Source organism: Hibiscus syriacus, unplaced genomic scaffold (genome assembly GCF_006381635.1).
Source record: "Hibiscus syriacus cultivar Baekdansim isolate YM2019G1 unplaced genomic scaffold, ASM638163v2 tig00110303_pilon, whole genome shotgun sequence".
Taxonomy (NCBI): Eukaryota; Viridiplantae; Streptophyta; class Magnoliopsida; order Malvales; family Malvaceae; genus Hibiscus; species Hibiscus syriacus.
In genome coordinates, this window is record NW_024062672.1 from 1,374,342 (window position 1) to 1,446,430 (window position 72,089).

Genomic DNA, 72,089 nt, shown 5'->3' on the forward strand with positions numbered 1-72,089 from the left:
ATTCAAACAAAAAAATCTCAAGTTTAAAGCTTTTTGCATCATTCTGGACAGGAAACAACAATACTATCGTAAATTCGCAATATGAACAGTGCTATCGCAACGGTGAACAGTGCTATCACAATGATTTTGGACTATCGCAACGCGAATTTGGACTATCGCATTGCGATTTTCCAAATTCGCGTTGCGAATCTGAAAACTTATTTGCGATACTGGAGATCGCGTTGCGATTTAGAGATCGCATTGCGATTTTGTTGGTCATTTTGGCAAATCCAAAAAAAGTTAGTTAAAATCGTATATTATAAGATATTTTCGGTCACTGAGGTTATTTTCTCTATAAAAAACATAGAATACAAACAAATATTGAATAATAATAAAATATAAACTTTATTTGAATAACCATTGGAAGGGCACTCAAAGTTTTAATTTAACAATTAAAGATTTTATAGATATTAAAATATTAAACAAACAGTTATAATCAAAATAAAACGCATAAGTAACAAATAATAAAAAATTACCTTAAATAATATATATACATTTATAAAATACATGGGTAATAATAAAAAGTATGGGGATTAAATCGAGATAAATAAAAATATGGACTAGGAAATACGAGGACTAAAGCAAAATGATAAAAAAGTGCATGGAGTAAATGTAAAATCAATGACTTAAAATGAGGACTAAAAATTTTTAATTATAGAGACTAGAAGCATGAATAAACCATTAGATATCCTATATTGAACTGAAAAAGAATTAAAACAAACAAGAATTTAAATTTAAGAATTAAAATGTAAACCATGTGTTTATTATCTACAACCATATTCGAAAGATTAAAATGAAAATAAAGATGAGATAAAAGGTTATTATTACTAAAATGAGCACACCACAAAATTGAGAGACCAAATTAAGAAGTCAAAGAACTTCATGTAAGGACCATATTGCATTATATCAAAATAGGGCGAAGCCCTTACATAATTAACCCGTAAAACCCAAACCTGGTTGCCCTAGACCCAAAACTACGTTGTTTTGGGTAGCCTTAAATACCCCATTATAATAAAATTTTAACCCTAGCCCCATTTGTTTTACCCCTTCCCCCATCGTTATATTCTCTTCATCCTTTCCTCCTATATTTTTTTCGGTGAGATAGAGGAGAACATATGCCGTCCTCATCAACGGCTACTCGTCGGTAACCAAAAATGAATGAAAGAAAGCAAAATCGACTCTCTTTTAGTCCTCAACTTAAAAACTTTCTTATAAACACCTAGAAGCCCACATGCAAGCCTAGATCTAAAAAAGATACCTCTCTGCCACTCCAAAGCCGATGATGTTTGAACTTTCCCGACGAATGACGAGCGCGATCAATCTTCTTTTCCTTCTTTTTTTCTCTGTTTTTTTTTTCTATATTCTCTTCTCCCCTCCCTTTTGAATTGTTTTACTTTTTATTATTTTAAATATGGCGAGGATTCAGTTTGGTGAGACCTTAGGGTAGAGGCATGATGGCAAATCTCAGATTTTTTGGGATTTGTTGTATTTGTTTTCATTATTATTTTTTATTTTGTTTATTTTATTGAGTTTGATTGGATTTGTTGAACAATGGATTCACTGGTAAGGTGACCGACAGTGTGGCTTCTCGGCTTGGCTCCTCGATGGTGGGCAATGACAACACTTCTCTTTTGCTGACGACGACGCTGAAGAGAATCACCACCTAGTATTTCCAACAACCCTAAAAAATCTAGGTTTTTTTGGCCCAATATGGCAACATGATTTTTTTTTGTACAAAATAGGGCTGTTAGACTTTTTATTTGGGATCTACGACATTATCTATAGTACAGAGGGAACTCTCACCTCGAGGTGACGAGTTCTTATGGATATTATTATTATATTTCATGTGTATTATTTAATTAATTTATAAGGAACTCGTTACCTCAAGAAGACAAGTTCTATTAAAATAATATTATTTTTTCAGTTATTTACTTAAATTAAAAATTGAAAAAACATTAGAACTCATCACGTTGAGATGACGAGTTCTATTAAAATATAATATATTTTTTAAATATATAGTCGTTTAGAAATATTTGAAAAGTAGATATTGGTAGTCGTTTAGAAATATTTGAAAAGTAGTCGTTGGAACTCATAGAGTTGTATGAGAACCAAATCATGCATTTGTGGGAATAATATTTCAAAAAATATCCAAAAGGTCATTTCCGATTGTGGGAAGATAAATGGAAAGTAAATATTAAAGATGATTATTTTTATTGAAAAATTATCCAAAACAAGTACAACAGACAACATAGGAATACAATTACGAAGGTTTTATTGGCCCAACCGATAATTTGGAAGATGATGACAATGTTTCCTGTTGTGGCCTTCACCTCTGCAGTGGCCACAAAGCCTTGGAAGACCTTGCTCTCATTATGGATCATCCATATCAATACGAATTCAACTAGATTCAGAACGACCCCAACCATTCTTCAGAAATAGTTGGTGGCCAATATGCAACGTTTGTGAGATACTTAAAGTCACAATTGTATATGTTTCTCATAGTATGCAAGCTATAACAATCATCAGCGTATGAGTATGGGTCTACATTCACATGCATACATGCAACAACCCAGGTGTATAGTCTGAGATCATACAAACCCCACCTCGAGTGACAACATGAGAGTGCAAGTTTGACAAAAAGAAATCTTACATTTCTTCAGACTCATTTTTAATAATGGAAAAGGCAATGGGGTATATGTTTATCAGGACATGTTTTTGTATGCCATACAGAAAAGTGCCATCCATTTGAACATTTGTTTGCAGTAAAGAAAACCTTCAATGGATGACTTGAAAGCCTATAACAAGCCTACGAAAACTCTCTTCCTTGGGATAACATGTTCATCAAACGAGGTTGTAGGATAAGTATAAGAGTGAAAAATGGCTCATGGGATGAATAATTCCATTGCGTGCAACAAATATGGAAGCTCATTGTAGGATTAATCTCAATCACTGTACAATAGTGTCATAGCTTTCCTTTTCTCCATTCATGACTTGCAGTAAGACAAAATATAACTAAATGTATTCCGGATTGATGCCACTATCATTAAAACTAGTGGCACAACTAATGTGAAATATAACAGCATGAATCATAATCAAACATACAAACCCTCACGTATTGTCGTACTAACTCAGATAACAAACAAACGTCAACACCAGTCAAAAGAACTATCCAAAAACAGACATAACACTAAACACACAACTGCATAAAACAATCAAAAACATAAATTTGTATTGTGCCCTAAAAATCAGATCGAAAAATAACGAAAACTATGAAGCCTGTTACAAGTGAAGAGACCAAAAGAACAATTAATATCCATATTAAAATTTCATGTCCATGAAAAGACAGCGAGAATGATTATTTATTTACAATCAAACTAAAGAAAAAACAATAAAATAGTCGTTGGCCAAGACCAAACGGCCAGCCGAAGGTTGGGAAGGAGTAGTGTGGCAGTGCAGTTCAACACTAGCGAAAAATGAGAGTTTCTCAGAGCAGAGGAACCAATTCTTGAATATGACCTTTTCAAATAATAATAACAAGAGTAAATTATACTGTGAATCATTCAATTGTTTCCTTACTCTTATTCTGGTCTTTAAAATTTAATTTTTTAATCTAATAATTAAATTTTCAAGTAACTTCTATTTTAATCCATCAAACTTATTCTATTAATATTTTTGATGATGTGAAAAATTTTATTATTATTTGTTCCATATAAAATTAAATAAAAAAAAGTTAAAATCCTCTAATTATACCTCAACCCATAAACCAAAATCCCAAATTCTAAATAACACACAAACTTTAAATCATAACCCTTAAACTTCAAACTCAAATTCTAAACCTCAAACCCTAAATCACATCCTTATCTTAAATATCAACATAAAACTCCAAACTACAACATATAAACTATAGATATAACTCATAAAACTTAAATAACAATACACAAACTCTAAATGGCAAATTCTAAACTCTAAAATACAAACCTTAAATCTCAAATCACAACTTTCATCCTCAACCTTGCTATTGGAGCTTTGGGGGTGATTCATAGTGATTAAGTAATCCATCTATACCTTCCTCTTTTTTAACCTGTTACGGTTTTCTTTGTTTATATTTGAGTCTTATATTCCTTTCGGTGTCGAGTTGCCCATGATTTTTGCATCGTCAAATTGTTTCGTTTTTAATGTGTGTACCTTTTGTTGGTTGATATAGCGATGAGATAATTTGGGTAGTGGTGATTTTGAGTGAAAATAAAATAATTGAAGAACATGGGGTTTTCAGGGTTAAAGAGGCTAGTGAGATGAGATCCTCGAGAGTGGGGTGAAGGGTTTTGATTTGAGATTTGAGGGTTTTAGTATAACTTTTAGATTTGAAGTTTTGATACGATTTTGGGTTTTTAAATTAGTTATTTTTATTCGTCACAAATATCAGTGAAATAATAATAATGAATATCACATTATAAAAAATATTAAAAAAAATAAGTCAGTGGCTATATAACACCCCAAATTTCGTGTTAGTAGTTTCAGGTTAACCTTAGATAAATTCGTTAGAATTGTAAGAGAACTTGGACCAAGTTAGCCTTGGGTTTGGACTTAGAATTGGCCCAACATGTGCAAAAGGGGTGTTTTTAAGATGATATCAAAACTAAGAGGCCCAAAAAAGCAATTATACCTTTGTTTAAAGAAAAAGTTGAAAACCCATTAATTTGGATGATATCATGTATAAAACACTCTCTTTTTCACAACTCTTCTTTGTCATTTTCCTTTTCATTCAAACTTCATCTCCTTCCATTAGAAGCTTGAGCAATGGTGGAAGCTTTGTCGGTCTACAATTCTAGTCCGATTTAGATAAGGTAAGAAATAAAATCACCTATCCTAGAGCTTCGATTCAAGCCCTCAATCTTTTCATTCACCATAGTATCCAAAACATGGGTTTAGTGGGGGTTTTAGAAACCTAAGTGAAACCATCTCATTTTTTAGGGATTCAAGCCTCAAGAAACGTTCTAAACACTTTTCTAAATTTCCTAACAGCATTAGTAACACTTATGCTTGATTCTTGTCTAGTGAGAGAAGTTGGAGAAAGTTCTAAAGTTAAGGGAAATGATAAGCTCACTCTTGGTTGAACCTTTTGTGTTTTTAGCAACTTAGGATATCAATGTAACTCACTTCTAACTAACCTCTACCACATGTAGGTCATTAGATGTGTTGTGGTAGGTTGCATGAGTTATGAAACATATTCATGGTAGAATTCAGAAATCAATGTTTTTCAGCATGTTTATGAACTCTTTATGACCCCCTATATTCATATATAACTCTTTAATAATGTTTGAGACATCAATAAGATGTTTAAGAATGTTGGGGAGGCATTTTCGTGCCAAAAATAGAGTATTATGGGTACCAATAATGTTCTTCAGGTGTTAAAAACAAAGGATCGATACTCATGCAAATGGTATTGATACTGTATGTGATGTATTGAGACTAACAGGATAGTATCGATACCGAGTTCACATATTAGATACTAGTAGCCAAATTTGTATCGATACTCATGGAAGTATCGATACCAAGGATAGAGTATCGATACTCCTCAATAGAGGTATTGATAGTTAGGCATTTTTCAAAACATCGAAGCCAAATTTGGCATCGATACTTAGGAAAATATCGATACCCAATCTAGAAATATCGATACTCAAGAAGGAGTATCGATACCAACCCTTTTTATCAGCCTTCACTAGGTCAGTAACCAAAGACCAGAATCAATACTAAGGAGCTTAGTATTGGTACCCACAAATATTTTTGGGTAAAAAACCCAAGGGTTTTAAAGTTAGAATTGAATGACCCAATAACACCAAAATGTCATGAAATAAAACTATAAGTGAAAACAATAATAAGCTCAGTACAATTAGAAACAACAATAGCTAGGATGCCATAAAACTAGCCTTGTTTGACATTTAGGACACAGTAAGGACACCCGAGTTACTCTAGCATTCACGATCGTACAGTTGAATATTCCAATTAATGACAAGGCACTTTAGTCACCAACTGGGCGCAGATGCCCTAAGACTCAACAGAGTAAGTTGACCAGGTATACATTTTCGATGTAGCTCCATATCTCACCCAAATACCCAAGGGTATTTAAGGAAGACTAAAGGGGTGTGTGAGCTCTGAGATGCAGAACCCTCAGACGCACCATGATGCCTAGGTCAACATGTCATATCATCATTTCCATGTCTTCATACTTATAACTCTAGCATGTACATTTAGTGGATGTGTTGAGATTTTTGATGCTCTATCGATTACCAAAAAAGTGCCAAGAGGGGGTAAATTGGTAAAATAAAAATTTTAGGAGTATGGAGAAAAAAGAAAGGAAAATTGTACAATAATATATAGTTGTTCAACTTACTCAATGAAGTTTGCATCCACTACCTTAGCTCCACACTAAGGATTTCTAAGAAGTTCACTAATTTGTCCTTTCTTTTTCTAGGCTCAAGAGTAACCTTTTACAATTCCCTAGTTTTCAATGGCTAAACTAGAACCAAACCCCTTTTACAAAAGGATAAAAAGAACTTAAACAAGAAACCTCTCAAAGAAAAGTGTTTACACAATTAAGCTCACTAAAACACACTATTTATAAGAAAAAATAAATAATAAAAAATGAAAGCTTTTCTCTTGATGATCAATGCTTGGATAGGTGTCGTGTTACCTTCTTCAAATGTCATCAACTTATTTTTATATGTTAGAATGAGTTTACATCCTTTGGGGGATGTTTTGGAGTCGTTAGGGACTTAATTACTACAAAATAAAACTACTTTGACCATGGAGTATCGGTACTTCCCTAATAACTTTTAAATAAAACTAGTTATTTTTCGATCGTTAGGCTGAGAGTATCGATACTAGGGTTTACGGTATCAATACTACTATATAATAGTTTTGATACTCCTTGAAGTATCAGTACCAATTTTGCATACTAGAATCTAAACAAATTTAAAACCAATAGGTAGTATCAATACTTCCATGAGAGTATCGATACTTTTCTTACCTTGGGTATCGATAATATAAAAACAATATCGACACTGTTCATGTGGTATCGATACTGTAAGAACAATATCGATACTTCTTGTCTATAAAATTGTTTTGTGTTCAAATTCAAGTTTTATGGAATTTGAATTATTTTTGAAATCTTTGAATAAATTCAATTTAGTCCAAACACATTTTGTCCTTAAATTTGTTATATCAAAATAGGTTCAACAATCTCCCCCTTTTTGATATAACAAAACATTTGAAAAATGATTTTGGTAAAACTCCCCTTTAATAAAACATTTAATGAAAAAAAGAAATATTTTGGAAATATATTAAAGCTCACCATTTTTCATTCATGAAATTTAATTTTTCAAACCTATACTTCTCCCCCTTTTTTATATAAAAAATAATTCAAACATTTAGGTTTAAAAATAGCAATGGAGGCCAAGTAGAAATTTTGAAATGAAATCCATTTGAAAAATCAAAATCTCCCTCTCAACAAATGCATTCCAAAAAAATTGACTTTAAAAGCTTCACACTTAAAAACTATTGAATTTCAACAAATATGAGCAAACATGTTAGTAACACATGAAATTCAATAAATCCAAGTCTATACTACTTTATGCAACATTAACATGAGACATTAAAGTTTATATGCATAAAGCTATCCAAAAATGTTATGCATTTGAAAATTTGATATCAATTGTTAGAGAGACATCATTTGATATAAAATCACATGCATAAACATTTAAATTTAAGGTAAAAAAATCAAGGTTTGTAAAAATAAAACATTAAAAACATATTTGACCAAAAATCACTACGATGAACTAAAAACTTATGAGAGAAATCATTAAAACTTTAAAATTTTCACCATAACACATTTTAACATACATAAGATAGAAAAATAACATATAATCATTTATGCTCAAAAACTCATGCATGCATAAAATAAAATAGGCAACCAATTATTCAAAATTAAAAAAACATTAAGATTAGAGGTTACCAATTCCTCATTTTTTGTGGCTAGAGCATTTAAATTTTTTCCCTTTTGTCATAATTGCTCACATACACCTACAAGAGACATTTTATATATATTTTGATATCCAATTTGCTTTAGATCCTTGAATGTTAGTGCAAAAGTCTCTTGTTCCCTTGAGAACCCATACTTGCCTAATTTTAAATGGTTTTGTAAGTTTTGTACATTCCAAGTGACCATGGAAATGACAATGTGAGCATTTTGCCATTTTAAAACATGATGAATTGTTTTAAATTTTATTTTCTAAATAATTTATTTTGATTTTTTAAAGCTCAAAATAATTTTTCAAAATTTCATTATGTTTTTTAAAATCATACTTTGCTTTTAAAATCAAATCATTTTCAACTTTAAATTTTGAAATTAATTTCTTATATTTGAAATTCATGGTCTCAAATTCCAAATACAATTCATCATAGAAAACTTGTAACTCTTTAAATGAATAAGAATTTAAATCACAAGATTTAGAAGTTACAATTGAATCTTCTTTGATGACCATGAGACATAGGTTGTCAACTTCATATTCATCATTGGAGTCTTCATCACTCCAAGGCACCACAAATGTCTTCTTTTTGCTTGATCCCTTATTCTTTCAGAAGGGACATTCATATTTGACATGTCTCATTCTTTGGCACTCAAAGCACACCGGAGGACCCTTCCTCTTACTCGATTCACACTTCACTTATTTTCCTTTGGAAGACATGAATCTAATGAATCTTTTGAAAAGCTTGACCATCTCTTCATCTTCATCTACCTATTCACTTGAGTCTTGATTACTTTCTTTAGTGAATTTGAAGGCGATTCCCACCTTCTTCTTTTTCTTGTTATTCTATTCTTCTTTTTCTTCTTTATTTTTTTGGAGTTTTACCTCATGAGTGAGTAGAGAACAAATAAGCTCATCGAGGGAGTATAACTCCAAGTCCTTGGCTTTTTCGATGACGGTTGCTTTGCCTTCCCTGGATATATGCAATGTCACCTCAAACTTATCCCAAATCTCCTTTGCATTAGAGCATAGAGATACTCTTCTATATTCGTCTGGGCTAAGAGCACAAAAGAGAATGTGCATGGCTTTGCCATTGAGTTGGGTAAGCTTTCTATCTTCACTTGTCCATTTCGATCGATTCCTTGGCGGGGTGAGGGAATTGTCGACAATGGCATCCTAAACTGCAAGGTCGGTGGCTTGGATGAACAACATCATCATATTCTTCCAATAGAAATAATTTACTCAATTGAAGTAAGGAAACATATGGATCGACTGAGAGTCCTCAAGGAAGTACACTTCAGATGTGGAAGTCATTTTCTCGGTTACATCAAAAATTGATAGAAAGCTTCAAGGATATTCTCAAGGTTGTTAAACCATCGATTTGTGACCCACTCTGATACCAGTTGTTGAGATTTTTTATGCTCTATCGATTAACCGAAAAAGTGCAAAGAGGGGGTGAATTGACAAAATAAAAATTTTGGGAGTATGGAGAAAAAAGAAAGGAAAAATTGCACAATGATTTATAGTGGTTCAACTTCCTCAATGAAGTTTACATCTAATACCTTAACTCCATACTAAAGATTTCTAACAAATTCATTAATTTGTTCTTTTTTTTTTCTAGGCTCAAGAGTAACCTTTTCAACTCCCTAGTTTTCAATGGCTAAACTAGAACCAAACCCCTTTTATAAAAGGATAAAAAAATGTAAACAAGAAATCTCTCAAATGAAGGTGTTTACACAATTAAGCTATCTAAAACACACTATTTGCAAGAGAAAATAAAGAATAAAGAATGAAAGCTTTTCTCTCGTTGATCAATGCTTGGATAGGTGTTATGTCACATTCTTTAAGTGTCATTAACTTGTTTTTATATGTTGAAATTAATTTCTAGCCATATCTAGTCGTTGGGGACTTAATTACTGCAAAATAAAATTGCCTAGATCAGAGAGTAACGGTACTCGGGCTTGGAGTATCTGTACCTCCCTAATAACTTTTAAATAAAACTAGCCATTTTTCACAGCTTGGTTGGGAGTATCAATACTAGGGTTTACGATATTAATACTACTATACAGTAGTATCGATACTCTTGTGAGTATTAGTACTAATTTTGCATACTGGAATCTAAACACATTTAAAACCAATAGGCAATATCGGTACTGCCATTAGAGTATCGATACTTTCCTTACCATAGGTATCGATATGACAAGAACAATATTGATATTATTCATGTGGTATCGATACTGTAATAACAATATCGAGAACAATATCGATACTTCTTGTCCAGAAAATTGTTTTGTGTTCAAATTCAAGTTTTATGGGCTTTGAATTATTTTTTAAATCTTTGAAAAAAAATTCAATTTAGTCCCAAAATATTTTTCCCTAAATTTGTTATGTCAAAATAGGTTCAACAGAATGCATGTAGTATTGTACATTTATTAGTGAGGCACTGAGCTCGTAAGCTCAGTGTTCGAAATGTTTTTCCGTGCGCAGGTTCTTAGGAGACCATTCGAGGAACATTATCATTGCCAGTAGTTCCAACTCAACAAAGACTTCATAGTACGTCTTGATCTTTTATAAGAGGACATGTACCATTGTAGACCATTGTATTCAAATGTAACTCTATTTTGATTTTAAACTCAATGCATTTGTTTTGGATGATTTATGAGTTTTCCATATTTTGTAAACTTTGAATTATCAATATTTATTTTATTTTACTCGGGATGGATTTTATATGGTATTTTAAAGGAAAATTTTGGATTAGCTACTTTGGTGGTCCTATGTGACATCATGATCTAGTGATCTTCGGGTCCGATTGGATTAAGGTGTTATAGACTAAAATAAGAGTAATTTAAAATTTTAATTATTAAATTAAAAAAAATTAAACTTAAGTAACAAAAAATAATAGTGAAAAGGTAGTTGAATGATGAATGATATAGTTTATCCTAATAATAAAAGGGAAAATTACACATTTAATATCTAAATTATCACTTTTGTTCCATTTTAATACCTAAAACATTATTTTTTCCCAAAATCATAACTAATGTCTAGGTTTCAATTTGGTACCTATTGTTAAATATTTAACGTTACTAATGACGTGAAAAAATAATTCCACGGAAGCTACTCTCAACCTGGTGTTGGGGGTAGCCTACTATCTTACCTCCCCTTACCCCATACATATGGGAAAAAGGGACAGCCATTTTAATGACGTGAAGTTTGCATTACAAGACACATGGAATATCATACAAGGGAAAATAATTCCATGTCATTGGTGTCGCTAAATTTTTAATGGAGAGATACCAAATTAAAACTTCAACTAAACGTTAGGAATGATTTAGAGAAAAGTGATAAATTAAGTACTAAATGTGTAATTTACTCATAATAATAACAATGATAAATTATGTATTTAATACCTAAACTACCAATTTTGGTCTATTTTAGTATCTAAACTTTCAATTTTTTCAAAATCATATCTAAAGTTTAGTTTTTGTTTTATTTTAGTACGCCCGTTCAAAATTTAACATTAAAATTTGGGGGAAAATTGAAAGTTGATGTAATAAAACGGACCAAAAATGATAGTTTGGGTACTAAACGCGTTAAGTTTTTAACGTGTGTATTAAAATGAAACAAAAATTAAACGTTATGCATGATTTTGAAAATAAATAAAAGATTAGATACTAAAACGGATCAATACTGATAGTTTAAGTACTAAATACATAGTTTAACCTAACAACAATAATAGATTTTCAACGGCCAACCGGTGCTGACGTTCCAAAACGCTTCCCTCCTCATTTCTCTCATCTCCTTTCGTCAGATCTCACTCTTCTTTTCCCTGACCCGGTAGTATTGCTTTCCTTTCAATTCACTACATAAAATTCAAAAGCCAACAAAATTTCAATTTTTCTTTTTTACATCTGATTATTAACAGTGAAGCTTTTTTTTTGTCTAGGGTTTGTTTTTTTTGTGATTCGATAAATTTCTTCTATTACCATGGCTGCTCCACCTGCAAGAGCTCGCGCCGATTACGACTACCTAATAAAGCTCCTTTTGATCGGCGACAGCGGTAACTATTTATTACCTATTCTATCTATATTATGTATCTTGATTTGAAATGCGATCTACTTCATGTACATTGATTTTGCGAAATGTTTGCTTTCGTTGAAAGGATTTCATTGTTTTCTGGTTAGAAAACTAGGTGTGAGACCGTGATGTGTTTATCAAGATCATTACCTTAGATTAAACTTCATTTTAGGCTTATAGATTACCTTACCGAGATTTTATTGCACTCGCGAAGTTGATTGTAAAACAGTGTATTTGCATGAGTGAAACGTTGCTCATTACAGGCCATCACTGCGACAATTAGTTGTAGTTGCCTGCAATTTGGTACTGATAAATGATATTATACTTATTTTAAGGAGTTTTCTTGGTATTTTGCATATTCTTTTTTAATTTTATTTCTGAAGCTGAATAGTCTGTTTACTTATGCTATTGTGTGGCCAGGTGTGGGTAAGAGTTGCCTCCTTTTGCGTTTTTCGGATGGCTCGTTTACTACAAGTTTTATCACAACCATTGGGTAGGTGTTCTTTGAATTGTAATCACTTGTCTTATTATTGTTATTAGTATTGTTTCTAAATGGGGCATATGGTTTAATAAGTTTTGTCCTTACTTTGGCAGGATTGACTTTAAGATAAGGACCATAGAGCTTGACGGGAAAAGGATCAAGCTGCAAATTTGGGATACTGCTGGGCAAGAGAGGTTTCGAACAATTACAACTGGTTAGTTTTTGGGTTTGAAGGTGTCACTGACTGGAAATGAATGGTCTATTTGGAATTATAAATTATTTATTTGGAGAAATAATTTGATAGCATTACTTGGGCATTGTTTTGCTTGAACCTTTTAATTGCCATTGTTGTATGGTGCGACTTACCATTTATTCTCACTCAGATATTGTGAAATTCTATATCAACTTTGGCTCAAGGTGGTTGCTGTTGCTTTGCTATTCTCCTCTGTGATTTTTTGCCTTTGGGAAGTTAGGAGTTTGTCTGCTTTCGTGGCTCGCACACTCTCTAATCGGCCCATTGTGATACTCTTGAATTGTATGACAGGACTTGGAAATAGAATTATGAAGAACAGATGCTTATACTTTCATATTTTCTAGATTCTTGATTGAAGGAGTTCAATATTAAAATTATCTCTGAGGGTGTTTAAAATTTTGCCTCTACATAGTATTTTATTTTGGTCTTTTGATGTCAACTCTCCAATACATCCTGATGTTTTGTCTTCCGAACTCGTCTGATTAACACACAATTAAGTATTATTTTCTTTTCATGCAGCTTACTATCGTGGAGCCATGGGTATCTTGCTTGTGTATGATGTGACTGATGAATCATCTTTCAATAGTAATCACTGAACTTTTATCATTTGAATTTTCATACATTAGTTGTTCTATCTTATCCACCCTTGAATCTTTAGAAATGTTTATGTTTCCACCAATTCTATTATCAACTGCACTAATATCCTTACCTTTGATTTGAAATTTTATTCTTTTTTCCTTTATAATTATCTTATACTCAGACATCAGAAACTGGATTCGAAATATTGAACAACATGCATCAGACAATGTCAACAAGGTTCTGGTGGGTAATAAGGCTGACATGGATGAAAGCAAAAGGGTATCTCCCCCTCTCTCTCCCGTAGGCTTATCGCTTGCATTTGCAGTTACCCTTCTTTTTTGGCATATTGGCTTGGTTCAGTTTCTTTTATAAGTTGTCGAGGAACTTATCTTTCAGGCTGTCCCTACTTCAAAAGGCCAAGCTCTTGCTGATGAATATGGCATCAAGTTCTTTGAGACTGTATGTAATTGTTACTCTATATTTTTCCGTTCCTTTTTATGTATAAGTGATCTTTCCTATATGCTGAAGAGCCATCCTATCTTGCAGAGTGCAAAAACAAACTTAAATGTTGAGGAGGTTTTCTTTGCAATAGCCAGGGACATTAAGCAAAGACTTGCGGATAGTGATGCTAGGGCTGAGGTATCGTATCTCTCACTTGAATGTATCATCATTTCTGATAAGAAAAGCATACTTGCGATAATTATGCAAAGAATTTCCTTAAACATATTTAAAAACACAAGTTCCTAATATCACTCCCGTTACACATGATTTCACTTGTTTATTACTTTTTATATGTTTTTTCAAATTTGTGGTGCTTAAACATATTTCAAAAACACTAGTTCCTAATGCCACATGCATTGCACGTGATTTTACGTCTCTCTTTATGTGATTTCCCCAAACTCGTGCTTATATATTGTAATGTCTATTCAATTCCTCTTTGTAGCCAAATGCAATCAAAATTAACCCACAAGATCAGGCCGAAGGATCTGCAGCAAATGCTCAAAAATCAGCTTGCTGTGGGTCTTGAACAAAGCTATGATTGACAATGAGCTCTGATGGGTACATTTTCTTCTCTCAGGAGCTTTTTTGGTTTGGGAAAACTAATTTCATCATAACTATATCGTTCGTGTTTGTATTCTCCTGCTTATCATTATTTTTACATCTATTTATCTTTTGGTTTGAAATGTTAGATCCTTAAAATTCTGCAGAAATTAATCATATTAGATTGTTTTTCGTAGATAACATTGTGCTTGAATGCAAATCTGTCTACCGTTCTGATATTTTGAGTTGTTAAGAAACTCTCTATGCCAATAATCAGTGCATAAGCTTGCTCTACTTTTCATAATTTTTAAAATTTCTGCTTTGAGTTCAGTTGTGTTTGGGTTAAAATTGTTTCAGTTGATTTTTTCACTAATGTTCCCCCAACTATGGTATGTTTTTTATTGAATCTCTCGACAATCAAAAGTTACAAAATGATCACTCGACTATTTGTATTTTCTAAAATCGTCATTTTCCTTTAAAAATTTGACGATCATTTGAATTGAACGTTATAAATTAAGATATGATAAAATTTGATCTCAGGATCATTTGAGTTGTATAGTTGTTTGAAATTATTAGATAAAATTTTATCATATCTCAATTAATAAGTTAACATCTAATTCAGACTATCGTCAATTTTTTAACAAAAAGAACAATTTTGGAACATATCAATAGTTGGGTGATCATTTGTAAAGTCAAGGGACTAAAAAATATCCTATAGTCAAAGGATTACTTTGTAACTTTTAATAATTGAGAGACTCAACAAATCAACACCTTATAGCCGGATACCATTTGTGTACTTAATTTAAAATTGTTTAAAATGCTAATTAATAAAATTAAAGCCTAAAAATGTAGTACTTTAAAGATTACTTAAAGCAGCAAACTTACTAATAACATTATAATGTCAACGATCAAATTATGTCAAACTTAAGTAAATAAAATCTCACATTTCAGCATAATATAAAAATTACAGGTTTCCTCCATTTCTCCTTTGGTTCACCAAGAGTGAAGCAAAATTTAGATTTCATCTTATCTTCAATTCATATCTACTGCATGTTGCTGAGATACAAGCAAAATACTCAAAATAACAAGTATCCTTTTTAAGGCACCGATTCCTACTTTTTAACAGATTCCTGGGCCATATTATAAAGAAGAAAAGGCGTCACGTTCAGTTAGTGGCGCCGTCACCATTAACAAGCAATAATGTCTTGTAAAGTTCACTTCCATCATATGCACAAAACAGAGATAACCCTACCTTGCCAATGAACACGGTTGCTTTACGGCAATTGTTTCATTTCATCCTTCCCATATATACGTTGAAGTTCAACAGTGGCAACTAAAAATGACTCTGAGAAAGAAAGAGTAGGAAACCCTTTTATTTTAATCGATCATGAGTGCTTACTATATGTAGTTGCAAGATAAATGATGTTGGGGGAGGGGGATTTATATATAGCAACTCAAGTTAGGTGGGACTAAAGCAATTTGAGTTCAAAAGCTTACATTACCTTTCCAAAGCCGGAAGCATTTTTGGTTAATAGGTGAGCCTGTTATAGTCTGAATAACGTCGAACAGCATATTCTGCGGTGTGCTTCTCAGCTCTTGGACGATCCCATAAACTGTCTTCCCATTCTCAAAGTATATGTGATTGTTTGGGTGTTTTGTTTTGCAACCAGCATGTCGTTCAAATTCGTATGCATTGATCACCTATTGGAATGTAGAAACCCAGAACGTCAGAGCACACATACTTTGCCTAACCATTTCCCTCAATACAAATGGTAAAACGGGAAAACCACACCTTAGAAAAACTGCATGTCTGGCAGCCACATTGATATCCAGAACTCTTTATTACGCCACGGAGCTCCTTCTGAAGTTCATAAAAAGAAGCAGGCGTATAACCAGACAGTAAGGTAAACTAAAAGAACACATGAAATGAGATTTTACCTCCTGTGACCACGCAATATATTTGACTGGAACTCCATCAAGCATACCAGTTGAGAGCAAACTTTTCACATTTGATGGGAAGTTATTTGAAGCAGCTTTTTTCGATGTTTTTGGCTCATCTTTCTTCCTAGAAACTTCAGCTCTAGAGGCAATGATATTATTGGTTTGAACCAACTCTTTTGCACTAGGAGCATTAAATCTTTGGACCAAAGACTGACTCATCAACAAGTTATAGCTTGATATAAAACTCCCCGATGGATTTGTACCATCATCATCATAACCACCAAATGATATAATAATACTCTCCCCTACTATAGGACGGACCAACTGACAAATTATAGCTGTCCCCCTTGTAGTTATGTGTAATAGATATGGCACTGTCATCTCCTTTACTGTAGGTCTGACCCACAGTTACAGAACTATCATCTGTCCCGTTGTAGGTTTGACCCATAGCATGAAATTATTATCACCCTTTTCGAAGGTATCGCTTATTGTAATTGCACTGTTATCCTCAATTTTGCTATGGGATTGTCCCATAGACTTGAAAAGATTATTCTCTCTTTCATAGGTGTCACCAATAGAATCCCCTTTGTTATAAGGAAAGCCCATCGACATAATACCATCTTCCACCTTGTTGTAAGCATGATCAGTTGACACTGAATTATTGTCAACCCTATTAAACACATATCCCATCGATGCAGACATGATATTATCTGAATCCTTGACCTCACTGACTTTTACCTTCCTAATCCCTCCAAAGTTTAACCCAGATCGAGGATCTTCCAGTGTATGAGACATAGATAAACCAAATGAAGAATCACTTATAAATAAATCTTCATTAACCTTTCTCCCCATGAGAGCTTTCTCTGTGTTACCAGATGAAAAGCTTCGATCATCAAAGTTCATTGCTCGAGCTGTTTCGGTATTGAAAAACCGTTCAGCAAACTGTTCCGAGATTGAAGTAAAACCGGATGCATTTCCCCAAGGAGATTCATTTGGATTAAAGATTCCAGAAAATAAATTGATTGTTGGAATTCCAACTGCCTGCTTCTTGTTAGGAAATAAGTCTGTCTCGGTGCCATCCATGAACAATTGATTAGAGCGCTTGGGGTCAACTCTAGATGAAGTATCATACGTCATCTCACCATTGTTTAAATCAGCCCCCTTTTTCGTGCAAATGCCCTCATTCTGGAAAGATTGTTACATGTAACAAATTTCTAATCAGACTGTCACACCGTACAGAAAGAATAACAGTCGAATCTTTTCAGTGATCTAGTATCAAGATTAACCACATGCCATCAAAGATTATAAAAAAAAGAATCACTAGAGAACTTCAATAAGGTGAGCTTTTATAGAACCTATTGCTTTTCAAAAAGCTCAACTAGGTACACACGTGCATGCAGAGCCCCTAAGGACGCACCTTGTCTAGTGCTAATGCACAGCCCCCCTAAAAACGCACTTGGGAACTCTTACTGTCAACAAACACATGATTTAGCTGGTAGAATTGTAGAAATTAGAAAATAATCAATATGGCTTTCTTCTTCACTCTTACTGTCTTACACATATATATCTAGTTCATCAGTGCTTCTCCACCTACATTAGTCAATTACAACTATTGTGAAATAGAAAAACACAATAAAAATTAAACCACTGAATATATCAATACTGATACGCAGTATCAACAGCACAAATCACTTAAGCCAACATTCAAAACATACCATTTTGAAGCTTTACTTCAAGTTTGCTTCCACTTTGCTGTAAAAGTTCAACAGTTAAAACTCTATCTTCATAACAAGTCAAACATGCACCAAATTGCATTAAAATAAAGGATCAAATTTACCACTAAGCAGAAGAGAAATGTTCAGTAACGCCTGGTTGAAGCAGATAGTGTAAATTTTAGTTTAAATTGAAAACTTTAATCGCTAAATATATGCTAAAATCAGTGAATCAATCAATTGAAGAACTCCAAGAACAAATAATCCTAATCTCTCATAAACTGTGTAACATTAAACCATTTTCAGAAATTTATTACATTTCCAGTGCTAAACACTCTGAAGTTCACTAATTAAAATAACATTTATTTGAAAGTAAACAAAAACTATAAATCCTTTCGAGAAGACTGTCTTCGCAAATTTTTTAGAATACGGCTAGCAGAGGTGGTAATCAAAAGAGAGATCTTCATTGTGTAAAATACCTGCACTAAGATGATTGATTACGAAGGCGATGATCCGGTGATCGGATAGAAGGAAAACTTTCCGGCAGTGGTTGATCGGAAACCAAACCGGCGATTGTACGGAATATGATTGTCGCGAGATCTAGAGAGGGTGGAAAGGATTTTGAGGTTTTTGGCGGAAGAGAATATATAGGATGATGCATTGTACGATCACATTCTGTGGGGCCTCAATCGGACCGTACACGTGTACTTAGATTTCTACAGATCTGATTTTGATTTCGATCTCGATCTCGATCTATGTGCGACGTTAAAAAAAACATCGTACAATTAATTTGAGGGTAAGCTACACATATTGATCATCATACTATTACTTCTCTCCTATTTTTGTTATTATACTATTTTTTCTGTATAATTGGTCTTTAACATTAAATATATAATAAAAAAATAATATGATCTGATATAATCATAATTTTATTTTCCGAAAATTATATTTATTATTAATATAATCATAATACTAAATAATTCAATAAATTTATCCTTACAATAAGATAGTGACAATGTGATGTATGTCCTAAAGGTAAAAGAATGCCAATTTGTGTAATCAATACATTGTAAATAACGTCAAATCATGTAATTAATACATTATAAACAAGAATAATACTCGAGTCTAGTTGAAACTAATTCTTAAATAAAAAGTTAAAATGGTGAAATGTTTCTTAAAGGTAAAAGTTCAATGTTTAACAAATATAAATAAATTTTATTAGATTGTAAATAATTTTTTACTTCGTAAACAATTTTATCTTAATAAATTTTTTTTCTTAATTAATTTTTTTAAAGTTTTTTCTTAATTAATTTTTTTAAAATTTTTAGCGGGTGGAGTGACGAGTTCCATATGACCATTGATAAACAACTAGAAACGACTATTTTTTAATTCAAAAGAACTTGTTACCTCGAGGTGACCAGTCCTCATTTTTTTTTAAATTTTTTAAATTATTTTTTTAACAAAATTTTTTAATGAACTCATCACCTCAATGTCAAGTATAATTTTTTTTAGAGAATACCATAATTTCTAAAATAATTTTTATATTGACCTAATATCTTAAATATTTGACCCGCATGAGGTCTTGAAAAAAAAAGCTAAGGGGTTGTTTGTTTGTTTACTTCAGAATGATTAAACGTTGAATGATTCAGAGGCTCTGTATAAATTAACTCTGAATATGACATGATGTTTGATAAAGAATCTGAATCATTCAGAATGTACTTTGATGCTGAATCATTCAATACTGTTTTGTTGAATCAGTCAGTACTGAATCATTTAGAGGTACAAAACAAACACGCTGAATGCTGAACGGTTCAACATTCAACGCTAAATTATTATATTCAAAGCCAAACAAACAAATAATACCTAACTAATTGTAATAGTATTATTGGACCGAAATAAGAGAAGCCTCATCGAAGTCTACATATCCAAAGGTTTTACAGTTCCTCCTTCACAATTTTTAGGGTTTCGAGTAAGAGAGTGTAGCCGCAACAGCAAAACTCACAATGGGTAAGAGAAAACCTCAAATTCAGCTTCTTTTCTTCTTTTTAAACTTCAAAGTGATTTTCTATGGATAATTCGATGATCATTTGGTTTGGAAGCGAAGATAAAGGTTCACGAGTTAAGGAACAAGTCAAAGACGGAGCTGCTAAGCCAATTGAAGGACTTGAAAGCAGAGCTCGCTCTCCTTCGCGTCGCTAAGGTCACCGGCGGTTCCCCGAACAAGCTGTCCAAGATGTATGGAATTGATCATTTCACCCTTTGCTTTCACTTTAATTCCCGGTTCCCTCTTATTAGATCCTGAACTGTATTATTATCACTATTGGCTGTAGAAAAAGTTGTGAGGTTATCAATCGCTCAGGTTTTGACGGTGATTTCGCAGAAGCAGAAATCGGCTCTCAGAGAAGCTTATAAGAAGAAGAAGTTCCTCCCTTTGGATCTCCGTCCCAAGAAGACTCGTGCCATTCGTCGCCGCCTTACTAAACATCAGGTCCTTTTAGTTTTTGTTTACAGTTATTGAGATATTTGGAAATTATTGGTTGAACACTTTAATGTTAAGTGTATATGCCAAGCATGAGAATATGGTGGATTTGTGACATTAACTCTTGGAAATTTTGAAGGAAATTCAGGCAGTCCTAACTAGTTGTCTTTGTTTATGTTAATGCCAAAACATAGAATATAGCTTCGGTAGCGTATGTTACTTGTGCAAGTGTCGGATACGAGTATAAACTCGACACAGGCATTTGCAATGTATTTGGAGGATCCTTGAGGTCATATTCACATCTCCATGTGTCCGAAACAAGTGTATTCGATATGGGTGCTTTAAGAAAAAATGGAAGTCCAAGTGACTTAGTTAGGACTAAGAGATTTTGGGTAGCCTTCGGTTAATTTGTAGTAACTGTGGAGGGATTTAAAATGTCTGAGCCTAGCATGAAATGGAGGGGTATCTTTTAAATGCCAGTTGATATTAGTTTATCTTTTGGTTTTAATGGGTATGTACAATTTTTATTTCTAATCCTAACTCTTAAGATCTTGTTATAGGAATGTAGATTTTTGGACGGTTCACTCGAGGAAGTACATGTTTGAAATATATCATCTATCGACCAGTAAACTACATACGAAATTTAATGTTGAGCTCACGCTGGAGTTAAGTACCGACATTGATGCTCGTTTAACCAATGAATTTAGTAGTTTGAGTCCTCAAGCATATATAAAGCCTTAAATTTTTCCATGGTGACTAACCCTAGGTTATGCTTTGTGACTTTGACATTCGTCATGTTAATGTTGTATTTCTATTTGAGGTTTTTTTTTCCCCTTTGTTCTTGATGTTTTGGTACTTACTCTGATACCATTCAAATTTACCAAATTGGTTTTCTGGGTTTATATGCAGGCATCTTTGAAGACGGAGCGGGAAAAGAAGAAAGAAATGTATTTCCCACTAAGGAAATATGCCATCAAACTGTAATCGAATCTAGCTTCCTCTTTTTTTTCCTGCTATTTTTATTGTGTTGAAGATCAAAAAGGCTGAATTGTTGGTTTAGATGCAGTAATATGAGCATCTGTTTGACTATGTCATTTTTGTCACTTTATCACTGCTCCCGCTTATAATATGATTTCTCATTTCAGAATGCGTTTAATGTACTGTAATTCTAGATTAGGTGCGCTCACTTTTGCAGAGTTTACCCTGCTCCACCTACCTTCGGTAATCATTATATTTGTATCGTTATTCTTTTTTTAATCATATGTATGATATTATAAATTCATGTAAATTTTAATAACTCAAAAGTTCGTTTTATATGGATTCATTTTTCGTTTCGTGTTAAACTAGAAACTGAGGATTAACCTGACCTTAGTTGTAGTAGTGATGGCAATAGGGCTAAACGGAGTGGTTCTTTGGGTAAAATTATCTTAATGATTCCTTTCATGTGATTATATAAGTAAATGACATCAAAGAAAATAAATTATAGAAATGACACTGATTTTCAAGTACGTGGTGCCAGGGAATATGAGGTCATGTAGGGCAAAAATGTTTCCTACACCACCGTGCGTTTAGCGTCTTTTATTGAATGATAGGGTCAGAAAATTATATAAATTTAATTATTTTATATTATTTTAAATTAATAAAAACTATGTAAACGTAATTTTTTATTATTTTAATTACTCGGTGAAAAAAGGATCCAACTACCATAACAGTATTACATGTGCCACCAACTCATCTATTCACTGTTAAGAGATTTCTTCAGTACTTGCAAGGCGGTTGCGCTCTTCAAACATCCCCATCATCTGGTACCTTAGCTCACTGTTATATATATATATATATATATATATGGATAATCCCGAGGATTGATATATAAAACAATACCCTTCTACTTGTGAATTGTTGACAAATTTAACATAAAAAAGTAGGGAAATGCTAGAATCATAGAGGTCGAAGAACATTAACAGATTGATTTTTAATAAAAATATATATAGAAGTTACATTTGTTGAAGAGTTATCTATACATTTTCAGTATATAAAACAAAAGCCGAAGAATATACACGACATATGACAATACAAATATAGTGAACTATCAGCTCCTCTAATGTCAGCAGCTTTTGCTTAAGTAACAAGTTAACTTACACATTTTTTTTTCTAACCTTTTGAAACAATAATGGTTAGCGCCATAATGCAAACCAGATAAATTAGGCAGATATTTGGTTGGTTAGTTGGGTATTAGGTCTTTTTCGAATGCATCGTATTCCCATTCTACGATTTCATCCGTTTCATAATCTGAATTTTCTTCGTCGTCATGTTCCAGCTCGAATTTCAGCCTCCTTTGATCCAATTTTTTTATTGAAGACTTTAATCGGAACCACGGACTTAGTGGCGACTTGGTGGATGGTGACTCTGATATTGCAGTTGGATTTTCAAGATCTAAAATTGGTCTCTCGATATATTCAAATTCCTCCCTTATACTTTCAAGATCATCAAATAGCTCTTTCAGCCTGTCATCTTTCTTCCTGGATGGTGGCCAAGTAACATCAATGGGAATGCCATGTAATATACTTCCACGTTCATAATGGGAAAAGAAAAACGAGATGGAGTTCTTTACCTGTAAGTTCCTTCATTCGGAGAATAAATCTGTGTTTTCATGGAACCCACTACACTAAAGGTACTTACAAACTGGAAAAAAAATAAAATGAAAAACCAAGATTAATTCTGTAGACGTACTCAAACTATGATCCAAATTATAAATTGATCAAAAACTTCAAGATAGTACAACTAAATTCTCAAAGTATAAGTATCGGTATCATATTAATCAAGTCCTTCCATCAGCCTAGCCATAACCTTGCACCTATCAAAATGTAATGTCATTATCCTTTTTTTAGAACACATAAGATCCAATCTCTTCTTATTTCTTAGAATAGGTGCACAGGTGTTTAAAATTTGCTTCTGTATTTCAAATATGCTTCAAGTCAAAGTTGAGTTGGCATTTAACGCCCAAAGCTAATGCCATGGTTGGCGGAAGGACTTGATTAGTATGATACTGATGCTTCGACGATTCAATTAGCATGTTTTGGAGTTTAAAGACCAATTTAGAACATTGACATTTCTTAATATGATAAAATTGATATTTTGCCTACTGCATACATATATTTAGAACGAGGGGGATAGGATCCATTAACACATTGTAAAACTTAGTTTTATACGTTTTTTTGGATCGTTGGATGAGTGAAAATAGATAACGGAGATTAACAATAGAAAATGAGATTTTTACGGAAAAAAAGAAGTGGATGATTCTCAATTTAGAAGTTTTAATCCCAGCCATTTATACTCAGTTAATTCAACGACCTAAAAGACTTGTAAAATTTTTACACTGGGTAAGTGAATCCTAACTCATATATATATATATATATTCTGGATGAGATTGATACATACTTTGGATTCAAGGCTCAAATATTCTTCTTCAAGACTTCTTCTTTGGTTAAGATTAGCTGTTTCTCCTGACCTGATTGATTAAAAGAATCATGCAAAGCTTGACTTAATCTAAAACTAAAAACTTGAAAGAAACAAACAATTATACCTTTCAGTTGAGGCCAAGTTCTCCACCAGTTGCCCAATTCTTGTCAGGGAAGGTCTGAGTTGTTCCTTAAGAATATAGGATATAAAATAAATAAAAATGAGGGATATATGTTGCAAAAGACTCCTAGGAAATGAATAGGAATTACAGTATATCATTAAGTTTTTGACCACCTTTCATGGATTAGAGTAATACCTTGTAAGCAGTTAGAAGATGAGTGACCAGATTCACAAAATATTCTCCATATCTCTCTAGTTCACCACTAGCAAATTAAAATGAAAAAGAAAGAAAAGAAAATCAGAACTCTACGTAAGAAATTAAAATTTCACAAAATATTCTCCATATCTCTCTTGTTTTATTGCGGAGTATGGGGGTATAGCACTCCAAGTACTTTCCAAATACATGCAAAAGCTTGAAAATTGAACTTACATATGTTGAATTCATACACTTATCCTACGCACACACCCGGGTTGGAGTAAAATAGGGAGAAATAGTCAATAGAAGTGGTAGCATCAATCCAGAGTTAGTTATGACACATGGTGATATTGCAACCATTTCTTGTTTTAAAAAGGATAAATCTATGTTGGTCAGCATACACGTTATCTGACAACTACACTCTGGGGTCGAGCAATGATGGGATAAACAGTCAATAGAAATGGTAGCATCAATTCAATAGGTGGTTAGAAGAAAGGAGATGTACATACCTGACCTGCTTCTCCTTTTGCTTAAGGTAGCTGGTTTGGAGATTCCATGTATCTTCCAGAAAATGAATCCACACATTAACAACGTCTGCTTCTACTCGGCATGAAGCAATCGATTTCGAAATTTCCTCTTCCTATGAACAGAGGAGACAGAAGGCAATTTTCTGAATATGAATAGACAGATAGTTCTACTTGTAAAAGCGTATCATCTAATTGGTACTTAAAAGAAGGTATACCTTTGATGCTAGTTGTGATAGAATCTGGTTACTGGCAACATCAAATTGCTCTCGCTCTTCCCTGGCATTGCGAAGGCGTATACGAGCACAGACAAGTGATGCATTGACCTGAACCAGATTCATAACCATATCATAATCCCACTCTGGAAAATGTGGAGAAACCCCTTTTCAGGCTAAATGTATCCTATGTCCAACTCTCATTTTTCTTAAAATCCAGTCTGACATTTGTGTCCGGCACATTTCAAACATAGTGACAACGATAAGATCCACTAAGGACTCTAAACTCATGGAAAAATAGACATACTGAACATACCAGTATTGGACAAATACCTATATGTATATACACTAAAATAAGAAATAAAGCGGAGGCTAAAACTGAAACTTAATTATGTAACGAGTAATAACAGATATAAATGATTCAGAAAAGAATAAGTTTTCTGAAACTGAAACTTAACTATGTAATGAGTAATAACAGATGATAAATGATTCAGAAAAGAATAATTTTTCTGACAAGTATAAGTATTAAAGATAAACCTTTCTAAGTTCAGCTTCAAGTTCAGCTTTGTGCTTCTCAAGATCTAGAATCCCAGCCTCCAGTTCCTGGGAAATTCAATATCAATTATTTTTTATATTTCTTATTTATAGTAAAGAAAGAAGCTTTTGGAAAAAGAAAAAAAAATCAATCTGCAAATGTTACATCAGAAATCAGTTGAAAAGCACCACCGATCCACAGACAATAATTGGAAAACTTTCCCTTATTAAATTGAAAAGGAGAAGAGAAGAATAGGAATTGCCTTGAGATCAATGCCCTCTATGTATTTCAGGAAGAAAGCATTCAAAGTGAACGATTATGTGAAGTTCTTCACTTGATATTATGATTAGAAAAGAAAAGAGCTTCCCTTGATAATTAATACCTTCTCTTGTTGGCTGACTTCGTTGGCTTTAGCAAGACGAAAGCTAATTGCTTCTTCTTTCTGAGCCCTGATTGAAACACATTGAATGAATGCATTTCCCTTATTTGACATATATAGGAATATTACATTTACCGTTGCATGATAATGAGAACCTAACCAGCACAACTGGTTATCACTTATCACATGCAAATTTCCAGATTCATGTTAGTTTTAGTTCATTTCATTTTAGCTCCTAATCTTTATGTTTCTTAAAGTACAGATATCCCATACTCATATATGAAACATTTTCGGACATGGGTATGGATTATGATCCTCCAAGGAATTTCCGAATGAATGGAAAAAATAGAAGAAAAAAAGGTTGAACAAACCCGTTCCAGACACATACCCTTATCTGATACACGCAAGTTGCATAGGTTAATTTCACTCCAATAACTTAAAAGAATAAAACATAAAATCAAACATGATCCAATTATCAAACTAAATAACACACTGTCAGTAAGCCTTGAAAGGTTAGTGCATATATAAAAAACTGAAAGGGAACTAAATTGTTTTAAAATATTCCAAGCAGTAAATATTAAGTTATATTTAAAACCTTTGCTCTGAAATGCGCCTTCCAGCCTTTGATGTTGAGTTAACGAGAGATTCTGATAAAACTTTTAATTTATCGACCTGCAACAAAAATGGACCATATGTTATTGTTGAAAATACAACATCAAGTGGCCAAATTGATGGCCACTTTCGGTGGAGAGTTGAAGGAAAAACAAAACAAATTAATTCCACCGAAAATTGGTTGAAAAAGTTGAATGGAAAAAATTATAAATTTAGTCATTGTATTTTAAGGTATTTATAAGATTAGTCCTTAAGCTTCAACTATAAATACCCTAGCTCATTTAGCTTCAAAACCATCCCAAATCATTCTAGCTTTCTCCCAATACTAGAGAATTTAGAGAGTTTCTTGAGAGTTGTTTTCTCTTTTTTATCAAGAAAGAATTGTCATTGTTTTCTCCTTTGTAGATCGAGAGAAGTTGTAATTCCTATTTTCTCATAGTGAAATTCTTCTACCGTTGCCCGTGGTTTTTACCCTATATTATTTAGGGGTTTTCCACGTAAAATTTGTGTCTTCTTTAGCTTTATTTTTATTTTCTCAAATTATCAGTTGCGATTTTGCTCTATTCGATAGCCGTCTTCCGTAACAATTGGTATCCGAGCCAGATTTGAGTGTATAATATATGTTTATTGTCTTTGTGGTTGCCACCAAAAGGTGGATCCTCCAACATAAGAAAGTAAGAAGGTATTACCCATTCTTTGAAGGTTCCAGAGAACTATTCACGATAGTGAAATAGTGGGAGCTATCCGTAATATAAGCTATGACAACGAAATTTGATATTGAAAAATTCAATGGGAGAAATTTCTCATTGTGGAAATTAAAGATGAAGGCTATCATGAGGAAAGACGGTTGTCTAACAACTATCAGTGAAAGACCGGTAGATTTCACTGATGACAACAAATGGATCGAAATGGACGTGAATGCTATGGCAAACTTTCATCTAGCATTAGCAGATGAAGTATTGTCAAGCATCGAGGAGAAGAAAATAGCTAAGGAGATATGAGATCATCTCACCAAATTGTACGAGGCCACATCATTGCACAATAAAATTTTCCTTAAGAAGAAATTGTACACTCTCCGGATGCCAGAATCTACTTCAGTGACGGAGCACTTAAACACGCTGAACACTTTATTTTCTCAACTTACATCCCTAAGATGTACAATAGGAGAACAAGAACGTGCTGAACTTCTACTCCAAAGTCTACCTGATTCGTATGATCAACTCATCATCAACTTGACAAACAGTAATGTCAGTAGTCTAGTATTCGATGATGTTACAGCTGCTGTTCTACAAGAAGAAAATCGGCGCAAGAACAAGCGTTGACAACGATGAGAGGGAGATCAATAGAACGTTGCCAAAGCAGCAGTCGCAAACATGGTAGATCAAAGTCGAGAAGCAAAAAGAATTTAAAGTGCTACAACTGTGGAAAGAAGGGTCACTTGAAGAAGGATTGTTGGAGTCTAAATAAAAACTCTAATCCACAAGGCAATATCGCAAACACTTCAGATGATGGAGATGCTCTATGCTGTGAAGCGTCAACCACTGTGAAAGGTAGAAAGAAATATGCAGATATATGACTCATTGATTCGGGAGCAACATATCACATGACCTCAATAAGAGAATGGCTCCATCATTATGAACAAATCTTAGGAGGATCTGTGTATAGTTGCAATGATCATTCCTTAGAGATCGTTGTTGTGGGAACCATCAAATTGAAGATGTATGATAGAACAATTAAAGTTGTTCGAGATGTGCGGCACATGAAAGGCTTGAAGAAAAATTTATTATCCTACGAATTGTTGGATAATAATGCAAGCAAGATTGAAACACAAAAAGGAATCATGAAGGTGTTCCGCGGAGCGCTTGTGGTGTTGAAAGGCGAAAAGATAGCAAAAAAATTGTACATGCTAAAGGGAGAGACTTTGCAAGAAGCAGAAGCCTCTGTTGCCTCATGTAGTTCATATTCTGCAATGCTATGACATCAGAAACTTGGACACATGTCAGAACAAGGAATGAAAATCCTTGTGGAGCAAAAGCTACTTCCAGGCTTAACAAATGTATCACTTACTTTGTGTGAGCATTGCATAACAAGTAAGCAGCACCGGTTGAAATTCAACACATCAAATTCTAGAGGCAAAAGTATTCTAGAATTGATTCACTCTGACGTATGGCAAGTACCAATTACATCCCTAGGCGGAGCAAAATACTTTGTCTTATTTATTGATGACTACTCCAGGAGATGTTGGGTGTAGCCTATTAAAAAGAAGTCAGACGTGTTTTCAACTTTCAAAAACTTCAAAGCGCGGGTGGAACTTGATTCTGAAAATAAGATCAAGTGTTTCAGAACAGATAATGGAGGAGAATACACAAGCGAAGAATTTGATGACTTTTGCAGGAAAAAAGGCATAAAAAGACAGTTCATAGTGGCAAACACTCCTCAACTGGAGTGGCAGAGTGGATGAAGAGAACCTTGTTAGAAAGAACAAGAGCAATGTTGAGGGATGCAGTCCTAGAAAAATCATTCTGGGCAGAAGCAGTCAATACCGCCTGTTATTTGGTGAATCGAGCTCCATCAACTGCAATAGAGCTGAAGACACCAATGGAGACGTGGACTGGTAAACTAGTTGATTATTCAAACCTCCATGTATTTGGAAGTATTGTGTATGTGATGTACAACTCCCAAGAAATTTCAAAGTTGGATCCAAAATCTAGGAAATGCAAATTCTTGGGATATGCTGATGGTGTAAAGGGGTATCGTTTGTGGGATCCCACTGCCCGCAAAGTGATCATCAGCAGGGATGTTATCTTTTTAGAAGATAAACTAAAAAGAAAAGAAGAAGATGATAGCGCTGAAAAGTCAGAGACTACACATATACATGTGGAAAAGGAGGTTGAACAAGGAGATTCTTCTGAAGCAGAACCAACAAATGATGAACAAGAACCAGAGAGTTCTGAAGCTCCAACAACTCGTCAATCAGATCATGTGAGAAGATGACCCAATTGGCACTCAGATTATGTTATAGAAGGAAATATTGCATACTGCCTTTTAACAGAGGACGGTGAGTCATCAACATACCAGGAGGTAATAAACATCTCAGATGCTTCACTATGGATGATGGCGATACAAGAGGAAATTGAAGCCCTTCATAAAAATAATACATGAGACCTTGTACCACTACCACAAGCAAGGAAGCCAATTGGTAAAAAATGGGTCTTCAAAATCAAGCGAAATGGTGACGATCAAGTGGAGAGGTATCGTGCAAGATTGGCGGTCAAAGGATATGCTCAAAAAGAACGTATTGATTTCAATAAAATATTTTCTCCTGTGGTTCGACTAACAACAGTTCGAGTAGTCTTGGCAATGTGTGCTACATTGAACTTATATCTAGAGCAGCTAGATGTTAAAACAACTTTTCTTCATGGAAATCTTGAAGAAGAGATTTACATGATCCAACCTGAAGGTTTTGAAGAAGAAGAAAAGAAGAACATGGTTTGCAGGTTGAACAAATCTCTGTACGATCTAAAGCAGTCGTCGAGGTGTTGGTATAAGAGATTTGATTCCTTTATTATGTGCCTTGGATACAACAGACTTAATACAAACCCTTGTGCTTATTTCAAGAGGTTTGGTGATAACGATTTTGTTATATTGCTGTTGTATGTGGATGACATGTTGGTTGCAGGACCCAACAAAGATCATATTGAAGAATTGAAGGCACAACTGGCTAGGGAATTTGAAATGAAGGACTTGAGATCAACAAACAAGATTTTAGGGATGCAAATTCACCGAGACAGAAGTAATAAGAAGATTTGGCTTTCACAAAAGAATTACTTGAAGAAGATCTTGTCACGATTCAACATGCAAGATTGTAAGCCAATTTCTACCCCTCTTCATATTAACTTCAAATTATCCTCCAGTATGAGTCCTAGCAGTGAAGAAGAGAGGATGGAGATGTCTCGAGTACCGTATGCATCGGCAGTGGGAAGTTTAATGTTCGCTATGATATGCACAAGACCAGACATTGCACAAGCAGTGGGAGTGGTTAGTCGGTACATGGCGAATCCAGGCAAAGAGCATTGGAATACAATAAAGAGGATCCTGAGATACATCAAAGGGACCTCAAATGTTGCATTATATTACGGAGGATCAAACTTACTAATCAATGGGTATGTAGATTCTGACTATGCAGGAGATTTGGATAAAAGCAAATCTACTACAGGATATGTGTTCAAAATTACTGGTGGATCTGTAAGCTGGGTTTCAAAATTGCAGTCAGTTGTGGTTACGTCAACAACATAAGTAGAATATGTAGCAGCTACACAAGCCAGTAAAGAAGCAATTTGGTTGAAGATGCTATTGGAGGAGCTTGGGCACAATCAAGAGTACGTCTCTCTGTTTTGTGACAGTCAAAGCGAATTGCATCTAGCAAGGAATCCAACATTTCATTCAAGGACAAAACACATACAAGTTCAGTACCATTTCATTCGTGAAAAGGTGGAAGAAGGGACGATAGATATGCATAAGATCTATACCAAAGACAACATAGCAGATTTCATGACAAATGCGGTAAATGTTGATACATTTACTCTGTGTCGATCCTCTTGTGGCTTGACAGAAACGAGCAACATGAAGGTACAAGGTAGAAAGAATGGTGTGAAGATATGATTGTTCCAATCAAATCTTCAAGTGGGAGATTGTTGAAAATACAACATCAAGTGGCCAAATTGATGGTCACTTTCGGTGGAGAGTTGAAGGAAAAAACAAAACAAATTAATTCCATCGAAAATTGGTTGAAAAAGTTGAATGGAAAAAAGTATAAATTTAGTCATTGTACTTTAAGGTATTTATAAGATTAGTCCTTAAGCTTCAACTATAAATACTCTAGCTCATTTAGCTTCAAAATCATCCCAAATCATTCTAGCTTTCTCCCAATACTATAGAATTTAGAGAGTTTCTTGAGAGTTGTTTTCTCCTTTTTATCAAGAGAGAATTGTCATTGTTTTCTCCTTGGTAGATGGAGAGAAGTTGTAATTCCTATTTTCTCATATTGAAATTCTTCTACCGTTGCCCGTGGTTTTTACCCTATATTATTTAGGGGTTTTTCACGTAAAATTTGTGTCTTATTTATCTTTATTTTTATTTTCTCAAATTATCAGTTGTGATTTTGCTCTATCCGATAGCCGTCTTCCGCAACAGTTATAATAGCTAATAAAAAGTTAAAAGTAGTCAGAAAATTATGACATCGTTCTGGTGTTCTTATCTTCATTTTCAACGGCTTATCTAAAATTTACCTTTGAATGGATTTTGGTTTTCCAATCAGATCTTTCCAAGAAGAGATTGTAAAAAATACATTTTCATTAGAATAAAATGGTAGATCAGGTGAAATTAGCAGCAAAATGATACAGCAGATAACAATTACTTGTTGTATAATAGGGTTGCATTAAGCTCTTAACAAAAAACCCTTAGAGTCAGGGACGAGGCCAAGAATCTTATATTGTAGGGATGGCAAAATTTTGATTTTGAGAGATGGAATAAAAGAGGATCAAATATGAAGTTTTGGGGACTAAAATATTCGCAAGACAATTACCTGAGTAGAATCTTGTCCACGTTTGAAAGCGAAACACTAGTTTTTAGCCAGAAATATTTAACACTTTGCAGTTCAATATTTGCTATATGTCATAAACAAAGCGGTATGAGGTGGAAGAATGGTACCTTTTCAGCATGAAGTTCTGGAGTATCCCCATTGGTTAAAGATTTTTTCTTGAGTAATAGTGCCTCCAATCTGGAATATAGCCCGATTAAACCAAGAGCTTCCTTAAGAGCCTACAAGGAAAGATCAGAGCATTCGGTTTGTTGAATCATTGGATTCTAAGCACTATTAGATTTATTAGCTATCGGATAATACCTGTGGATCAGTGAAATATACAGAAATGACAGTCATGAGAGCTAAAGTGAATATTATGATATCACTGCGATTAATAATTTATAAGCTTTCACCTCTATCTTTGCAGCAGTTTGTTTTTCAGAAAGTTCTCCATGACCTTCACTTGAAGAGTTCAGGAGCGCCATCATTTCTCCAAGTTTTTCCTTTAGACTGCAGGCCTCGGCATCTATTCTGATAGCAGACACAGAAACAAGCCGAGGGAAAATATTACATTTTGTTCCTATTTCATTAAAACTAAATATGTTTACAAATGTTAATGATTTCTTAAACATGTGAAGAAACGATAGTAAATCTCTATTACAAAACAAAGAAAAATGATATTAATAGAAAGATCAACATTCACACCTGGGTTTTCTTGAGCTTTATAACAAGAAACTAAGAATCAAACCCCTTTAAGATTCAAGATACTTATACTACATCAATTACAAATATCGTGGCTCAAAATGACAAGGCTATGTAATAAAAGATCAACGATGTAACTTGTAAGGGGAAAATTTTCGGATCAAACATTATAAACACACCAATATATATGTGTGTTATAGACTCATTAATCACCTTTCAAGACCAACATTTATTTTGAGCCCTTTAATTGCAGCTCGAGCATATTGGAGCAATTCTTCTCGTTTTATCTGCATAAAATAACAGGGAGAAGAATAAAGAAGACATCATACTTATGTCAGATTAAGGTATAACGTATTAGAGTCAATACATGTGTATATATATATATGTTAGATTAACTCCAATCTGTTGTTAACATCTATGAAACATACTTACCAATACTTCCTCCTGATAGTTTGCGAATGCCACTGCTAAGCTCATTATGTTTCTCATTACTGTCTCATGAACTTCCTTCCCTCCTGCAATACAGATCCTGTATATGACCAAACCAATCCACTTTACTAGGAATTCAAATAATAGCAAGACAAAAAAACATGTGATCCTTATGAGACAAATTCTCTCCTCTCCATATAATTGATTAGGAAATGATTTTTAAGCGATTAATTTAGGCCAATATGGAGAACCAAACACTCAAAAGCAACAAAAAGAGTTGGAAAAATCACCTAAGTATTTCCATAAATAGCGAAACCTCTTCCTCATTTGGTGCATCATGAATCTGAGTCATACAAAAGAGTTACCCTGCGGTTAAACTTAATCGATCAGGCAAATACAAAGCCCAAATAATCAAAGCAGACAAAGTTACATGAAAGGGCAGCGGAAAAGGAAAGGATAAAGCAACCTTTAGTCTCTGAACTTGGAAAGTTTGCCCAACTTGATCCCTCAAGTTTTTTTGGTCCATATTAATCCCTGAAGTTAGCAACTTTTCCCAGCTTGGTACCTAAACTTGAATTTCATCACATTTTAGTCCTTAATGAAATTCAAGTTGGGAAAAAGTAGCTAAGTTCTCTGATTAATGCGGACCAGAAAAAAGTTAAGGGACCAAGTTGGGGGAAATTGCCAAGTTCAGATACTAAATGTTGTTTTATCCAAAAAAAGAAAATCGAATATCATACTGTTACAGGTTTCTAAAAAGAAGATTGCCAAAACCACCAGACGTGTATGAAACTATTTTTCTGGTTCTTAAATGATTATGATACACCCTAACTGCAATATTAATCAGCAAATCAGTCTATTAATACATGTCGATATGGCACGTTAAATTTTATACATGTGTCCCTTAATTCTTTTCCATTAACTTTTACAAGTAATTTCCAATGCAAACAACCAAAAGGAAACATTGGCATTAATCATGGAGAACTTACCATTGACAATGCCATCTCTTCAAGAGCTTGACTATACAGAAAAACCTCCCGAAAATTCATTGGTTCTCCGATCTCAGGGTCATAGTAATACACCTGTAATCAACAGCCAAAATAAACATGAACAAACTATACATACAAATATGTTTAATTACTAATTTAATGATGATATAAAGTTAAAAAAAATACAAACAGTCTAAAAGGATTACCTACCAAAGTTGGCTGTTGGGTTGAATCCTTGATCTCTTCGTAAGAAAACTGATCCACAGTGTTTTTGTCATTATCATTAGCACTGCTAATGATATTATCTTTGGCAGTAGTGTCGCAGCTGTCGTCATCATTATCATCATCACTTACATCTTTTTTATTATTTTGATCATTAAAAAATCTGTCGATTTCTTTAAGGGCGACCAGCCATCGTCTTAGAAGTTGAACCCTTTCAACTCCTTTACATGATACCGAAACTTCTTCAAGTCTCTTTACCGTTATTCGAAGACTGTGCATTTTCTTCGCGGCCTGATAATTAACGTAAAACAAACAAATCAAGTTTTCTGTTAAAATTGAAAGGATTAATTGCACCAAACTCACAAATAAACTTGGAAGCGTTTTAATGGCTTCATCAACTACTGTATCATGTCACCATAACTATTAGCTTAGGCACTAAATGCAAATTCCGATGTGCATGTTTAAAATATTCGAAGTGCCTAGAAACGGAATGATAAAAGGACTTCATTAATAGGATATCAATTTAAAATGTAAATTATAGCAAATTGAAGGAGGGAGAGAAATGTGAAATTTACAATGCGCTTATGGATCATCCTGGCACCGCCCAAGACGACGGAATCAGCGACACTCCATACGGTGCGCCTCAGGGCATTCTTCCCACCTACTTCCACGGCTCTACTAACCGCCGTTCTTATCCATGACATTTTCTTCCAAACTCAAAGAACCTTATAAAATTCCCAACGCGAGAAACTTGTTCACGTTTGCATGTTTGGGGAAGCGTCGAAAGGAAGGGGGGAAACAATGTCAAAACAGTATAAAATAAAATAAAAAACTAAACATTGGTGAATGGAGAAACACAATTTGGGCGTTGACGTAAATATTTCTGTAATTTCCCGCATTGTTCGAGTCCCTTGCCTCTTCTTTCGCTTTCCTACTTTCTTTTTTAACCACCATTATTTTCATCTAAATTTCAGGGAATAAAAAAATACTGCTATTCATATCCATTAACCTTTTTCTTCTTCTTATCTTGTTTTTAATTGAAAAGACGACTCTTTTTAATGCATCTTATAAGCAACAAATATGTCTACGGAAAAAATAATTATATTTGTGCTACCTATAAATACATGTCAAAGGATGTCATACACATACATGCGTTTAAACTAATTTATTCAAACAAGGTATAATGAAAAATTTGTTATATTATTGAAGTTTATAAAGTCGTATGAAATCAAAGATAATCTCTACAGGAACAGAACTGCTATGTAGGAAGGCAATGGCTTTTGATTTTATTCGCTTCAACAATCTATCAATCCCTACAATCATTTGAAGGTCACCAATGAATACAGAACTAAAAAGAAGGTAAAGTTTAAGGCATCAATAATCTCTTCTCTTTGTGGAACGCTTTATGTCAACTTGATCGCTGGTGCCCTTTATGCTACTGCCTGTCTTACTCGATATCCGGCAATGGCACTTTCCAAAATTTCCATGAGTTAAAATCTTCCTGCAATGGTATCGGAATATCAGGAATGCAATGCCATGGAATTCCCAAATGAGGTTCTGGAGATTTAAACAGAGGCAAGAAAATATTCTTTTACCTGTTCGACCAATTAGGATGCTGCGGTTCTCATCACCTGCTGCATTTAGTAGGGCAACAAAAACAATTAGGAGGTTTGATTCGGCTATACCGTTTGATTAATAATGTCGTTTTCGGATTTTTTTTCATACAAGAGGTTGATACTTCTGAATGGGACATAGTTAAATCATACAATGAGAAAACTGTAAGTCAAACATTCATGTATTGATTTATAGTGTATATATATATATATATATATATATTGGTTCAGTTGATTGGATTTTGGACATTTTGAGAAACTGCGTTATTATGTTATTAGCTATAGGCATTGTCAGTTTTTGTAATTGGGCGTAATCATAGGACAACATGGAATTATTATATACATGGTATTAGTTTACTACTTTAGTTGTGGTTATGAATGCACTTATGTATTGTGAAGAAAAAAAACTGTTACATACATGATATTAATGTAGACGTGAAAAATATTAGGTACTGATACATACATGATATTAGGTGAATTGAGATCGGATCTGATTCTCGTTGAGACACCATAATTTGAGAACGAGCTTTTTCAACATTTAAAGTTATATTGTACTAACATCGATAGCCGTGGTTAGTTCAAGTAAGAACTGAATTCCGGATATAGACCTGAGAATATTGGTTTACCGGAGAGAAAAGTAAGTTACAAGGGTTGGGTCTTATAGACTGTAATCAGCATGTATCCGAAGTACAATTTGTTTCGATGATCAATGGGAATTGAGGGAAAGCGAAGCCCGAGATTGTTTTTATCCATTTGATTTTCTTTAAAAATTTACATTATTTACTTTCTTTCAATTCTTGAATTTTTATTTTCCAATTTTAAACCCCCTTTCTTTTCTTTATTTTTTTTCCAGGATCAAAGCAAATCAACATCAAAAGCTCCAAAGTCCTTGCGGATTGACACTTCTTTTCTTTACTATGATTTATTTCAATTCATTTATTTATTTTTTGAGAATAAGAAATTTTATTTGACAATTACGATGCTTGTCAAATTGGCTCCGTTGTCGAGGATTTCGGCAAATTACTAATATAGTTGTGTTTTGATTTATAACCAAGAAGAACCCAGGAGAACTAGTAGATTGTGAACCAAAGGTCGAAGGATTAGCTCGTAGAATATATGAACAAACGCTTCGATAAAAGTGACAACAACGACAACAACAAGAACAACACCCATATCTAGTGTCTAAACAACTTCCGATGTCGATACACACTTCATATATGAAGAATTACTTCCAATAATTGATCAAACAATTAAGAATTAGTTGTAACACTTGTCTTACAACAATTGTTATGCATCGTCTTCCCTCATGGTGAAACTTTATTTGAGCTTAAAACGTGTTTAATCCACTTTCTCCCCACCTCCTACGGGTCGCCAAGTGAAAACCCGCATAACCATCTCATTGAATTTCACATATTTTTTTTGTTAAAGCATGAAACCACATGAAGTATCTACGGATTAGATTAAACTTCGTGCTTTCCTTTTTTCCTTAGCCGATTTGGCTGAGGATTGGTTATTTTATTTACCGCCTAATTCAGTTACAAAATGGACTGATATGACTCGACTTTTTCTTGGCAGGTTCTTCCTTGTGGCGAAGACAAGTGAATTAAGATTAAGCATCTTAGGAATCCAACAAAAAGATGGAGAGTCGTTATACTACTTTTAAGAACGGTTCAAGAAGCTCTGTGCTAGTTATCCGCAATATGAATTAACTGAACAAACTCTTCTCCAATACTTCTATGAAGGTTTAATTCCTATGGAGATGAAGATGATTGACGTAGAAAATGGAGGAGCTCTTTTCAACATGACTCCCGCTGCAACCAGAAATCTGATTTCTACTATGGTCACTAACTCTCAACATTTTCGCCCATCTAGGTAACCCTCACGACGGGTTCACGAGATAACTACTCCCTCTTTAGAAGATTAAATAAATAAGTTAACTAATATAGTTTAATCTCTTGTTGAAGAGAAAACAGGTTCAGCTAGACTATATGGAATTTGCACAATGTCATATCATCCCACGGACTATTGTCCGATGCTTCAAGAAGATACTACATCCCATGTGGATGTTGTAGGAAATTTTTCAGGACCTTCCCAAAGATCATACAACCCTTACGCTAATACCCATGATCCAGGGTGGATAGATCATCTGAATTTCAACTATGGACCGAATTCTAGACCAAATCAAGCGTATCAACCAAGGCCATCTCCACCTCAGTAGTATCAACCGTAAAAATCATCCTTAGAGTCGATAATGGAATGGTTGACAATATCCCATGAGAAATTTCAAGTTAGGACTAAAGCTCATTTTTAAGAGCTTGACAAACAAATAAATAAGCTAACACAAGCTATGAGTCGATTAAAGTCCCAAGGAAAGCTTCCATCACAAACTGAGCCAAATCTGAGGCAAAACATCAATGTCATTACCCTTCAAAGTGATATTGTCATCAAAACTAAGATCCTAGAGAAAGTTGGTGCACACTCCTAGTGCAACACTCTCAACCCATACCCGACCCGAATACGAATCTTAGGTGTCACATTAACTTTAAAACACTTTGACTCTTTGAAAATCTGACTAAAATTTAACATTTAAAATAAATACTGAATATTTGACATATCAGAGCATTTGCTATTTACACATTTATAGTACATGCCAACCAAATTTAAAATACCAAAATCAAATTCTATGCACTCCAGTATGATATGATATTCCTCCAAGGTATGATGTCCTACCCTAGCTTACTCTGTTGCCTTCCCTGAACCTACATGTGAAAACACTCACACGCTAAGTCTTTGACTTAGTGAAGCATAAATGAGTATAAATAAACATTAAAACATTTATGTGAATATTTCAGAAGAAACATTAAATACAATTACACCATACATTTCATACATATAACATATACTATTAAACATTATTTAAATAATATATATTTGTTTAATTAGCTCAACATATATCACTGAGAACTCAAGGTATGTGAGTACATTGAGGTTGTGCACTGTAATTGCAGTCGAAACTGTCGCGTAGAATTTGCACTGAAGTGCCACATAGAATATGCACTGATGTGCCATATATATTTGTCCTGAAGGAGCGCGTAAAATTTATCCCGAAGGACCACATAGAATTGTCCCGAAGGACCGCATAGAACCCTCGACTCTTGGCATGCCAACTATACCTCTAATTCTTATAACATATACTTTGGGCTTAAACATATACTTTGGGCTTAAACATATAATTATTTCACATAGTATTGTTCAATTTATTATTTATTCACATAAAATAATTACTCATTGCATTTTATATAACATTACTCATCATTTATTCACATAGAACATATTCACATAGATCAATACGTATGATATTTCACATAGGATATATATACTCATAACAATGAAATTAAAACAATGCTTTTAAAATACGATTTAGCTAAAACCATAACATAATACAAATAATTTTGTTCAAAAACATTTGCGGTTGGCTCATTGCAAGCAGTCTTCCAATCGCATATAAAATAAGTAAGTATCACTCACTTTTGCCTCATGTAAGTCTTAAACAACTCCTTTTCACTTTCATCCTATCCTTATACATCACTTTATTCAACACTTGCTTTCAATCAAATCTACACGTTAACATGACCACGATGAATATCAGAGCTCAATTAATTGTCAACCAATCAACATTTGTATAACTAAATAAAACACTTGATTCACAATTTCAGACTGAATAGTATCGATACTCTATACCCAGTACCTATACTTCTCTTATATGGTATCGATACCTACCTTAGTATTGATACCCAATTTACATTCTGGAATTCCCTTTTTCATTATAGTATCGATACCTTACTATTGGTATCGATACTCCCAGTATCAATACTACCCCTTTAGTACCGATGATGTTCATCCGATTCATATGGTATCGATACTATTCTTCCAGTATCGATACCCTTGCCCATATTTTCCTTATTTTACTTCGAATTTAACCCAAAATTCACCTAAATCTTATACTTCTAACTCCATTCATGCCCTTAAACTCATTAACACTTATCCTAACTAACTTACATCCATTAATCCCCTTTTAACATCCAAATTTCTTCATAGAACACTTAAAACTAAAAATCATACTCAATCTTCAACCATGTTTCCAATCCTTTCTAACACTTCAAATTCTTTATTCACACTTTTGACAAGTCAAATATACCTTTAAAATCTAACAACTACTCAAATTTCATCATTTCCTTTAAAAACCCATTTTAATAATTTATCATTAACTCATCATTCTCATAGTTTTTAGTCATCTATAAGCTTTCTTAAGCTTCTATACCACCCAAAGATTAAAAACCAATTCAAAATTGAAAGAAACATCAAACTTTAAAATCACTTACCTTAGCATGGAGGTTCACGGTAGAAGATAAGAAAAGAAGATGAAGAGAGAGCTTCTAGTATTTTCCTTTCCTTTTTCCTTATTTCCTCACATGTTAATATAGCCTCAAAATGAATTTTAAATTCATTTCATGTCAAAAGACCCGTTTGCCCTTTAATCCTTCAATCTTTGATAATAAGTCCTAAACAAAAATTTTCCAAATCAATCATTAAACATTTCAATTTATCACAATTAAATCACTAAATTTAAATCCTTACACTTTAGTCACTGACCCGGTGTTTGGGATATTACACCTAGAAGAAGAATAAAGAGTCAGAATGCTTGTGGATCATTCTGTCCCATCTTCCTATGTCGTCTCACCCCTTTTCTGTCGAGGTTAGTTAAGCGTGACAAAGAGGCCAAAGAAAAAGATATACTTGATGTATTTTGGAAAGTCAAGATAAATATACCTCTCCTCGACATGATCAAAAAGGTTTCAAGGTATGTCATATTTTTAAAGGACCTTTGCACAAGTAAACGAAAGCTTATCGGGAACGAAAAGGTAAACTTACGCAAAAATGTCTCTATCATTATTCAATGTAAGATTACTCCTAAGTATAAAGATCAATTTATGTTCGTGGTTCCTTGTAAAATCGGTAAGGTGGATATAAAACGTGTTATGTGTGATTTAGGTCCATCAATTAATGTGATGCCACTTTTAATTTATAACTTACTTGGTGCTGAGACCTTGAAGGAAACAAGTATGACGATTCAACTCGCCGATAAATTTGTGGTATATCTTGAAAAGAGTCCTTGAGAACGTATTGGTTAAGGTAAACAACTTGATATTTTTAATAGATTTTTACGTTAACGAACCCTTTTTTTATTGTAGACGTTAGCCTTTCCCTTACCATAATTTGCAGTCCATCTTTTAAAACTATTCCACCTTTGTTTTATTTATTCAATCAAAACCAAATTCTTCCTTTTATTTATTCCAACCAACATTTCAGCAAACCAATTAAAATCTTCACTTATCATGATTTTTCACATACCTTGGACCCTACCTATATAACTTTACCCTTCCAAACATATCTCATACTAGGGATGGGCATGGGTCGGGTTGGGTCGGATTTTTAGTTCACTCGACCCGACATGAGAACAATAACTCCTCCACCCGAGATCCAACCCGACCTGCATGAAACAAGATTTCACCCGACCCGATATATAACTTAAAAACCAGACCCGACTCGAAATAATAATAAAATATTATTTTTATTCAATAAAAACAATGACTTAATTGAAAAAAAATAATATATAGAGGGGTATTATTGTAATTATTCCTAAATATATAAGGTAAAATTATATTTTTTCAGGTCGGGTCAGGTATTTTTCACCTTATACCCGACCCGACCCAAACATCACATTTAAAAAACCTGACCCAACCTGAACCCAAATTTTTTTTTATAAAAAACCCGACCCAATCGAGTCAGATTAGAACCTGTCGGGTTCGGGTCTCATGCCCATTTCTACTCATACCTTTTCAAATACTTTGACCGACCATAAATCAAACCCCACCTTTTATATAATATAGACCCTACTTTTTTCTAATTTAAATCAATTTTCAATTAAAACTATCCCATCATTTTCTTTTTGAAATCTCATCACACTCACATGTCTTGAAATTAAAAAACCCTTAAACTTAACATCTTTTATTATACCCTATCTATCGTCCACTAGCTCGCCTCCACTCTTTCTTTCTTGGGTTAATTACCCCATTCATACATGAATTATACCCAATTCTCAGTTTCATACATAAAATTTAAAAATTCTCGATTAACTACATAATGTTTTTTGCATTTAACGGGTGTATCCATTTTCATCACGGAAGATAACGTGGAACCCTCTAACCTATAACAATTTGACACGTGGTGAATTATTAATTTTTTTAAAGAGTTTATTCTTTGGCTATGTACTCCTCGATATGGTGAATAAGATTCAGGTTTTCTTCTTTCATTCGACTGGGATTCAATAGATGAATCACTTACTGGTTATCAATTTCAATATTTATCTTTCGACTTCCCATCTTTTAAGATGCTTTTAGTCCTTCATAAAACCCTCAAAGTTCGGCTTCTATTGTTGAGAAGAAAACCAAAAACCCATTTACCTTTAGAGAAAATAACTTTAGTGACTGAAAATGCCTTATAATATACGATTTTAACCAACTTTTTTTGGATTTGCGAAAATGACCAACAAATTCGCAACGCGAACTCCAATTTCGCAACACAGTTTCCAAATTCGCAACGCGAATTTCCCAAATTCGTAACTCATTTTCTGCAATCGCAACGCAAATTTCAAATTCGCAACTCGATTTCTTTCTCGCAATGCGAATTTCTTTTTCGCAACACAAGTTTCCTTTTCGCAACAAGATTTTCTAAATCGCAACACGAATTTTGTTTTCGCAACTCGATTTTTGAATTCGCAACACGAATTTTAATTTAACAATAGTTTTTATTTTTGCAACATAAATGTTTTGGGTATATAAACTACACAGCAACAACAACAACTCATAACCTAAATCCCTAAATCGTATCTCATTCCATCTCCATCTATCACTCTCTTCGGCGACATCCGTTCCTATATCCAATGATATCATTCCCCATCTCTAATTTTTTTTTACATAATTTTATTTCTATATAATTTTTCAATGATTTCTCTCCCAAATTATCAACTATCAACTTAATAAAGGTATGTTTTTCTCTAAGTTAGTGATGATACCTAGTTTATAGCTATTTTGTTTAGTAAATTAATTTACAATTTGTAGAATGAAATCATCTAATGTTGATCATATTTGGATAGATTTGTGTTTTGGAGGGTCATGGGAGAATGTTCATGGTGTTTTACAATATATGCATTTACCCATGAATCTTCAACTAAAACTGTCATTAAAAAAAGTTAACTTATGAAACTCTAATGTTACGTGTTTCAAAGAAATTGAATTTAGAGCCTCTAAGTGGATTTAGACTATCTTATCAGAGAAAATGTAAAGTTTATTTGTTAACCGACAATGAAGATGTTGAACGATTCACTGCTTACATTAGTGTTTCGCAAGAAGATGATGTTACATTGTATTTTATTGAACCTAGAAGTAGTGAAGTTGGGTCAGTAGCGGGTAGTAATCAACTAAGTTCTTCAACCCCAGTTTATGGTGCTCACAATGTACAACGTTGTTATCAACCTTAAAATTTAATGGTTCTACCACAATTTCATCACTAAGAAAAATTTTGTTTCACCACATTTCCAATACCAAACACAATATCAAACACAATCTCAAAACCCACAACATTTCACTAATCCAAATCTCAATCAACTTTCAGCACCAAATTCCGGTTTTTGTATTGACCAGTTATACGATGATGAGCCAACAGAAAAAATTGTGAGTACTAGTCAGTATTCGAAATTTGATCTTGGTCAATACCCGAAATTTGATCTTGGTCAATACTCGGATTTTGACGATGTTTCAGAAGAAAAAACAGACCCTGCGTGTAATGATTTTGATATTGGTTAATACCCGAATTTTGATGATGAAACAGCCGCTGCCGAGGAAGATTTTGTTGATGATAATGAGGAGGAAGTTACGACTGTGAATGAACACGTTAATCATCCATTCTGTAATTCATATAACCCTGAAGAAGAAAAAGTAGTCCCCAAAGAAAAAGAAGAAGAAAATTCCACGGGAGTATAACTGGAATATGCCAGAATTACTTCAGATACCGGAAGAAAAGTTGGTAAAGATAACAGTTGATTGTTACACAAAAGTTATTCGTATCAAGAAAGATGATTGTTTTGATACAAAGGAAGACTTGAAGATAGATTTGTATACGAAATGTGTGGAAGATTACTATCAACTAAAAGTTAACAAATCAAGCAAAGATCGTTTCGAAACAAAGTGTATGATTGACAAAAACTGTACGTGGCGTATGATTGCAAAGAGGATAAAAGATTGCAAAATGTTTCAAGTTAGGACTTTTATTGATAAACATACATGTTCAAGAACCCAAGTTTTTCCTCACCATAGACAGGCAAACAAAAAGGTGTTGGGTCATTTTCTAGCTGAGTTAATGTTTTTGAATGGCAGTGTATATGGGGGACATGAAATTATGACTGACATGAATGCTCGGTTCAAGATTAGTATCTCATATTCTCAAGCTTGGAGAGCCAAATGTTATGCCTTGGAATTGTTGAGGGGGTCGCCAGAAGCATCGTTTGCCCAACTGTCGGCTTATTGTCATAATTTAAAGCTGAAAAATCCTGGGTCGGTAACTCATATCAAAATAGATAGATGGACGCGGTTGTTGTTTATCGCCATTGGTGCTGCGGTTAGTAATCAATATAATTGTTGACTCATTAGTTACATGCATTTCACATTTAAATGATTATATTTCTTGTGTATAGATTCGTTCGATTATTACTTGCATGCGCCCAGTTATTATAGTTGACGGAGCACATTTGAAAGGTCGATACCTTGGAGTAAACTTATTAGCAGTAGCCATGGATTCTAACAATGGGATACTGCCAATAGCTTACGGGGTTGGCAAATCTGAAACCTCTAATTCATGGACATGGTTTATGGGGCATCTTAGGGATTGTATATGTCCTATTAGAAATCTGACAATCATATCTGATAGGGCAAACTCAATTGACAACGCTGTTAAAAGGTGTTTTCCATATGCTTTTCATGGACTTTGTGGTGTTCATTTGTACAGAAATCTAAAATTAAGGTATGCTGGCATAAAAATTCACAAATGGACATACTGAAAGGCTGTAAAAGCTTATCGGGAAGTGGATTTTAATAAGCATATAAATTGTTTAAGATGTGTTTTGCCTCAATGTGCTCAAACACTAGAAGATGTCGGGTTTGAAAGATGGTCAAGAGTACATCAACTTAGAGCAAGATATGGTTTCATGACGTCTAATAGTATAAAATCAATCAACGCTCTAAGTCGTCATTCCCGAAAATTACTCATTACTATGTTAATGGAGTTTTTTCGAGCCTCTATTCAACAGTGGTACTATAAGAAAAGAAACCATGCATGTATTATTTCTTTAAATTCGTAACTTATCATATTTAATATATTTTACTAAGTATTATTTATTTAAATTTACAGGAACATTGGAACGTCGTGTTACACCATGGACTAAAAAAAGATAACGAAATGTGTAATGAAGTCAACGTTATGGAGAGTTGAACCATGTTCAAACACTTTGTTTGAAGTATTGGATAATAACTTAAATGGGCTTGTCGATATAAATGCAAAGACGTGTAGTTGTATGAAATGGCAAACATCTGGTTATCCGTGTGGCCATGTTATAAAAGTTGCTCTTCATCTAAACCAAGATGATTCAAGCGCATACGCTATGGATTGCTACACTACAGAAGTATATCAACAGACTTATACCGAGATTGTCTACCCTATTCCACATCCATCTGAGTGGGACATACCAGATGACTTACAAACAGTTTTGCCACCAGTCATGGACAGCAAGATACCTGGCCGACCAAAAAATCATGATTGTATATACCGTCTAAGGGTGAAGAGAAGAGGATATCGCCATGTAGTCGGTGCAAGGAAAGTGGTCATACAAGGTTGACCTGTGGATCACCAGTGCCATCATAATCATCTTTTTCTCTACCAAAATATGGATCCTCATCAAAATCCAAAGCACATATGGTGCCAAGCAAAAGGAAATCAAAATCACAATCGCAATCAAAATCCCAATCACAATCGGCTTCACCTTTTGGGACTTATTAACTTAGGTGATTTTTAAATGCAAACGTTGTATTATGTGTAATTTATGTGTGAATGCATACATTTTCAGTTAGACATGCATTAGTAACTTGAGTTTGAACATTGCTATGATATGTTCAGTTGTTATCACTTATCATATTGTTGTCTGTTATCTTTTTGAAGGTGTTTTCCTTGAATTGGCAACGCGAATTTGACTTTCGCGTTGCGAAAGTGTACATTCAACATGTCTTTTTTGCCTTCAACATAATACAGATTGAAATTAAACAACAAATCAATTAAACAAAAAAAAAACAATTCTTATTTACACTTGACAACACATTGATACAATTAGCCCCATACAATACATCCAAATGCTCTTAATAATAGGGAGCTTACATCCAAATACATCAATTTCACGCAGCTCTCTTCAGGATTAACCTACAAAAATGTTATGGCCATGAGATTTTATACACATCTAAAACCAACAAACAACAAAATTCTAGGTACTTAACCAAACATTTTCAAACCAACAAAGAGTATATATGTTATCAACACTTGCTCAAACTTATCAATAACAAATGGTTGTTTATACACACTTTCAGCACGCGGATGCAGGTAGGCAACGTCTAACATATATCTCTCTAGCCATAAAATACTGAAACCACAACCCTACTGCACCTCTATCTCTATATGTGGGAGGTAGAAACTGTTTACCTCCTGTCGTCATTCATTCCAAGCACATGCATACAAGAGGACCACAATCCCCTCTGGTTCCCGTCGTTTGTTGTGGCGCTGTCTCTTCGTCTCTCATCATTGTAGCTTTTAACTTATTTGTCTTATTGTTTCCTAAACTAGCCCAGTAATCAATCGCATCCAAGTATTTAGCCAAATGAGCGCTCCATCCCCTACAAATAATATCTTTCAAATCAGACAATGGTATGTAATTCAACATGCTGTCATATACTATCGTCTTCAGGTATGAGAGCTGAAGCTCGACGAGAAGCCAATGACGACGTTCCATAACAAGGATAAACACCTGCAATCATAAATAATAATTCAATTGCACACATCAAATAAAATTTATGAACAATTTTAAATATGAAAAAAATAAATACTAACCTTATCGACCTCCCACCACCCAGGATAAAAGATAGTTTTTCCATTACCCAACGCATATGAAGCGTCTCTCTGATCCTTCAAGTGAGTTGCGTGAAAAGACGAAGGCATAATAGTCCATCGCGTCTTTTTTATTTTCTTCAATTTCCTTATAATCAGAAAACGTGACACCCATGCATCAATATGCTGTTTTATAAAAAAAATACATATATTAGTGAATTTAATAAATTTAAAAAAATAATCAAAATGCAATATAAGAAGAATATAAGACTTACCCCCATTCGAAATAACCATTCTCTTAAACCCCTAATAAAACACCCCACTAAGACCGCTCAAGAAAAAAATGCATATTATCATCGATTTTGCATATGTCAACGTAGTACCCCTGGCTCCGCTCATGTAGATAAAAATCAACTGCGGGTCTTAGCCCAAAGGGTATTATCTATAATTGTGTCCGGTAGTGTTCTCCTCTCCTATTGAGGAATGGTACTGACCGGTAACTAATATGAAAGCCAACTCTGATCCATCATATCGGGCACAAGAGGGGGTTTATCAATATGTCGACATAGTATGCCATGTGAATCGGGCTCTTGAACGATGGGGGGCCTCTTGAACGATGAGATGGGCCTCTTGAACGATGGGAGGGGCCTCTTGAGCGATAGGAGGGGCCTCTTGAATGATGATAGGTGAATCGGGCTTCTTATTACGTATTCTTGGAACTATTGGGGTGAAAGGAGACGTAATAACACGTGCATGACGTCTGATGCGTGAACCCCATCGTGCAAAAAAAAACCTAACGTAAAACATCTACCTTATCGGGCTGCCAAAAATATTAATACATAAATCAGTAAATAAATAAATAAATAAATAATGCCGAAAAAAGGTTATTTGCATTTTTAGTATAGTATTAAACAAACTTACCTCAATGCGTAGAGTATGAACCTCATTCTGCAACGATGAAACAATCTCACGTAGAGCGGTTACCTCATCACGTAAAGTAGATACCTCACCACGTAGAGAACCATTGTCATCGCGTAAAACATCTACCTCACTACGTAAAGACCGTACCTCATCACGTCATGCACCATTGTCATCACGTAAAGTACCGACCTCATCACGCAAAGCACTGACCTTATCACGTAACTCCCCTAACTCATCCCGTGGAGGTGGAGAACGGGAAGATAAATGTCGTGGCATCTTTGCCGGTCGCCTATCATGAGGTGATGGTGGAGAAGAGACTCGATGATGTGATGGAATAGGTGATGACTCTCGGTGTGGAGGTGTATAATCGGCCCGATCAGGTGATGGCTCTCGATGTTGAGCTGTAGAATCGGCTCGATCAGGTGATGGCTCTCGAAGTGGGGGGTGCTCATCATCCGTCCCATAAAAAAAATGCTTACTAGCTTGCCACCAATCAGTGGCAGGCTCAGCCTCTGTGGGTGTCAGCCTTTGTAATGGATAGTTTGCCTCCTAACAATAAAGCTCAACAAAGTCAAACGTCTACTAGTAACTTGTTATATATGGTAGTATTTGTGTTAACTTACATCATTCATCATCGTATATGGTAGTAAATCTTCCCAATCCAACAACCAGATCCTCCTCCAGGTAATAGCCCTAGGAATATCATTTGACTTTTTGATGGCATATGTCTGCATGCTGGGAAAAGCCTCAAATATCTAAATCTACAAACAATATATACACAAACATTAATTTTAGTAATTGTTAATAATAATTAATAATTTTAAAACTTATATAGATTCTTACCTTAAAGGCCCAAATAAAGCCTACCAAAGTGTATTTGGAACCATGGCCACGCAAACTACGACGGTCCTCAAAGGCAGACAAAAACTTTTTCCATGTATCTTTCCATAGATATGAACCCCACAGAAACACATTCCATGCATATAGGTCCTTTACCAATAATTTTAAATCCTCATAAATAGGTTGTCAGCCCTCTTTTCCTAAAAAGTCGGCATTCAAAAGTAATAAAAGACATACTCGGACAACATCAAGGTCATCCATCCGAGTAAAACCATCTTTAAGAAGTAATCTTTTCAAATCGTCGATGTGTAAATTGGGCTTCGCCTTTGCCAGCCCAGGAAAAACCCGAAATAACCATGATAAGCGTGAGATATGACTAGTGTACCGACCTACTTCATCATGTCGTCCGAAACGTAGACCAGTGATTAAGAAAAACTCCTCCTGCCCAAAACAAGTATACGCTTGTGGAAAATAAAACCATATCTCTTTATCACCATGTTGTATCCTCTCGGGTAGATCGCTAGTCATGGTCTGAAGAAACAAATGGGTCAACATAGAATCTCCACATGGATGTTGTACTTTCAGTCATGGCCCGAAACAAGTTTTCTCAAACAAATTTCTTTGTACAGGTGTAAGTGTCGACGCAATTGTAGTGGCTAGGCTTAATTTATTCCTTAAAGTCAATGAAGCCAAAAAAAATTCCTAACAAAAACAATAAACATACCAAGTTAGATATACCAAAAACTACAAATTATACACTATAAACATACATGATATTAAACAGGGAAAATATAGCCAAATATGTTTCAAACTAGCACTGTATTTACCCAAGTCATTATTCTATCATAGTTCACAAAATGCATCAGATAACATTCCAGAAGTAAGCACTTATATAAACATTTAAATGGACAACATATAGGTTTAGTGTAGGTTCAAGGACAACATAAAGAGTAGTAGTTTATTCTTGAGACTTAAATTCGCAACACTGTAAAGTTAGTATTTGTCTTTGTTTTTTTGTTGAAGTAATGCAATTCATTCAAGTTTCAATTTGCAGAAGAAGAGTAGTTTTTGAAACTTAAATTCGAAACACGAAAATGAAATTCGCAACGCGAAAATGAAAATCGCAACGCGAAAATGAAAATCGCAACGTGAAACTAAAATCGCGTTGTGATTTTCGTGTTGCGAATTTAAGTTTCAAAAACTATTCTTCTACAAATTGAAACTTGAATGAATTGCATTACTTCAACCAAAAGACAAATACTAACTTCACCGGGTTAAAAACTAAACAGTTTAGAGTATTAGCAGCAACTGAATGAATTTACTAAGCAATCTAAGTGAAATGGTTAATCTATATATTGAAATTACCAGTAAATTTATCATCAATATAAATATGAAAAATCTAATAATAATACAAAAATTTTAAAATAAAAATAATTAAAAAAACACAACCCTCAGTGGTTGATTTTTCATTTGTGGCCGTGAATGGTTGTGAGGGTGGCTCTCAGAGATGGAGATAGAGGGGGGTCGCCGAATATGGGGATGGATGTCACCGGAGATGGGGACGGATGTCGCCGTAGAGTGTGAGAGATGGAGATGAGACTAAGTTGTGATTTAGGGTTTTAGGTTATGAGTTGCGAATATAATGTTTACATTTGTGTTGCGAAATTAATATTGTATTTCAAATTCGAAAATAAAATTCGCGTTGCGAAAATAAACAAGCTTTGTGAATTTGACTTTTGCGTTGCGAAAAAGAAATTAGAGTTGCAAATTTCAAAACTGAGTTGCGAAATTGGAGTTCGCGTTGCGAATTTGTTGGTCATTTTCGCAAATCCAATTTTTTTTTGTTAAAATCGTATATTATAAGGCATTTTCGATCACTGAAGTTATTTTCTCTTACCTTTATGGTCTCTGAGAACTCCTGCACACGTTGTTTCCCCGGTCTGGGTTCTCTTGGCTCCGTCCGTGTTTATTTTCATCCAAGGACAGCTCGGCGGTTGATCAACCTACAAGTGCATCAATTGTAGTATTCGTTAATTTTGGTCATGGAAGGTTTATCTGGCTTTTGATTAATATGTTTTGGAATTTGTGTATTTATCGAGCTTGATTTTGGTATTTACGATGTTAGAGGCACCCTTGTCGGCTATTCTAAAAAACTTTTTTGGCGTCGGAGTAATAGTAACGCCGCCAAAACTGAAACCAGAATCCCCGTTCCCAAAAGACAACACCAAGAGATCCTCCACTCTGTTACAAAACGTGCATTCCTGCTTATTATTCAGCACGTGTGTTATGGTCGCCCCCGTCGGGTTGTTCATCGCTACCCCGCCTTCCACCACCAGGATCTTCGTTTTCTCATCTACCGATCCTACTTCTACCGCACCCACGACCGTAGGATCAGCCGACGTCGCGTAGCACACGTCCTTTATTTTGAAATCATAGTCGTCCATTTCCAATGCATCAGCGCGGGAAAACAAGAAAGGCGCTTTGGAACAAAGATCGTAGCATGGTATCAAAATCGGCTTCAGTATCCTTCAAGGTCAGCTCCCCGAAGGTTCTACCCAACAGTTTCTTCACCCCGGATAAACGGAAAAGTCAATAGAATAACCCTTGAGGGGAGGAAGGACACAGTTTCCGAGGGTTTTTCACGAGGAACTGAAGAGCTTGGTCGGCATTAAAAAGGGGGCGCCATTTTCAGTCCGAGTGAACAACAACGCGGCGAGAATCGCACTGGCTCTAGATCCTGCAACGACGTCGAAATATTGGGCAACGAAGGCATTGGGATTCCCCGATTTTTGACGGAGAAAAGTTTGGAGGGTAAGGATAGACTGAGCCGCCAATATACCATCGGAAAAGCAACCGCTGTCAATGGAAAGGATTCTTACTTTCCCAGAAAAACGATTTTTAAACTTTAAAAAATCTTTAAAAATATTTTTTTAATTCATCACGTGTCAGATTGTTATAGGTCAGAGGTTCCACGTCATCTTTCGTAACGAAAATGAGTATACCTGTTAACTGTAAAAAACATTATATAGTTCATTGAGAATTTTTAAACTTTATATATAAAACTGAGAATCGTGTATAATTTATGTATAAATGAGGTAATTAACCATTCTTTCTTTTTTTCCTTGACCCAAAACCAGCATTTGTTCTATTTTTTTTCTTTTCATCGTCTGTTTCAAGCCACCCTACATTCCATTACCGTTTTTGACCATCATACACTGTTAACGCATATATTTGTCATTTTCAAACGTTACATAACAACCATGGTTCGTACAAGAAATCAAGAAGTCGACAATTGCCTTTCGTCGATTAATCACGGACACCATTACCCATTACCGAATAAACATTTTTGAGGTAAACAATAAACTTACTTTATTATCCCATTATTAATGTATTACCCTTTGGCTTTGCAGGAAACTTCGACATTGATCTGGACGCCGACAGCTTCTCTTTCGAACAGTTCGTCATTGGACACGGAGAGTTCTCTATTCATCCTCATGTGCTTTTAATTTTCATATTTAGACAATATGCCTTAAGTAAGGGTGGTAGAGAATAATTGCTTTTAATTTTTTCTGCTTATTTGTATGATTGGAATCGAGTATGCCTTGGTTGATGTTTTGAGATTTTCTGTTTACAATCTCGATTCTTGCTTTATCTATTTAAATGTTATTTGAGTTATTGATCAAACTTTTATTTGAATTAGGATGCATGATAGTGAAAATGGCATGATTAATGATTTTCTTGAATTTTTGATTGATTTCCTATGAGTTTATTGATTGACATGTATTTGACTCAATGCAATCGACCTTTTCTTGTGAGATTTGAGCCTAAACGAGTAAACTTTTACATTATTGCTTATATGTTTAATTGAGTATATCGAACTTAACTTTGATATTCTAGAACCTGTAATTAAATATATGTTGAGACTGCATATTGAACTTGATGCTTTAACATGATAGGGGTATTAGGATTTACCCACTTCTCTACTTAAAAAGGCCTACCCATTCATTTCCCTTAGCTATTTTTTAGTTTTTTCCCCTTTATTTGTTTTTACCACATTTCTGAACCCGATACCTCTTTATTTTCCACCTCTTTTTCTACCCACGTCAAGACAAAATAATGAAATATACGATGTATATTTATGACCCACAAAAAAACAACAGTTTTCAAAAAAAAAAAAGAAAAAAAAGGAAAAACGAAGAAGAAAAATGAAAACAAAAAAAATAAGTTGATTGTTTGACATATGTTACATTTCTTTTGTTCGATTGCATTAGTTTTTTACTTTCTTAAGTGGGTTTAAATATATTTGTGAATTTCTTTGTCTTGAAATTTAACCCATATTTTTTTTTACCTTTTTCTTACCTTTACCCAGTCCTCATTACAACCTTGTTTAAAGACCTTTTGATTATTGCCTTGTTTATCTTTAGCGGTGGAGACTTGATTTACTTACAGGTTTATGGTAATGTCATGTTAGGTTTTGAATTACAGTCTTTATTTTACCCAAAACACTTTGAGCAAAATGAGTGAATCCTTGTGAGAGTATTGAGTCTTCTTACATTAAGATTGATAGATTAATGAGATACCATGGTTTTGCTTAAATTATTCCTATCTATACCTTTCAGCTGATTGTTATTTTTAATTTCAATAATTTTTGTGATCTTGACTTACTTGTTTTTTCTTAGATACGAGGTGAGATGATAGAAAGTAAATAAAAGTTTTAACATGTTTTGATTAAGGCATGCTTGATGACAAACATTGAATAAGTGAGGGGGAATTTGGTTAGTGTTTTAATTTGCACATATTTTGTTGATAATTATTCCTCATTGTTTATTTTATGCTATTATTTTGGCTTTTAATATCCCAAATTTAGGATTGGTGACTGAAAAATAAATTTTGAAAGTCTAGGGACTAAAGTGTAAAATTATAAAAGTTTAGGAACTAAAAATGTAATTTTTCAACAGTTATATTTTGGGTATGTAATTGAGTAGTTCAGCCCAAGAATATAATTTTAGTGGGTTTCAAATTTTTTTTATTTGGAGTTCGTATAACAGTTTATTAAAGAATAAAATCGGTAAATATTCGAATAACCAAATCGAATCGGAAGCTTACAAAAATTTGAAGGAAGTTAGTTTTGGGTTAGAAAAATTATATTGATATTTTTAATTAATATAATTTTAGGTGGATTGGAGGAATTTGGTGGAAATTGCATGTTAAAATATAATAGAGAAATTTAGTGATTAAATTGAATTTTTGGAAAATTGGAAAAATAAAGATGGAAATTCCTAAATAGAATTTTTATATTTATTTAAGAATATTAAAATGAAGATAAAAGGATGGCATGGCGGTAATTATTAAGATTTATTAAGGGTAATTTTGACTTTTGGGCTAAAATAAATTTTAATTCATTTTAGGGTAATTTATGTCAAATACCACTCATCTTTATACTCGAGATCGAAAATGTCACTGACGTTTCAATTTTGCCAATTTTAGCATGGACGTTTATGTTTCACTTCAATTTTGCCACTTCGCCATTAATCCGTTAACGGCACGATGACATGGCATTCCAATGTTGTGATGGCGATGACATGGACGGTTTAGGGGACTATTGTGTGATTTTTGGCCATAGTGAGGAGTTATTGGAAAATTTTATAAAAGTTTTCAAAGGGCTTATATTGAATGTTAGAAAGATTTGGATGCTTGAAATTGTGCTTTGGGTTAAGTTGAATCATGATTAAGTTGTTAGGGGCTATTTGCAAGACTTAAGAAATTAAAGCATAATTATGCAATTGCTGGAAATTAGTTTATTGTGCTGGAAATTTTGGTTTGAATAATAGAATGTTGATTTTGGATCAATATGGAATATTTGGAGTAGATGGAAGACTAATTGAAAGGATTGGTAAAAGTTCATGGTGAAACTTTGCAAAGTGTAATAAAGAAGGACTAGTTTGGAATCGATGTGAAAGTGGTGGAAAATAATGATTGCAATGGATTAAAGAAATGTTAAGGGACTAGTTTGAGTAATTTAAAAAATGTTGGGTTTGATTTTTAAAGAAAGGTTGAATGGTGGCTAATTTGAATTATTGAATAGTTAAGCGAATATATTGTGATAAATGACAATTTAGGGGACTTAATAAGTTAATTTGGTGATATTAAAGTTGGTTCACGATTGGGTGATGGAAATTTTATCGAACATAGGTTTGATAGCATTTTAAGGATCAAAGTGCAAATCTTATAAAATTTGATAGGTAAATTCGAATGGAATAGAAAATAAGGAATTGAATTGCAATTATATAAATGTTAAGGTATTGAATTGAATATATTTTTACAATACTGGAATGTTTGGGATTGATTTGAATAAGTAAAAAATAATAATGGACCAAGATACAAGATGTAAGAATTGATGAAGAAATTAAGGATGCAAAATAATGAAAATTGTTTAGACTTATGAATCTGGCAGTGAATTTGAAAAATCACCATAAACTCTATAAAAATGATTAGAAGCTAATTTTTAAACCCTTGTGTTCATATGTCAAATATAGTTTTGTTTAAAACAAATGGGGATTGATTTCGAATTGTATAATGAAAGATACAATTTTTTTTATCGATGATAGGTCAGAAAACAAGGCTGTAGATTATGCTCAAAACAGATTCTGGAAATTTGATTATAAAATTCACTATAAATTGTACAAGTTGAATTAGAAAGAGTAATTTATATAGTTAGATTTGTATTCGAGTCTAATTTCAAAAGGAAGAAACGAAATTAAATTTCATTGAGTAGAATAATAAATAATGATTCTTTAAAGGTAGTGCAAGTTCGGGGTGTGCAAATCCGGGTACCCAAAAACCGGGTACCCCGAACATCCAGGTCAGTGATTTCTCGGCCCGTGTCCCGACCCGAATGTCCCGGGTACCCCGAATACCCGGATTTTTTTTTCAAATTATTAAATAAAAAAACACACAAATTTAAATGTTCGAAACTTCAAATTACATAATCCAACATCGAAACACAAAATTTAAAAGTTCGAAATACAAACATTTAACCTAAACACATACACTGAGTACAAATGTGGTGCAAAATCCATGGTGACAGCACACACTTTCACATGATCAATCCTTTTCCAGTGATTGGTTAGAATTTTGTACAGAGAGGGATGATGATGATGATGCCTTGGAGAAGAAGCTCAATGACGAGTGATGACAATTACTGTGTAAGTAGCTACCCAGCTAGCTCTTAACTATAGGGAGATGTTGTTGTAAGGATGTAATTGCAGAGTTTAACAGAAATTTATAGTCATAAACTCATTTTAGTTTACCATTTTTATTTTCACTTTTTTTTTTGTGTTTGCTTCTTCATGCACCTTAGTTGATATCAATGGTGATTTTAACTTCCAATTTTCAAGTTGTTGCAGAGATAAAAATGACAAATGATCTGGGAATAGCCTTTTACATCACCATATACTGCACAGTCTTCCTCATATCGAAGATCGTTCTTATGATCCTCCTTTACAAGCGATGGAAAAGAAAGAACGCCATTTATGAGCAAGGCTTCTCAGGTGGGAAGATGGTGATGTTCAGATCCCCATTGTTGCAGTCACTAACATCTGATATGTTCTTAAAGAGCACATTGAAATTAACCAACAACGACATCATCGACGCCGGTGGGTACGAAACCGTTTACAGGTTAATGATAAACGAAACCATGGTCTTCGCTGTAAAAAGGCTTAACAAAGGAACTGCAGATCGCTGTCAAAACATGTGTCCGTTTTGAAACTTAACCGGGTACTCGGGTAACCGGTACCCGGAAAAATCATTTTTTGTGACCCGGGCCCAACCCGGAAACTGTCGGGCCGGGTATCCGACCCGGCCGGGTAATTTTTTTAAAGAAAATTACTCGATTTTTTATGATCCAGGTCGGCATTTTGCACACCCCTAGTGCAAGTTGCCAATAATATGAAAATTTTGGGATTTAAGTGAAAATGGATTAGAAGTCGAAGAGTAATGTTTAAATGTTTGAGTATATTTTTGGATGCTTAGAATTGAAGTCAAATGGAAAATGAATATTTAGAATAAATTGGAAATGTTGAGAAGAAATTCTAAAAGAATTTATTTATTATGGTTAGCATTGACGTTTTGAAATGGATGTAGTATCGAATAAATATTGACATAATTTTTATGAATTTTATTAATAGATTGTGTCTATGTAGTAAGATACTAATATGTGCTTTGGAATGTATGTGATATATTAATGATGAACATGAAGATCGAGATCAAAGAAAGCTAGAATCGCTAAATAAGACATTTCCATGTGAGTGCTTTCTTATTGACCAATGCATTTTTATTTTATATTATTCTACGAGGCACTTTGTGTGCAATTCTATGAGGCACTTTGTGTGCAATTCTACGAGGCATTCTGTGTGCATATTCTACAAGGCACTTTGTGTGTAATTCTACGAGACACTTTGTGTGCATATTCTACGAGACACTGTGTGTGCAATTCTACGAGGCACTTTGTGTGCATATTCTATGAGGTACTTTGTGTGCACATATTATACGAGGCACTTTGTGTGCAATTCTACGAGGCATTTTGTGTGCATATTCTAAGAGGCACATTGTGCGTATATTCTACGTGGCACATTGGTTCTGTGTTCTTCAACACTTGTGCATTATAAGTGAATGCCTGTTTGACTCGTATACATGCTACAAAGTAAATGGAGTGAGTGCACCATACCATAAAATGAATAAATGAGAATTTTAGTTGAAGTAATATAAAAATGAAATAGTCTGTTCAATTTGATATGAAAGTAAAGTTTTATGAAGAACTCTGACTTGACTTAAAACATTTCATGAAGAATCTTCGAATCATAGATATTCTTATATTTTATACTTAGGTGATACTTTGATAAATATATTTTATTACTGCTATTAATTTTTATTTTTATTTATATTTTATTTTATTTTATATTTTATTATTATTTTATTTATGTTATTAATAATAGAACTTATAGCCTCACTAAGTGTATACTTAACGTGTAATGATTTTCACGCGTAGGAAAATAAAAGCATTCGGAGTAAGGAGCTAGGGCCAACGTCAACCTTTGAATATCAGATCCACTCCAGAATCAGTATGACATCTTTTTAAACATTGATAGTACTAGTTGGCATGTATACTAAATGGTTATGATACTTAAAAGTAGTTGTGTTCCAATTTGATTTATTTAGATGGTACATAATATTACTAATTATGAATAATGATTTGTTGATTACTATTTAGATAAGTGAATTTAATTACCATTGAATTGAAATATTTTAAGACCTTAGACAATAATTGAATTAATTTAGAAAGAAACAAAATTTTACTGATTCTTAAATAAGAACTGTACTGAAAGAATTATGTAATGTCTTGGACCCGAATGTGGTAACATATACTATAAATGGGTGTTACATGGTCGTTTTGATTCATTTTTATGCTAAAACTTATTTTCCAAAAAACAATATTAAAAGGGATGAGTTCTGCAGTTTTTTTATTTTTTGGAATCGTGGCTGGAAACATGGTCATGACCTGAGGCATGATTATTTCCGACGTGACAGTTTCCAAAAGGTCCAGTTAATAACAAGAGCAATTTCTAGAAGGTCCAGTCAGGGTTATCTAGAAGGAAGACAAACAAAAATCATTTAGGAATTACGTTTGAATTTGAAACAAATACTTTGGATTTAGCACATTATTATTTGAAATTTTTCTTTTAGTTATTTTTATGATTATCTTTAGGATATTTTATTTTATTTTAAATTTTCTTTTATCTTTAAGAAGATTATCTTTTGTAATTCTCTAGGCTATAAATACCCCTTAGGATAAAGTTTGAGAATGTATTTTTTTTCTTTAATTTTATAAAATTCTAGGATTTTTATCTTTCTTTAGTTTTCTTTTACTTTCTTTTTAAACAAATACCAAGTATGATTTAGATCATGTTTAGCTAAACTTTTTATTAACCAAAGGCCTAAGCGATGACTCATTTCTGTTGTGAGAATTGAAAAGAATGTAATATCTTCATATAATGTTCTCGATTTACTGAAATCTTGATTTGACAATCGGCCTTTTCTTTAAAATCTTTATACTTTCATTTGAAAAAGTCGATATTGATTTGAATATTGTTTGGATTTACAGTTTGGAATAAAGAATTGGTTGGTCATAATTCAACTTCCTAGGAATAAACTTAACGGCGGTTTGCTAAGGTGAATCGAGATCGAGTTCGATTCTCATTGAGACACCATAATTATAGGATGATCTTTTCTAGCGCTTAAAGCTTCATTTTACTAACGACAATAGCTATGGTTAGTTTAAGTAAGAATTGAATTTCATAGATAAACTTGAGAATATTGGTTAAATGAAGAGAAAAGTAAGTTACAAGGTTGAGCCTTGTAGACCATAACCTGTAAAATATGTTGATGATCAATGGGAAAGGCAAAACAAGCATGAGATTGTTTTTATCCATTTGATTTTCTTTTAAAATTTTACTTTATTTACTTTCTTCTTTCAATTCTTGAATTTTTCCTTTTTAATTTTAAATTCCCTCCTCTTCTTTATTTTTCTTTTTAAAATCAAAACAAATCAATATCAAAAGTTTCAAAGTGTATGTGGATCGACATTTCTTCTCTTTATTACACTTTATTTATTTTTGTGAATAAAAAATATTATTTGACGATTATGACCCTTGTGATTTGGCTAAAATATTAAGGTGTTACTGCTAGGACTTCCCCGAAGTGCGACTTTTGAGGATATAGAGCATTTCCTTTCTGGTTGTGGCTATGACTCGTCCTAAATCCAAACGTTTACGTTGACAAGATTTGGATCCACCAACGTTTTCAGATTAACAAATGTGCATTTTCCCTCTCATATCCAAGCAATGAATGCATGCATTAGCAAAAGTCTCAATTATCAAATCTCTACTAAAAGTTCAGTTGTGTTGGGGTTTCCCATTGAGATTGACCACCACAGTGGCCGGCTTCCAGTGATTTTCTTTCCCTCGAAAAATTCAGTTGGATGCAGGCTCTAGAATTGCAAATATAAATATACGGATCGAGACTCGTTTGAATGACTTGGCAATGGGTACTTCTCCCTTGCCCAAAAGCTCCGGAATCATTTGTGCGGATCCAGCAATGATTGTAGTACATGAAACTACATTTTTTTTTTACAGGTATTTCTTCGAATACCTTACAAACCTTCTCCAACTCCCCGGACCTTCCATAGAAAGTAACCGAAGAACGTCTACCATAAACGTGTCCCCAGTTTTTATTGTTAAGCAATGATACTGAATCCACCATGAAGGACCCACGTGAACTTATAGCATTGACAGCACAACTGGATTAAATGTAGGAAATTTTCAGTTGGTGAATCTGAATAACCCGGCAAATCTTTGAAACAATTTTGGGGGTAAATTGATCTGAATTTGTTTCTAAAAACCCTTGGATGAGACGAAGATGGTTTTGGGTTATTCAGATTCACCAACACAGTTTCTTCAATGAAATTCTAGAGGCTCCGCTTCTCGATGTTTTCTTTAATTTGTTTGTTTTAGTTCGTTAGAAGAAAAAGGACTGGGATCGACAAGAGATTTCAAAATGAAGCACGATCTCCTTTGGAATATATTCATGGCTGAGAGCAATTCATGAATGCTTTTCGTGTAAAAACCACCGAACTCGAGTTGACCCAATCAACTCATGAATTAATGTAAAATTATTTGAATTTGAAACCAAAAATTTAAAAATAAGAGTTGTTTCCATCCAACCCAAACTGTCCAAATCTAAAACCGAACATAACAGGAACATCCACAAACACTTTGTTTTAAGATGTTCATATTTGTTCACTTGGCCTAACTCAAAAAATCATAACTCAAGACTACAGAAGAGATGGTATTTAGCTAATATAAGGCGCAAAAAAGCTGCAACTCTATGTAACATACATTCACGGGACTCATCGTTGCCTCCTTCGTTTCTTTGTCGAAAAAGTAGCATCGTACTCAAAATCGTCTTCTTCTCTTTCCCCGTGTAAATAGAACCATAACTTCTTCTCCACGTTGAATCTCACGCATGGATCGTGTTCATAATGTAATCGATCCAAGGCGCCACTGACAACTTGATTGAGTTGTTCATCGGAGACTTCTTCCACGATGTATTGTGAGTCTCTTACAAGGACACAAACGTCGGCTCTAGTGCCCATATGGTCTGGCAATCGGGCAGCTGCATCCCTCACGAGAGAGAGGACAGTGATATTCGGTGGTCTATCTGCTTTAAGCATAAAATGTTCTCTGCATTTCGATGATGGCTTGCCGCTACACCTTCGTAGTGGAGCAACTGTGGATTTTCTACCATCTAATGCAGTGTAAGAAAAGGCCCTCTCTGGAACAAAGTATCTAACAGCTTCTTCCTTTCTGAAATAATCTCTTATTTCTTTGGGGTATTGACTGATGGTAGCTACAGTTTTTCGAGGACGGACTTCTCTTAATCTTTCCGTTACATTGACAGACTTATGCATCAATGTCAATGGTGGTGCAGGAAGGCTTCCAATCTTTTGAAGAGACTCTTGAGCAATTTTCAACCAATCTGCAAAGCAGTTGGCTAATTTCAGAACTGTCCTGCTTGGAAGACCCCAAGCTTCGGACGATAAAGCTTCTTTCAAATCATTGTGTGGCTTAATAGATAATGGACCGATCCAGGACCAACACTTGTCACACTTGGAATAGACAGTGAGAGCCTTCCAGCCCTTTCCACCAAGGGGTGCTGTTGTTGACGAAAATATAGCAAGAGCACCTCGAACCAACTCCTGAAGTGGCTCCTGAGCTTCGAGAACGCAAGGATCCCCTGGATTCAATCTGACTCGCTCAACAATTTCAGACATGGTGAGACAGTGGTATCCGCCAATGCTTTCAGGATTGTTTTTAGCAGAATTGTTGCTTGATGCTGAAGGTTCATCTTTTGCATACGGAGTAATCATTGCAGTGCGAATGGAAGAAAGGAAATGAATGATGGAGAACGAATTCCCCGGGTGAGCAGCGGGGCATCTTGAACCAAATTGCAAATTCTCAAATGGTTTCGGGATCAAGCCTTTCAACCCTTGAACACTATTTTCAACCTCTGATCCTCCAAAGGAACCAGGTTGAGCTTTCACTTCCTTTAAACCACATTTCCCCAAGGAAGATTTACACGGTTTCTTTCTCTTCAAAGAAGAAATTGGCAGTTCATTTTCATCAAGGACCTTTTCAGTGTTGATGCAAATATATCTCTGTCCTGCCGTCTCTTTCAGCTTCAAATTCAATAAGCTCGACCCATTCATCCCGAATTTTCTAACATCATCGTTGTTCATACATTCACCGCCAACTTTCGTTCTGGTCCGGTTTTGCTGACCTAGACAGGTTCCATTTCTCGCTGGTGATTGCAACTTAGTCTTAAGCAAACATAAACGATCGTTTGATAGTTCCATCAGAGTTAAAGCTGCTTCTATATCTCCCTCGATAAGTTTTATACCATCTGTGATTTCAACGCCGCTGTCGCCGTCGGTTGTGGCCATTGTCGCACTATTAGCTTCACTGGAAACATTAGAATACTGAGCTACATTTTTCTTGTAACAAAGGTCCCCCATTGAACCCTCAATATCAGGGTACTTTACACTTTGAAACGAAGATGTCCATATATGATCCTCTTTGCCGTGTTTCTTAGGGTTCAAGGCCAGCATTTCTCCTTCATTAACCATCAAATTTGATCATCAACATCTAACTCGGAGAATCAACACAATCAATTAAAAACAATAAAGATTTCAAAGTGAAAAACACAGAAAAAAACATCCTTTTGGCAAAATAAGATAATTACAAGAAATGCAAGACCAACAAGCATCCGATTAAAACCCAAATATAAAATCTAAAAAAAGGAATACCTCTGATTAGATCAACCTTTATTTAACATTATCTTAGACTCCATTGCTGATCCAGTATACTTTCCTTCATTTTAAGACAATGCTACCGAGCATATAAATATATATGATCAAAGACTAATGACAAAGATAATCTAAATGTAGACGAGAATCTTAAATAAGCAAGCAAAAAAAATCAGTTTCTTGTTTTTTTTTCAAGAATTGGATTATTTGTGGAGAACTTGGAAATATTTATATATTTGTGAATGTTTTGGACCGTTTTCAGAAGCACCGAGTGTTATTGGAAACTAAAAACAATGATCAAATCAGTTTAACAGTTGAAAAGGTTTTACCTCAATATAGTTTTCTCAAGAAACAGAAAGGAAAATCAGGGATTCACTTGAAGCAACGTTGAGAAAGCCCTTTGGAGGAAGAAAAGTAGAGATGAGGGAAGACGAAGAAGCGTGGTTATATGTATTATATTCGAGACGACGCCATTTTGAACAATTCTGTGTCGTTTTGAAGTGGAAAATTGACTCGGGAAAAGGGGGTGAGTGTCAGCCTTGGACGCCCATTTGGAAGTTTGCTTTGTGGGCTTATCTCTTTATCAGCTACAGTTTTTTTTAATAATATAAGGTGATTATGATATAATATAGATCATACATTTATTATCTAAATTGTTAATTTTAGTCAATTATAATATCTAACTTTTTAATTTTTTTTAAATTATATGTAATTTTTTTATTTTATTTTAGTATTCTCTTTCAAAATTTAACATTAATTTTTTAAAACAATTTGAAAGTTTATGTACTAAAACAGACTAAAATTGATAGTTTAGGTGATAAAGACGTTAAATTTGTAACAAGATATTAAAATGAAATAAAACTAAATTCTAAGTATGATTGTGAAAAAATTAAAAGTTTAAGTACTAAAATAGATCAAAATTGATAGTTTAGATCCTAAATGTGTAATTTACCTTATAATATATAGTATTTATTTTTTAAAAAATTAATCATTAACAATATATATATTTTTCTAGATGAAATTGTTCAAAATCAAAATTTCTAAAAAATTTATATTTATTTTATCATTGAAGTCATGGATTCTTTATTTTGAGTGGTGGTGGTGGTACACTCAAATCGAAAATTTGATTCAATTAATTTTAAATAATTAATTTTATTATTATTTTCACATTAAATTTTAGAATAACTTTTTTTTTAATTTTAATCCAAGCAAACTAAATCGATCCACACTCACTTTGTTCAAGTGAATTAAACATACCGGCTTTGAAGACCCATTAGCCTTCTGACGTATACCTTTAAAGGTGTAGTTTAGCACTCTCATTCACAATCCATCTTAGGATTATGTGTAGGACTCAGCTGCATTTTAATTAGGGGGTGTAAATGAACATAGTATTCGGTGAACTGTTCGTATAACGTTCGTTTATTAAGCTAAATAAATGAGTATGAACAAAAAATTTTCGTTCGTATAATAAACGAACGAACACAATCAAATGTGTGTTCGGTTAGTTTATGTTCACAAACAAGGTCGTTTATATATTCATGAACAAGCTCATTTAGAAGCTCGTTTATATGTTCATGAACATGCTCGTTTATAGGCTCATTTAATTTTTTATATTTTAAATATTAGTGAAATTACATACTAAATTGAATACATGGTAAAATATAGATTTTAAATTATAAAGTCTAAGAAGTTTAAGCACCAATTATATAAATTTACAATTTTCTACACAAACATCTTTTCCCGTGCTCTTATCTTCTACAGTTATTTTTTCCTTCTTTTTGATAAAAGTTAGAGGTCTTATTAAAAACTCCCTTCGCATTCTTCCACATACTAAGAAGTATGTTGAAGAAAATTAGAAGGAAGAAAAGAGTGCCTCATAATTTATTAAATAGAACACACATTACATGTGAAAACACAAAATACCCTCATACGAGGATATACACCATTACAAAAAAAACCATATTACCTAAAAATCTACCATCTTCAATCACAAAGCCCCAAAGACAATAACCCTATGTCTAAAATAAACCTCAGTCAAAATGAAAAAACCAACGCAAAAGATCATAGCATAACAGAAAACCAATACTGTCAACAATGAAAACAAAAAGAAACGCTTTTACATAGAGCTCCAGAACAATTACGATCCAATTGAAGGAACCAGTTCTAATGAATCATCGCAAACTTCAGGGACCCAAGAATTTAGTTTGAAGGAAGGATCAATTTCATGCACCATGATTTTGAAGGAATTAGTATCGACTTTCAACTCCAACGACTCATCAATTCTCACTTGAGACTTTATGAGTATTTGAATTTTAGCCCGATCAAAAGACGATGGAAACTCGCAGCTGTCGTCGATTGCTAATAGTTTTCCCTACTTAGCTGCAATGTTTTTGAAAGTATCCCAATTCCAAGCGTGAAAAAGAATCTCTTTGCAAACTAACCACACTCGACGACACTCCACCACCAGACTCTCTGACCAAGTTTCAACTCCGGAAAACCAGTTTGCAAGAGTCTCTAATTTTTCATTCTTCACAACTCTCAACGAAGCAGAGTCTTCAAAAACCATTAGAACTACATTTCCACCAGCTCTCATTAACATGAAACCAATGAGTCCTTTGGCTAGCAAGATTACCGATTTTGGTAAAGTTCTTGCACCAACCCACCAGACAGTTACTCAACATGTGAAGTTTATCTTCGTCCACAACACCCTTAACTTTACAGTGTTTAATCCTTGAAACAACTTCCATCCCAAACTTATGTTGAACAACTATCGAGGACTTTCTCCAATAAGACTGTCGAGGATTATATTTGGCCAAAGAGATATTAATTTTGCTGCCGTAAATATGAGAACCATTCATCTTTGATATCGCTTTCCTTGCTTCTTCAATTGTTGCGAAGCGAATGAACCCAAAAAAAACCCCTATGGAATTTCTTTTGTTAGGAATGAAGACATTAATTACATGACCGTGATTACAGAATAAAGATCCAAGTCTCTTCCAATGGATCTTCTCTGGTAAGTTTTCAATGAATAACGTGAAGCATCCACTTCTGTACCCATTCCTAACATTTGTATGACCTTTCTTCCACCAATTATTAAAATCGATTCTCCTAATTCTCACTTCTTCACCAGGCTTGTTACCAGAACACCCCTTTGTGGTTCCAGCATGGACAACATCTTCGGCAAGTTGAGCTGTTGATGCCTCTACTAAAGGTAGATTTACATTCCCATAATTCCTTCGTTGAGAAGGAGACATACCTTCAGGCCTAGATTTATTAATCGCCTTTTTGCTGCAAAAAAAAAGTCTCCTTATTCCCTGATGGAAAGTCCATTCAGGATCTCCTTATAAACCTGTCGCGGATGGAACTATCACGGCTCCCAATTTTGTAATCCCTTCTGTCAAAACGGTCCCTATCACCAAAGCGTCTGCCATCATAACGATCATCTATGTACCGATCACGATCTCTGAAACGATCACCATGGTCATCAATGGCAGTGCCTCTGTATCTTGAACGTGAAGAGAACATGGCGCCACTTCCACCTCGGCAACCACCATCTGGAGGACAATCACGGGCCCAGTTCCTAAAGCACCCACAATTGAAGCATTCATCATGTGCAACAGAACTGTCTCCACCTGCATAGCGACCCCTACGACTTGATGCGTAACTTCCTTTATAGCCATGATCAAGATCTTTACTCATCTTGGGTTGAGCCTTATTCACCGAGATTGTACGCTCTCCCAAGTCTCGCTTATGCATCTCCCTGATAGCTTCATCCATGGACCGGCGATATGAAAATGTAATAAATCCAAATCCACGAGATCTTTATGTATCTTTGTGCACCATGATATGAGATTCAATAATTTTTCTGAACTAACTAAACGCATGCTCAAGCTGTCACTCAGTGATATCCTATGATAATCCTCCGACAAATATTTGGTTCTCTTATTTCCTTGCCATCCTTTACAAACAATTCTTCTTTCTTCTTTGAAAACCTCTCTCTCTTTTGGCTTCGTGGTAGGCTCTTGAAACTCTAAACCAAGACTCGAGGACATGTTTTTTCAGCCCCAAGAGCTTCATTAAATTCTAGACAAGTGCATCAACAAAACAAAACCGCAAGCTCTGCCCCACAAATAGCCTTGTAGTCTCGTCGGTCAACGATTGTCGTAGGTGGCAACTGGCACGGCGTCTCTAGACTGTGACGACGGAAGAGAATAACATAAAATTTGGAGGAAAGGGCACTTGTTCTTGCCGAAACAGTTCACTACAATTTCATGGAGAATAGGACGGTGGGAGGCGACGATAATCGGCAGTGAACAACTTGTAGATTTGTGCCGATTGATAGAATTTATGACAAATCTAAGTCCAAATTTGGAACCACCATGGGCAGATGATATTCCCAGGAAAAAATAGCGTCAAACGGAGTTCGGAGTATAGCGGCGGACGGCTGGCAGTGGACAACGACTGGATGACGGTGGATAAAAAAAATTTAAAAAACGCCTGGGCTCGGGGCTCTAAAGTGAAGCGCTCACATGCCAAAGTAAAAAAAGTTTGGTTTTTTTTACAAGATTTTTTTGTGTGTTTGTAAGATTTTCGAGTTTTGCAGCAGTTCAAGGTATATAATCAATCCATATCTCTTTCCTTTCTTTTTTTCTTTTTTAGCTAAAGAAATGGAACCAAACCCTAGGTTTACTCGCTTAATATGTTATAGTTGCTTCTATATGTTCATTATCCTCTTTCATACTTCTAAACTATACGATTACATTTTGTGGTCTTTTTGTTTATTAGACAAAGTGTTTAATTCGTCCATATGTATGATTTTATTGATAGTATTTGAGGCTTGAGTAAAAAATCAGGGTTGTTTTTACTTGGAAAGTAGCATGGTTAATGACAGTCATTTACAAGTTAAACTACCTGTCAAAAACCCTGTTATTTTAACGTAGGATGGGAAATTCTTACTATTTAACTCTGTGATTGGTCCATTATACTTTACTCGAAGAATAGGCTTGGAATTCCAAGATTTGAGCAAACTATACTTTCTGAGATAAAAGAGGTTGTGTGATTAAGACTTTCTAATGTAAAATTTAGGCTTGTGTATTATGTTCATATATAACTAAGCTTAGCATGGGTGTAACACGAAGGGGGGATTAGACTTGTAAATGGTTACTATATAACTGACTATATTGTTGGATTGTGGAATTATTTGCTTTTCATATAGAAAAACGACATTGATTCAATCTTCTGTTAACATTTTTTGCCTCTTTGGATGATGCAGTTGTTTCAATAATCTATTTTGGAGATTTGAAACTAATCTTCTTCGAGAGTTGCTTCTATTTAGTTTAATTTGGATTTCCTTTCCTATATATAAATTGGTTTAATTTAATCGTACCCAATTTCGTTCTTATATTTAAATTAATTTAATTTAATTGTGTTGAATCAAAATAGAGTAAAAACTCTAATTGATCGAGAACAAGAAAAAAAAACTCTCTTTAGAATAATCTCACAAAATTGCAAAAGAGAAGAACTCTTAGGAAATCTTTCAAATGCTTATAATTAAGCTTTGATTGTTGGATGATAAAACTAAAATACAAGTAGGGTACAAGAAACAATCTAAACCACTAATTAAAATAATCACAAAATAATCTAAACCATTGAAATTAAAAACATGAGAAAAATACTTAATTTTCACTTAACTAAATTGATGTAAGCAATGACATCAAAACTAAATTGATGTAAGCAATGACATCAAATCAATTGTTACATCAAATCAATTTAGGTGTGAACTTATTTAGGCTAATATTGAATTTTCAACACTCCCCTCAATATTAGCCCCCATTCTTTGAATCACACCAAGCTGACGATGGAAATGTTCAAACTTTCCAACACTCAAGCTTTTTGTAAACAAGTCAGCAATTTGCTCATCTATCTTGATTTGCCTCATCTCAATCTCTTCTTGCAAAACTTTTTCTCTACCAAAGTAGTAATGTACTTCCACATGTTTAATTCTTGAATGAAAAACAGGATTCTCCGCCAACCGAATTGCCGATTGGTTGTCACAGTACAACGTCATTGCATAATCTATTGGTTGATTTAGATTATTCATCAACTATATCAACCATGTACTCTCTTGAGCTGCCATTGCTACTGCTCGATACTCAGCTTCAGTGGTTGACAATGATACCGTTGGTTGTCTCTTGCTATACCAAGAAATTGTTTCGAAGCCAAGCTTAAACACATACCCAGTTGTTGATCTCCTGGTGTCATGATCTCCTGCATAATCAACATCATAATAACCAACTAACTTGCAGTCTTCACCTTTCTTGTACAAAAGACCATAGTCAATTGTACTCTTCATGTATCTCAGTATTCGTCGAACTGCTTCCAAATGAGGCTTATTTGGATATTGCATATACCAACTCATCACACCAACTGCATAAGAAATGTCAGGTCGCGTCAAAGTTAAGTAGATCAGACTACCTACCAATTATCGATACATTGTTGCATCTTCCAAATCTTTTCCTTCATGTGCACACATTTTTACATTTGGTTTCATTGGCATTGAAGTTGACTTGCATTCGAGCATTTCAAACCTCTTCAACAAATCTTTAGCATATTTCTGTTGACACATAAATATTTCTTCGTGTATGCGTTCAACCTCTAGACTAAGGAAGTGCTTAAGTTGTCCAAGTACCTTCATATGGAAACGAACTGATAAATTCTCCTTCTTCTGAAGAATTTCTGCCTCATCATCACCAATTGTGATTATGTCATCCACGTACACTAGCACGATAGCTAGCTTACCTTTATTGATTCTAACAAACAAGCTAGAATCTATAGGTGTTACTGAATAGCCACTTTTCATTAGAAATTCAGTAATCTTACCATACCAAGCCCTAGGTGCTTGTTTCAATGTAACACCCTTAACTCATATCCGACCCGAATACAAGTCCAAGGTGTCACATTGACTTTTCAAATCTTTGACTCTTACAGAAAATCCCAGGAATTTTTAAAACTTTCATTAAAACGAAATACATTAATTTACATAAGACCATAAAATACAAAATCGATCAGAGTATTCGTAATTAACACTTATTACATACCAACACTCTATACATAATCAAGTACATACTTTGTCAATTTACTTCTGATATGATCTCTTAGTAGTATTGCTGCCTGTGCTACTTCTATTTCCACTCTTCCTGATTCTTGGTACCTACGTGTAAATCACTTACACGCTAATTCATAGACTTAGTGAGGCAATAAATGAATATGCAACGATAAACTTATGAATGTTCATACTTACCATTGGATCATGACATTTCAATGTGCATTTATTTATCACATGATAACATATATAACCATATAATGCACATACGAAACTTACCTTCTTGCATCACTTTCACTGTAAATCGGTATTTCAATTGCATAGCCCATGTATCTTATTGAGATTAGAGGTATGTGAGTGCATTGAGGTTGTGCACTAATGCTGTCACCACAGCTCATATCTATTCCCTCATGGGGCACCGAACCTTAGTTCAGTATTCGTCCCGTAGGACTCCTACATCCCGAAGGACTACGTCCTGAAGGACTACATCCCGAAGGACTACGTCCCGAAGGACTACATCCCGAAGGACTACGTCCCGAAGGACTACATCCCGAAGGACTATTATACCCTCGAATCTTGGCATGCCAATTACACCTATAATTCTCATATCGTATACTATGGGCATTATTCTTATATTTCATATGTTCATGTACTCATGTCATTTCTCTTGTGATCATGTAGCTCATGTCATTTCTCTTGTGATCATGTAGCTCATGTCACTTCATATCATGTTCTCATATCACAGGTCATATTACATATCATATCACATAGCATATCACATGAACATATATATATCTTATGCATGTATCACAATAATTATCATGTATGCATGTTCACAACTACTGTATTATAAAAATCAACATAGGGATTAGACTTATCACAAGTCTTATTCCATTATAATATACATCTAGTATGCACTTACCTTAGCTTTGATTTGTTTCGATTCTAATCCTTTGATCGTTCCGGAATAAGCTTACTTTTAGTATCTACATAATCACACATGGATGTATATCAGTATTATAACTAATATACTCTAATGGTTCACTCTTTAGACCAAGAGAAAAGTCAATTTCATCTTTTAATGAAGGTATGCATCGATGCACTACTGATGCATCGGTGCATCAAAGGTATTCGATGTAGTATTATTGTTGGGATGCATCGATGCACTCCTTATGCATCGATGCACCGATTGCATTCGATGTTTCACTATTAATAGGATGCATCGATGCACTACTTATGCATCGATGCACGAATTGCATTCGATGTCTTTATTTTAAAATAGTGCATCGATGCACTACCAATGCATCGATGCACATTCATATAATTTCTGGGTTTTAACCTTGATGCATCGATGCACCATGAATGTGCATCGGTGCACTCTGCCCAGAATCCTCTTTTTGAACCCGAAAGTTCATTCATTTGGATTAAATCCTTCATGTTTAATCCCCTTTTTCATTCTTAACTCTAGTACACATCCTTAAACCTATTTATACTCATTTATTTCATCTTAAACCTTCAAATCCTATCATTCATATGTAATTCAAGAATTACATTAATAAATCAACATGTTTGAATTCCGTTTTTAACACTTCGTATATCTTAACTAGATTGATGACAAGTCAAATATAACTTTCAATTCTAGTTATGAACTCTATTCCAAGATTTCATTTAAGAACTTCAAATCTTAAATCTCTTCTAACTCAATCATCCTTTGATGTTAAGATAACTTAAGCTTTCCTTAAGCTTAGTTATCATCTAATAATCAAAACCCAATATTAAATTTAACAAGAAACTCAATAATCAGAAATCTTACCTTTGTTTTGGTTCACGCGTACAAGGAAGAAAGA

General features: G+C 34.1%; 3 protein-coding genes and 4 pseudogenes across 4 annotated transcripts; 2 read left to right on the forward strand and 5 right to left on the reverse strand.

Moving 5' to 3' along the window:
• Positions 1 to 11,815: 11,815 nt before the first annotated feature.
• LOC120116765 (ras-related protein RABE1a-like) lies at positions 11,816 to 14,684 on the forward strand. Of its 2 annotated transcripts, XM_039137180.1 has the most exons (9): positions 11,816 to 11,897; positions 12,007 to 12,120; positions 12,558 to 12,630; positions 12,732 to 12,832; positions 13,391 to 13,456; positions 13,632 to 13,729; positions 13,847 to 13,909; positions 13,997 to 14,089; positions 14,394 to 14,684. In XM_039137180.1, the coding sequence occupies exons 2-9, from the start codon at positions 12,048 to 12,050 to the stop codon at positions 14,475 to 14,477; spliced, it is 651 nt and encodes a 216-aa protein (XP_038993111.1). In that variant the 5' UTR covers positions 11,816 to 11,897; positions 12,007 to 12,047; the 3' UTR covers positions 14,478 to 14,684. The 2 variants fall into 2 exon arrangements, with proteins under 2 accessions (XP_038993111.1, XP_038993110.1); XM_039137179.1 differs by having other exon boundaries at positions 11,828 to 12,120.
• Positions 14,685 to 15,487: 803 nt separating this feature from the next.
• Positions 15,488 to 17,374, reverse strand: LOC120116764 (annotated as a pseudogene).
• Positions 17,375 to 20,083: 2,709 nt separating this feature from the next.
• Positions 20,084 to 21,677, forward strand: LOC120116709 (annotated as a pseudogene).
• A 1,045-nt stretch (positions 21,678 to 22,722) lies between these two features.
• LOC120116870 (uncharacterized protein PFB0145c-like) lies at positions 22,723 to 35,315 on the reverse strand. The gene is made up of 18 exons (XM_039137264.1): positions 35,162 to 35,315; positions 34,575 to 34,877; positions 34,365 to 34,457; positions 33,666 to 33,718; positions 33,379 to 33,475; positions 33,160 to 33,233; positions 32,658 to 32,775; positions 32,373 to 32,483; positions 26,647 to 26,723; positions 26,055 to 26,121; positions 25,675 to 25,740; positions 25,141 to 25,248; positions 24,908 to 25,038; positions 24,399 to 24,465; positions 24,207 to 24,271; positions 24,062 to 24,131; positions 23,235 to 23,305; positions 22,723 to 23,142 (listed from the first exon to the last, which is right to left on the reverse strand). Exons 1-18 carry the CDS (start codon positions 35,288 to 35,290, stop codon positions 22,845 to 22,847), a joined length of 1,998 nt encoding a protein of 665 aa, XP_038993195.1. The 5' UTR covers positions 35,291 to 35,315; the 3' UTR covers positions 22,723 to 22,844.
• A 645-nt stretch (positions 35,316 to 35,960) lies between these two features.
• LOC120116871 lies at positions 35,961 to 52,687 on the reverse strand (annotated as a pseudogene).
• Positions 52,688 to 61,060: 8,373 nt separating this feature from the next.
• On the reverse strand, positions 61,061 to 63,555 carry LOC120116839. Its single transcript, XM_039137246.1, has 2 exons — positions 63,470 to 63,555; positions 61,061 to 62,979 (listed from the first exon to the last, which is right to left on the reverse strand). Exon 2 carries the CDS (start codon positions 62,958 to 62,960, stop codon positions 61,185 to 61,187), a length of 1,776 nt encoding a protein of 591 aa, XP_038993177.1. The 5' UTR covers positions 62,961 to 62,979; positions 63,470 to 63,555; the 3' UTR covers positions 61,061 to 61,184.
• A 2,140-nt stretch (positions 63,556 to 65,695) lies between these two features.
• LOC120116872 lies at positions 65,696 to 67,097 on the reverse strand (annotated as a pseudogene).
• Positions 67,098 to 72,089: the final 4,992 nt, after the last annotated feature.

Excerpts from the sequence above, each read along its gene's own strand:
- LOC120116765 (XM_039137180.1), top strand. The coding sequence starts at position 12,048 with ATGGCTGCTCCACCTGCAAGAGCTCGCGCCGATTACGACTACCTAATA. Across the intron at positions 12,631-12,731 it reads AGTTTTATCACAACCATTGG|GATTGACTTTAAGATAAGGA; the intron begins GTAGGTGTTCTT and ends TTACTTTGGCAG. Across the intron at positions 13,910-13,996 it reads GCATCAAGTTCTTTGAGACT|AGTGCAAAAACAAACTTAAA; the intron begins GTATGTAATTGT and ends CCTATCTTGCAG.
- LOC120116870 (XM_039137264.1), bottom strand. The coding sequence starts at position 35,290 with ATGTCATGGATAAGAACGGCGGTTAGTAGAGCCGTGGAAGTAGGTGGG. Across the intron at positions 34,458-34,574 it reads CAACCCAACAGCCAACTTTG|GTGTATTACTATGACCCTGA; the intron begins GTAGGTAATCCT and ends TGTTGATTACAG. Across the intron at positions 33,476-33,665 it reads CTATTTATGGAAATACTTAG|GATCTGTATTGCAGGAGGGA; the intron begins GTGATTTTTCCA and ends GGTCATATACAG.
- LOC120116839 (XM_039137246.1), bottom strand. The coding sequence starts at position 62,960 with ATGGTTAATGAAGGAGAAATGCTGGCCTTGAACCCTAAGAAACACGGC.